The 71073-nt window shown below is 42.3% G+C and overlaps 3 protein-coding genes across 6 annotated transcripts; 1 reads left to right on the top strand and 2 right to left on the bottom strand.

Moving 5' to 3' along the window:
* Positions 1-2526: 2526 nt before the first annotated feature.
* Positions 2527-4047, top strand: TEX38 (testis expressed 38). 2 transcript variants are annotated; one of them, XM_027626094.2, is made up of 2 exons: positions 2527-2633; positions 3263-4047. In XM_027626094.2, exons 1-2 carry the CDS (start codon positions 2597-2599, stop codon positions 3853-3855), a joined length of 630 nt encoding a protein of 209 aa, XP_027481895.2. In that variant the 5' UTR covers positions 2527-2596; the 3' UTR covers positions 3856-4047. The 2 variants fall into 2 exon arrangements, with proteins under 2 accessions (XP_027481895.2, XP_027481906.2); XM_027626105.2 differs by lacking the exon at positions 2527-2633 and adding an exon at positions 2644-2857 and having other exon boundaries at positions 3263-4046.
* Positions 4048-6718: 2671 nt separating this feature from the next.
* EFCAB14 (EF-hand calcium binding domain 14) lies at positions 6719-47361 on the bottom strand. 3 transcript variants are annotated; one of them, XM_027598607.2, is made up of 10 exons: positions 46190-47361; positions 44569-44717; positions 37960-38105; positions 26437-26535; positions 22504-22614; positions 20258-20362; positions 19097-19288; positions 14153-14264; positions 12985-13110; positions 6719-10138 (listed from the first exon to the last, which is right to left on the bottom strand). In XM_027598607.2, exons 1-10 carry the CDS (start codon positions 46369-46371, stop codon positions 9963-9965), a joined length of 1398 nt encoding a protein of 465 aa, XP_027454408.2. In that variant the 5' UTR covers positions 46372-47361; the 3' UTR covers positions 6719-9962. The 3 variants fall into 3 exon arrangements, with proteins under 3 accessions (XP_027454408.2, XP_027454418.2, XP_027454428.2); XM_027598617.2 differs by lacking the exon at positions 22504-22614 and having other exon boundaries at positions 46190-47360; XM_027598627.2 differs by lacking the exon at positions 19097-19288 and having other exon boundaries at positions 46190-47354.
* LOC118356937 (ADP-ribosylation factor-like protein 2) lies at positions 33627-36327 on the bottom strand. Its single transcript, XM_035727397.1, has 2 exons — positions 36308-36327; positions 33627-35718 (listed from the first exon to the last, which is right to left on the bottom strand). Exons 1-2 carry the CDS (start codon positions 36325-36327, stop codon positions 35121-35123), a joined length of 618 nt encoding a protein of 205 aa, XP_035583290.1. The 3' UTR covers positions 33627-35120.
* Positions 47362-71073: the final 23712 nt, after the last annotated feature.

The raw sequence follows: 71073 nt of genomic DNA on the forward strand, positions 1-71073 counted from the left end.
GGCTCAATCCCAGAACCCTGGGATCATGACCTGAGCCAAAGGCAGACGCTTAACCGACTGAGTCACCCAGGCGCCCCCATATATGTGTTAATCAACAATTTCTTTTATTGGTAAGGTTTCTAGTCAACAATAGGCTATTGGTAGTTAAGTTTGGGGGAGTCAAAAGTTGTAGATGGATTTTCACCTGTGCAGGGGTCATATAGTCCCTAATCCCCATGTTGTTTTCCAGGGTCGATTGTAATGTTATGTGAGGATATATGCTATGCAGAAAAACAAAGCAGGCTAAGAGAGAGATACGGGACACGAGCAGAATGCCGATGGAAATGAGGGAATCATCTGTCTGGGTATCTGGGAGAAGGGCCTTCCAGATTGAGGGAACAGGGAGTGCAAAAGCCTTGATATAGGAGCATGCTTGCCCTACTTGTGGAATAGCAAGGAGGTTCTTATGTGAAGAAGTATGGGGAGGGGTAGTTAGAGCACTTCGGGCTCTGTAGACCTTGGTTAAGGACTTTGGTTTATATCCTAAGTAAGATGGAAAGTCACTGTAGGTTTTGAGCAGAGAAGTAACATGCTCTACTTTTATTTTTTAATCTACTTTTTTAAAGGATCATTCAGGCTGCTGGCAAAATACGGGGCATGGGGGGGGGCAAGGTTGGAAGCTCTCCCAAGGGTGGCCAATTTGTCCTAGTTTAACTGACTTTCCTGGTTTTAGCGTCGAAAATCCTGTGTCCTGAAAAATTCCTCAGTCCCAAGCGAAATGGGATGGCTGGTCACCCTAGGGGGAGACCAGTACTCCAAGTGGGGGAGGATGGTGTGTAGAATGCAGTGATAATGATGGGAAAGAGGTCGTGTTTGGAATGTGTGTTGAAGGCAGGGCCTACTGATTGTGCTAATGGAGTGAAGGTGGCTATGAGGGAATGAAAGGAGTCAAGGGTGACTTGCAGGCTCTTGGCCTGAACAACTGGAAGGACAGAGTTGCCATTTAGAGCGAGGAGGAAGGCAGGAGTAGGTTTTGGAGGATGGCTGCCCAGGAGTTTGGTTTGGGGCATATTGGTTTGAGATAACTTAATAGACTTAATCCCCTTAATGTCAGCCGGGCTGTTAGGTGAGCGAGTCCAAAGTCCTGCAGAGCAGTGTGGGCTGGAGATAGAAAGTGTGAGTTGTCAGTGCAGGTGTAATAAATACTTAAAGCCACGAGTCTGGATGTGACCACTGAGGGAATCAGTGGAGACAGAGGGCTGAGGACTGAGCCCTGGGGCAGGCTGGCATTTAGAGATCAGGGGAAAGAGAAATCAGCGAAGAGACTGAAGAGCAGAAGCCTGTGAGATAGGAGAGCCGAGTGTAAGGGGAACCTGGAGGGAAATCTGGGCTGAATAGTGTCCCCAGTCACACGTCGGGGGGTGGGGGGTTATAAAGGGGGAAGTAATTAAATGGTGCCAGTAGCTGAGCTAGGCCCAGGGGTGCAACCTCAGGGAGGCAGACTTGGGCTTCGTTAGGGAAGGGCTTTCTAACTGAGCTGCCCCAGGAGGTGTGGCAAGTCACACTCAGGTGAGTCCTGCGGCACTGGCTGCTGGGTGGGGGACATCTACCCCCGGGGCTCAAGCATCTAACTGGAGCTGGACCACACAACTCTCTAGGTCCCTTCAAACTGGACATGATGGGATTTGGGGAAGCCAACAGAAACAACTGTCACGGAGTTGGGGCGGGGGGTACTGAGCTGGGCCTTGAAGTATAAGTAGGTGTTCAGTCCAGGGGAAGTGGGAAGGGCACTCCTAGGTGGAGGAGCAGTGTGAGCAAAACTCTAGAGATGTGAATAGGCTGGGTCTGTTCCAGAGTCCGGCCTGGTCAGAGGGCAAGGTGTGTGAACGATACGGAGGACGGTGAAGCTGGAAAGAGATGTAGGTCTGGATGGTGGGGCACTCCTACAGGGCCTGATGCCCAGGAAACACTTGCTAACACTTGTTAGTTAGAAAGGTTATAGAAGTCTTGAGGGTGGGGTGCCTGGGTGTCTCAGTCAGTTAAGTGTCTGCCTTTGGTTCAGGTCCTGATTGGGATGGAGCCCCACGTCAGGCTCCCTGCTCAGCGGGGAGTCTGCTTCTCCTTCTGCCTGCCGCTCCCCCTGCTTGTGCTCTCTCTCTCTTTCAAATAAATAAAACCTTAAAAAAAAAAGGTCTTGAAAAAAAGGACAGCAACGCTGCCCAAAGCTTTGTGTGCTCCCTGCCACATTCCTCCCTGGTGACAGGTATCCATCAACTGTTTCTTGGAGCCCAGAAACATGGATAGACCCCTGAGACACCTGGGGGCTTCTCTGTGGGTTCACCATAAAAGGTGGGGGGCAGACAATTCAGTGGGTGGGGCAGTCCCTGGCAGTAGAGACACACTAGGCCTACGAGACACCATTGGATAGAGTCCCTTCCTTCCATCAACCCAAGACTTCGCAAGCACTGCCTCTAGAATGTTTAATGCTCAGAACCCAGTGACCTCATCTTTAGGGAACAATGGGACTAAACGTTCCAGGGCCTTCTATTGGCTGGGCAGGTGGGTAGGTGAGCTCCCTCTCCCCAGAGCCATCGGCTGGGAACCAAGGCTCAACCTTATGGATTCCCAGCAGGAGGACCTGAGCCTCCCTGGTGGTAAATGCCCTTCCAGTCCCTGCCTCTTGCCTTGTGCCCTTGGTGTGGGGCAGACACTCAGGGAAGACCTTTTACATGGATGAGTGGTGGCCTGTATGGAGGAGTGATAAGCAGTTAGGGTATACTTTCCTCTAGAAAACTAGGGATTGAGGGCAGAGATGATGTTTCTCTGCTGAACCGGAGAGGGTTACAATGAATACCCTAGGACCATCACAGCTGAATGGGTAAGGGGTATGGTGGAATGGGATGGGACACTGGTGTCCCCGTCCCCTATAAACTTACTTCCTTGATGGGTTTTGCCTTTAGTAAGGCTTTTCAATCAGATGGATTGGATGGGTCCAGGGTTGGGAACAAGAGGCTTGACCAAGTCTGGGCTGGTCATGGCCCCTCTAAACCTAGCCTTCCTGACCTGTAAAGGGCCAAAGGTGGCCTCTTAAGCTCCCTGGAAATCTAGCGTTGACTGAATAAGAGACTGATAAGGCAAGTCAATGAGGAGGGAAGGGAGGAATGGAGAAAGTGGTTAAGTGGGTGGGATAATTGATGAATCGGATAGGGAGAGGAATGAGAAATAGCTCAGGCCCCAAGTTAGAGCTATCAACCAGCTTGCCTCTTTTACTTTCTTGCCTCAGTGTGGGTCTCACTGTACTTCGGATTCCTGGGGCTGTGTTCTGTGGTAACCGGCGGCTGCATTCTCTTTCTGCACTGGAGGAAGAACTTGCGGCGGGAAGAGCGTGCCCAGGAGTGGGTGGAGGTGATGAGGGCCGCTACGTTCACCTACAGCCCGCTGTTGTACTGGATTAACAAGCGTCGGCATTATGGCATGAACACAGCCATCAACACGGGCCCTCCTCCTACTGTCACCAAGACCGAGACTGAGGTCCAGAATGCAGATCCTCTATGGGATTTGGACATCCCCACGGGCAGGAACTCTGCTTCCCAAGACAGCAGCCCCAAGGTGGAGGCCCCTGCCCCGCTACGACCTCCGCTGCAGCCCCTACCTTCGCCAATGCTGCGGTCCCACACCAGCTTCCCAGTCACGGTTCCCGTCTTCCAGGAGGTTCCCTTTGCCCTTTCCCTGTGCAACCTGCCCCCAGTGCTGAACCACTCAGTCTCCTACCCTTTGGACACTTGTCCTGAAAGTAATGTCCACTTCCATTCCCTCCCCGCTATGGCCCATGGAGACCACTGCTTCAGTGCCAAGCCTTTTGCTTCAGAATTATAGCCTCCTCTCATTGAGGGTGGGAGCGGGAGGTATCAGGGGCAGAGCAGGAAAATGGTGCTAACCCCAGGAAGGTGGTATTGACACAGAGGCCAGAGCCCATCTGAATGTCACATTATGAAAGACTGAAAAAAAGCCCAAGGCTCCCTTGTGTCTCATTTGTCATTAGGAGGGCAATGTCTTTCCCCTGTTTGATGGGGGCACTTTGCAAAAAGAGCTTAAGGTCATAAATGGGAACCAGAGGGTTGGCTGTGGGGAGACACAGAGAATCAGTAAACATGAGCTCAACATCCCTCTATTCAGTATTTAAGACGAAAAACGCATGCCAGACCATGGGCCACGTACCCAGTGCTGTTTTGTGGGACATTTAGCACAGCTGCCCACAAGAGTGAGAGCTGCTGGGGGTGCGTGAGCCATGGCAATTCACAGCGGCCGTGTCACACGCAAAACAAGTCATTGTGATATCCGTGAGCCACACTGCATTTCTGGCTAAATTGCATTCTTCATTAATATTGATGATGCAGAGTTCTTTTATGGTCGTCTCTACATTATGTCTAATACAAGAAAACTGCCAAATGGACCTCACAATCCTCCAGTTACAAATGAAGAGACAGGTTCCAAGGGCATATTGTTTTTTTTAAAGATTTTATTTATTTGAGAGAGAGAGAGAGAATGATAGAAACCACGAGAGGGAAGAGGGTCAGAGGGAGAAGCAGACTCCCTGCTGAGCAGGGAGCCCGATGTGGGACTCGATCCCGGGACTCCAGGATCATGACCCGAGCCGAAGGCAGTCGCTTAACCAACTGAGCCACCCAGGCGCCCCGGGCATATTGTTTTTATATTGCAGAGCTAGGTCTCAAATTTACATCTGCTTGGCATCAAAGTTCTTGGTCTTCTCAGCATACACCATGGTGTCCCTTCCCTAATGATAAGTCCTTAGAAAACACTTGGCAAATGTTTGTGTGTGCACGTGCATGTCTGCAGGGCGTAATTAACTTGGTCCATGAATTGGCTTAGGAGGAGGGCAGGTCATTGAACCCTCTAAAATTACACAGATAATTAATTTTTTTAAATCCTTATCAAAGGGATCCATGGACCTTCCAAAAGTTAGTACCCATTATAGGGAATATTTTTGTGCATTTTGCAAACAATCCTAAAAGGAGAGAGAATACTGGCTTTTGGTCCCACTCTGAAGATAAGAAAGCCCAGGGGTGCCTGGGTGGCTCAGTTTGTTAAGCTTGCCTTCAGCTCAGGTCATGATCCTGGAGTCCTGGTATTGAGCCCAGAGTCCCTGCTGATCAGGGAACCTGCTTCTCCATCTGTCTCTGCTGCTCGCCCTGCTTGTGCTCTCTCTCAAATAAAATCTTTAAAAAAAAGCCTAGTTCCACCCCAGGATATAAATTTTCCCCTTCACGTTGGGAATGAAGAAATCATCTGACCATATTGCCGGAGTCCAGCTCCAGCAGGGGAAGGGTCCTTGAAGGAAAGGACGGCGTCAGCGAGTGAGGAGACACAGACACAGAATCAGGTGTAAGCTTCTCCCTCCAATAGCCTCGGAGCGACTTATTTATAGCTTACAATGTGTGCACCCTCTTATCAAAGTACTTATTCCATTTCTATATGTTTTCATCTCTTGTCCTTGCTCCATAGACACCACGGAGGATCACTCCTCTTAATCCTTTCCCAGAGGCTGTCAGAAGTTGCCCACACCCTTTTTCCCTTAATCTTATACCATTTGTTCATGTCCTCATTATCAACTCCAGTATAAGGAATGGGAGGAATAGGGGTAAGGAAGTTAATCCTATTCCAGGGCTTGCCTCGAGGGGCATACCAGAGGTAGCCTATTTGTATGCAACATAGGGAGGTCCCTGTACCGTGGGAACGACAATGTGATTTTCCTTTCCTAGAATCCTGATGTTTCAGAGGTGCCTGAGGAATCTCATCAATTGGAATTTTTACTGGGCCTGGATCCAATAGCTCCCTTACAGATTGGAGGACATTGGGTATTTTTACTTCTTGGCCCATCGTCGGCCTTTTTGTAATCAGTTTCATTATGATTGCGTGCATAGGCATAACTAAATTTATAAATAATTTTATCATGAAACCCCAGAAAAAATCCCATAATTATAAAGTTTGCCGCAAATAAAATGAGAGGAAGTAGCAGGAGCCAGCTGTGGAATCTCCTGATTTTCAGGATTGTCCCTCATACTTGGACTTTGTCAAACAGCATGAGTAGCTTGGCTCGTGCCATCATATTTGTAAATGAGCTAAGCTTTATGTAGTCTTCCCTGAAGGAAAAGGCCACCCAGATCGTGTATGTTTGCTTACGTGTGTGTAATCCTAGAACCCTAGCAAACGTGTAATTTTTCTCATTTTTTTTCTGTGTGTGTAAAAGCCCCAGCCCCTATATGACCTTTCTCTTGGAATGGGTGTCACCACCCCGACCCCCTGTATAAAAAGGCAGTGGAACATTCCTTGTCAACATGCTCTTCCACTGAATCTTAAAAAAAAACCTCCAAGAACCAAAAAAAAAAAAAAAAAAAAACCCCAACCAACCAACCAAATCAAAAAAACCCCAAAACGCAAAACACCAATGGAGACCCAAGTGGAGCTTGGCTGATACAGAGAAGGGAAGGGACTCCCTCTCCCATTACCAACCCCGCCCAACCCTGCAGATGCCCAAGCAGCAGCCTTCACTTCTTCAGGCTAGATGCTGCAGTTCTTAAGGCAGATTCTTCACCATTTGTTAGTTCTTGCTTTCAAAAGGAGAAAGGAGTCTATACAAATAGGGATCAAAGCAGATTTTTGTTTTCTTAGTAACTGAAGGTATGGCGTGGGAGGGGGGAACCTTTAATCACAGACACTGTGGGAGAAAAAGGAAATGTTTTATTTAGATAAATTAAAATAGCTGTATTACTGATATGAAATAAGCAAAGCTCAAGTCATAGAGACCTTGAATTCACTCTCCAAACAGAACCAAAATTGCTCATACATTACGAAAATAGCTCCACTAAAGCAAAGTAGATTTACATTTCTTAATATGAGAAAACAACAAGGTAGGTTAGGTTCATATAACAAACAATACACACTCTATAAAGTCTCAGGAATACCCAAATGTGTTCCGGTTAGGATATGAAAGAAGGGACCACATCTAGCTGGTGTTGGTAAGTAAGCCAATGAGGTGTGTAGCAAACAAAAGCTGTCACTAAAAACAACTCAACAGCAGGCCATTATGAGTATGAGCCCATCACAGTCAAAGTCTTCAACTGTGACCACAAGACCAGCAGTGGGAGGTGGGGGCAACGGAGTTACGTCCAGCAAAGAAACGTAAAGTGAGGAAACACCACTGGCAGGAAAAGTAGCGAGCAGCAGGTGAGGGGTGTACTGTCCTAAGTGCCAGGTCCCTCTCTGCCCTTAAGAGGACATTACCCTTATCCCTAAGCCAGGTTCTCTATTCCTTTGATTCTTCTCTTCCTAGAACATGTTTTTGGTCCTCTGATTTCTAGGGAGGCTCTTGAAGTAAACATTATCCCAGATAGTACAGGCAAAAGCAAAGAAGAACCGAGAAGCTGTGCTTTGGGTCACTTAAGAAAGCCTCAGTAGAAGCTGCCAGGGTGAAAAGGTGAAAGTATTTGAAATAAACACCAAAACCCAATCTTCCTCTCAGAGCTGAGATATGAGGCAAGGAGGCTTGAGTACAGCTCAAAAGTCACAGGTTGGGGAAGTTCAGACAACTTGCAAATAAAACTCCCAAATTAACACTGAAGAATAGGCTCATCAAACTCTTAAGCCAATGAATCTCAACCTGATGCCCTCGTTCTGCCTGGGAGCTAGGGCAGCAGCACAGCAAGGGTAGTCAGTCTGAGAGTGTGGCCAGAACACCTCTGCCTGATGTGACAGCAAGTGGTACGATCCAGCTAGCTCCAGGATGATGCGAGCCAGCTGAGCTTGAGGTGGGACAAACAGGTGAGAAACTGAAAAACAAAACTGCCTTCTCCAGGTGTAGCTATCTGATACAAAAGAAAAGTACAGACAACAAAGACTTAAGGGGTCCTCGGAGTATCTGCCCATGAATTAAGAATTTGAAACTAAAATGGACAAGCTACATTACCCTCAAGTATATTTCATATAAATCAGTTCTCAAAAAAAATACCTTCCAGGTACAGACATATTATTTATGGTACAGTATATACAAATATAGCAGTATAGGTCAATTTATTGCTAGAATTTTATTTGGTTGTTACAAAATCTATAAGGGTATATACATTTAAAAAGGGGGGGTGCAAGGAAGGCAGCCAGAAGAAAAAGAGTTGTCTTCAAGTTACCTAAAGTGCCAGGCTAACTTTATGCTATATTTTAACCTTTCCAAGAAAGAGAAATAGCTCAGGTAGGCAAAAAAATCTTGTTTTCTTTAAAAAAAGAGAAGCACAAGCCATAATGAGGTAAGCAGACACATTCATGGGAAAAGACTTCATCTTGCTTTAACTAAATGTTAACACTTTCAGAAAAAAAATCAAAGTTAGCCAACACTAAACTGAAGACTACATAAAGAAAAAAAACAGCCCTTAAATGTTTAAAGGAGCTCGATGGCATCCCTGGGTAACAGGGCAACTAGGATGAAGTGAAAATGGAAACGAGCTCTACTAAAGTCTGTGCCATGAAAGCTCTAGTTTCTCCCTGACTTGGCCTACAGAACAGTTAAGTTTCACAAAATTCTTCCTTTTGTGTTGCCCAAAGCCTGCGTCTAAGAACAGCACAGCACACACACAGGGAATACGGACGTGTGATTCCTTCCAGTCTGGAGACCTTTCATACCAGGCCTATGGAAATATTTAAAGGGAAGTGTATTGCACTTGCTTGTTAAGAGATTTGAAAAAACTTGCTGCCATCATGTGGTGCCCCCCTGCTCCAGGCCTACTTGATATGGGTTGGCATCCTCTGGACACAATGCCTCTAGCTACTTCTGAGCTGACAACTGTAAGGGAACCTGATGTGATTTCATGTGCTGCACTTCACAACCCCTTTGGCTTTAGGGCACAGAGGAACATACTACGTTCTTGGTAGGCCTCCAGATAAAATGTCAAGGAGTTTCCTGGGTCACAATGAGGGGCAAAGCTATCCCCTAAAGCCCCTCCTGGGTAGCCGGGCAGAGACAGTGAGCCGAGGAGCGCAGCCCCTCCCATTCAGAATGGAGCCTGCATCAGAGGCAGCAGCCAGCTGCAGCTAAGAGAGGTTTGAGTAGGTGGGTGGGGGAAGATAATCTAGCTCACTCAGTGCAGAAAATGTAGCTCCCCACTGCATAACTGTTTATGCTCATAAACCCTGAAATAGGATTAAAAGTGAAAAAACCCCCAACAAGGCTTCTCTGGTTCACAGGTTGGGATCAGTTGAGGGGACAGGAACAAAAAGCCAGAATCTTACTTTTCTGAGCCAGGAGGCAGCACTGTCCTTACAGGGTCACCTCCCCAAATCTATTCCTCCAGCCTCCAAGGCAAACCCCACAGCAGCACCTGAAGGGTGTCTTAAGGAGACATGGACATAGTTTCAGCTGTTACCAACATTAGCGATTTTTAATAACAAGTCATTTGTTCACAGCCTGTTTCAAACTATTCTTCCGACTTCCCACAAAATATGCACAATTCTTTCTTTCATTTTAAATATTTACAAACAGAAAAGGTCTAGCTTTTAAAAGAAAGACATTTTCTGAGTCTGTATAAAGTGCAGCTAATTTAAGGCAAATTTATGTGAAATATAAAAGGTGGCTTATTCTCTCTATATACACATTTTCCAGTTTTAAAAGATAAGGTTTCCTTCCCTAAAAAAAAAGGAAAGAGAAAAAAAAGAGGGCTTGACTTTTTTCCTGGCAATTTTGAAATTAAGATCTTATTGGTTTTAGGAAATCATAGATTTCTGAATATCATATAGGTAAAATGGCCTTCTTTTTTAAAAAAATAACTTTTCTTTATAGCCTTTTCAAACAAGTTAAAAGGTGGCAATGTGTCTGCTACAGTAGTTTGGAGGACTGGAGGATCGATGGGCTGTTTGTGTTAGGTGAGTAGATATTAGGTAGTCCTGGGTATGTACCCATTTCTAAAATATGCCTGATGAGGCTAGACACCTAAAGCTACCCTTAGCTCCAGGAAAGAGTATCTTCCATCGCCATCAGAATCAAATGCTCTCAAAGTCTCTAGTTCTGGCACAGCAGAACCTAAAGAGTTCCAGATTTCCTGATAGGTCAGCTTCCCATCCATGTCCTGGCCAGTCTTGTGGAATAAATCCTGAAGATCTGTTAAAAAGGAATTACAAAAAAATGAGTATGTCTATACATATAACTAAATTTACTCAACAGTTTAAAAAGGAGCCTCAGCTGAATGCAAAGTACTAAAAGCTATTTTGCGGACTTTGTTTCCAAAAGGTAAGACTTACTATCTCACTAAATCAGAAAGACCAATTCTTGACCCTTTAAGAATGAGAGGAACACTGGCACTATCCTTCCAAAACAGAAGCAGTGACAGATAATCTCAGAGAAACGAATGGGCTGGCATTCTCTGTGTCCAAGGCTTTCCTTTTAGATTTACCAGATTCTATTCTTATGTTGAATGGGTAAAAAGGACGGGTGAGGCCTTAAGAGCTAATGATAGGAGCTGAGCCCGTAAAACAGACTATGGCATACTGTTAGTCAAACAGTTACTGTATCACCCAGCAATTCCACTCCTAGGTATATACTCAAAAGAAATGAAAACATATCCCCACACCAACACTTGTACATGAATGTTCATAGCTGCATTATTCCTAATAGCCAAAAAGTAGAAACAATCCAAATGTCCACCAACTGATGAATGGATAAAATGTAGTATATCCATACAATGGAATATTATTTGGCCATATAATGGAATGAAATACCGCTACATGCTACAACATGGATGGACCCTGAAAACATTATGCTAAGTGAAAGAAGCCATGTTGAAAGAATCATGGATATGAAGCCATGGATCATATGATTCCATTTATATGAAATACCCAGAACAGGCAAATCCAAAGATTTTGGTTGACCGATTAGTGGTTGCCAGGGGCTAGGGCGTGGGGGAACAGGGAGTGACTATTTAATAGGTACAGGATTTCTTTCCAGGATGATAAAAAAATGTTCTGGAATTAGATGGTGCTGATGGTTGTACATGTGAATATACTACAAACCACTTAATTATACATTTTAAAAGGGTGAATATTATGGTATGTGAATTTCATCTCAATTAAAAAAAAAGCAAAAGACTACAGATCTTTTCGAAGCGATATATACAGTATGTATAAAGCATCAGGCACCTGTGTGCTCTCTTCCAGCTAAGAGAGAGAGTAGTATCACCCATTGATCTATAGCTTTTCAATTTTGAAGGTATTATTTGAGCCAAAAGGATTGGACAGTTTCTATCAACAGTCTCTTCTGGTATTTTCTCAAAGGCCCATAATAAGGAGGACTGATTATTTACATAACGTTTTAAAAGGACTTGATTGTGTCCCCACAGAATGACTTAATAGATTTAGTCTCTAATACCAGAAGACAGTCAGAGGCTTCTGTTTCTTTAGAAGTCTTCCTAAATCCTTTTCCTCTCTTCATTTAGTCAACCCCACACCTAGATTCTATAGGCCTCCTGCTGTTTGGTACTTAGGAAGAATGGAAATGGCCTGAAGGGACAGAAAGCTGTTGCAATACAAGGTCAATCAAGGAGTTCTGAGCTTTCGAAGAAGGCCCTACTTTCAGTCCTGAGACAGATCCAGTGAAGCAGCTAGAGAATCTCAAAAGCTCTGAAAGCCAGAAAAAGCAGGTGGGACGCTTGTTCTCAATGTCTGCCACCAAGTGGCTAGCTGGAAAATGTTTTTTGTGTGTATAGGGCATGAGCTTATAAAATTGTTAGTAGTATTCAAATAAAAATCTTATTGCTGCTTTGGGTCATTTCAAAAGTGTAGTCATCCAAAGTACGTAAGGCCCATGTTAGAGACTGAAGTACAAATGTTAAGATGGCTATTTCTTAATCTGCTCTAACAGTCTTTCCTCCATTCATTCTCAATTTTTGATGTAATAAATGGCAAGTGGGAGAAGGCACTTGTATTGCCAATCAACAGTTTAACACTCTCCTGTCTCCCCAGAAAATAGAAAGAAAAAAAAAACTGGGGATAAGGGGAAAAAGGAATTGCATTTATATGGCTATATAAGTCTTAATGTTTTAAGCATTAATTATAGACCGTAGATAACTCATTCACTTAACAGATATTCACCTGTACCAGGCACTATGCTAGGGGCTGGGAGTAAAGTTAATTTTCTATCTTCCCAGGAAATTACAACAGAGTGACATGTGCTAAACAGGGGCAAATATACAATATTATACAGAGCATACAGAGGAAGCATCTAATCCAGTCCTAGGAGGTAGGAAATTGTTTCCTGGTGGAACAGTATCTAAGTTAAGGTGGAGAGCCAGACAAAGGTAGGTGGGTGGGAATGGCTGATTTTCCAGGCAGTTATCGAATGCAGGATCAGGTGACTCTAAACATCACAATGAAGAACAGCATATACGCTGAAGAAAGCAAGGCAAACACATTTTACTGGGAATCATCTCCTTCCTACTAAAGTTTATCTTGTTGATTTTCAGCCAAAGGACCCCTCATTTTTGGAAGACCTTAGCAAATAGGGTCAACTTCCATTTTGCTAATCTCACAATATTGTGGTTGCTTATTTGCCTTCTCCACTAAACCGTCATATCCTTGAGGAAAGTGAGATCGTATCTTGCACTGTATTTTTACTGCTTAGCACTGGGTCTAATTAGGCACTCAATGAACGAAGGCTCTATAGTGCGTTGGTTAAGAGTGCAAACTTTGGTGTCAGACTGCCTTTCTGCCTCAGTCCATTATTTGCTGTGTGGCCTCAGGCAGTCTCCCTACTGAGAAAATGGGTATAACACATGAATATTTATGCTCCCAGGACTGTTAACAGGACTATATGATGTAATGCATAGCATATCAAGTATCTGGCTCACAGGAAGTGCTCAACGTTAGATAGGATTCTTTTTCTTACAAGTTAAAAAAATTACAAAATTTGAGCTTTGAACATTTTCCCTATTACTCCATGGTATAAAAATTTACCTTTGATGCTAGAAATTCCTGGTAGGGCAATAGGTCTCAGCTGCACAGCTTTCTCAGTTTGATCTCCAAGAGACTGTGGAAATTTTGGCAATGCCGACGGCTTTGATGTGAAACTCTGTACTTGCTCTGTAACAAACACATACCGTTGTAGTATTATCGAATCTGACACCAAATTAAACCAGTACTGAAAGTCACTTTTTAGGGCAATTGCATATGTACTTAATTTAAGAGAAACAGTTCAGAATTAAGTAGCACAGTGACCACCTGAAGTTAAAGGCATGGACTGAGATATGTTGTGTAGGCAAGTGAAGATCAATCAGTATCAGATAACATTAGGGTTTAAGTTGTGGGAAGCCCATGGGAAGCTCTTATAGTACCTTGTACTATTATATAGTACATTATATAGGTTTAGATGCTAAGAGTTTAAGCTGCAAGTAAGAACAGCATTGGATATCTGATATCCTAGGAGCCATACTATAAGCCTGACCTGGGGTATGTGCCACCAGATCAGCTGGTGCTGAAAGAGGGCTTTCATACGATTATGCAGCATGATGTTAGGACAAAGCCTCCCACTGTAGTCTGTCCCCCATCCGAAAGAGAGTAAGAGAGGTTGTAATGCTTTCCCCCAAATGAAAAAATATTTGTGGGGAGTAGGGGTCAAAGCCAACCCAGTTCAGTGCTTTGGTTACATCCTTGTGGCATCTGCTAATATTGATTAGGTATATCCCTACCTAGAGCCAAGGGCCTTTCCAACTCAATGATCCTATCTATCATTTGTTAATGGTTTTTCAGAAGGACTAGTATTTATTTTTAAGTAAATTTTATGCACTTAGAGTAATGAAAAGACTCCGTAAACAACATTTAGGGCTGGTTTAATATACACTATGACAGTTACATTTTTGCCTATAATTGGATGCAGACAGCATGGAGAAGTCTATTTCAAGCTAAACATTACCCATTCTTTCCTTAATAGTCTGGAATACAAATCATGTACAAAATGGGCTTTTTCTAAATGAAACCAAAGTGTATCAGCTTCATCTCGATGCACTCAGGCATCATTCCCTCAGTTTGATTGGTCTTGCTGGAACACCTTTCCCCACTCCCTGTGTGGGAGGCAGGCTGCCCAAGCCTGCGTGAAATATTCAGAAGCCAGCCCTGAGTATCTCACCTTTGTCAGTGGTGTCTGGAGGCCTGTTGCTCTCAGGTTTGTTTGTGAGAGCACTGATCAGCTGCAGTTTCTCTCTTAGCTTGGATACTTGAGAATCTGAACTATCTTCTTTCTGCCCAAAACAAAGATCACAGAAGGCTTAAGGTGGAAGTGAGACCTTATCTGATTCCTCATTATATTCCCAGAGCCTATTTAGCATGTAGGGCTTGACTTCCAGTATGTTCCCTATTAAAAGTAATAAAAGAATGAATCAACAAATACTAGAAATACCTTTGGTACTCAGAGTTGATAAGGGTCTAGTGGGATTTGAGGCTAGATCATAAAGGGAACATTATGCAACAGATGACCTGATTCACTGTGAACATCTGGTTGATGGGGGAAGGTATGCATGTGTCAGCAGTAAACGAAATGTACCCTTGCTCAGGTGCCCATGCAACACCAATTTCCTAAATGAGTAGATGTTATTTTCTAGGAACTATTTCACACTAAATAATTTTCCTGATATCGTACTTCACCTTGTGACTAGACAAATTTAGGGAGAGTGTTATGCTCTTATCACCTTAAAAAAAAAAAAAAAAGCAACCAACCCTGGCTTTTCCTTCTCTCCCTCCTATGTGAGGATTCAACTGGTGGCAGGAACTGTTGGGAACACACAGAAGGAACTGCAAAATTCCTAATTCATTAACTTACTTATATCTTTTTAAAAGTTTCTTCTCTATGCCCTTTCTCATTCCCAGGATGACCCAGAGTGGCATATAAAAAAATACATTTAATTGTAAAAAAAGAGAAGTCTGATTTCTTTTCTTTTTTTTTTTTTTTTAAAGATTTTATTTATGTGACAGAGAGAGACACAGCGAGAGAGGGAACACAAGCAGGGGGAGTGGGAGAGGGAGAAGCAGGCTTCCCGCGGAGCAGGGAGCCCGATGCAGGGCTCGATCCCAGGACCCTGGGATCATGACCTGAGCCGAAGGCAGACACTTAACGACTGAGCCACCCAGGCGCCCCGAGAAGTCTGATTTCTATGAGGCTTAGGCTCTTCTAACTGCTTAGCCTAGTGTGAAAGGCCCTAATCCTATGTTCAGTGACAGCACCAACTTATTACACTTTCTTTTATTCAGTTATTTCCCTCTCATCTTTATTTCTACTCTCATAGTTACCATATAGAAGATCGCTCTTGGTTTATTATAGAGGTAATATATGGACACAGGTGACTAAAGCTAGGTACTAAATACTTGCGTTTACAAAGAAATTAGGGAGAAATTATATCTGGTTAGGATGCTTAGATGAGGGATGCTTAGGACAAAGGGACCAACACACTGGGATGACAGTTTAAAACACAAAGGGTCTGAAAACAAAACCAGGAAATTTAGGCAAAAAATGTGCATGAGCTGCATTTGATTCTGAGGTTTACTATTAAAATCTGGACTGTTGCTGAAATCACTATGAATCTCCAGCAGTAACCACCTGTGACTTTTTGTGTTCAACATGTATATCTGGATCTTTGGTTTTTCTTGTCATTCCCCAGGTGGGTTATTTTTATTTATTTTTTCCAAAAGCAGTTAGAAAACTCAACAAAAGCCTAGCTCACAAAGCATTAAAATCTTAATATCGCTAGACTATATGAAACAGGGAAGAACGAATATAGATGGAAAGTATTACATCGAAAACTGCCTGTACTATGTATGGTTCATTTCCAAGTGCATTTCCTCTGAACCTCATATCCTTGAGCTCCTCACACACAATGGGCATCTCAGATGGTATTTTAGCCACTCAGCCACAATCTTCTGGGCTTTTACTTTATCTTACTCCGGTTCTTATAATATTAACAGTCTAATCACATAGAATGTTGCAAATAAACTTTCTTTCCTGGGATATCAAAGCATATCACAGATTGTCCCACCTTGACAATATGTCAGGGAAGAACTTAAAAAAACAGGGGAAGAGACAAGGTGAAAGGAACGGGCTGGGCCTTAAATGGACTACGTATGTACTGAGACTGCAATCTAAAAATAAATGCTGGGGCGCCTGGGTGGCTCAGATGGTTAAGCGTCTGCCTTCGGCTCAGGTCATGATCCCAGGGTCCTGGGATCGAGTCCCGCATCGGGCTCCCTGCTCCTTGGGAGCCTGCTTCTCCCTCTCTCTCTCTCTCTCCCTCTGTCTCTCATGAATAAATAAATAAAATCTTTAAAAAAAAAAAATGCTGATTAGTCACCAGTTTTCGATGATCTCCGCCTCTGTTCTCTGTCATGAGTACAGATAACTTATTGTCTTAGCTTAAAAGTCATTTCCTGGGACGCCTGGCTGGCTCAGTCAGTTAAGCATTTGCCTTGGGCTCAGGTCATGATCCCAGGGTCCTGGGATCGAGTCCCACATTGGGTTCCGTGCTCAGCAGGGAACCTGCTTCTCCTTCCCCCTGCTTCTGCACACTCCTTCTCTCTCTAAGACAAATAAATAAAAAATCTTTTTTTTTTTTTTTTTTTAAAGATTTTATTTATTTATTTGAGAGAGAATGAGAGATAGAGAGCACGAGAGGGAAGAGGGTCAGAGGGAGAAGCAGACTCCCCGCCGAGCAGGGAGCCCAATGTGGGACTCGATCCCGGGACTCCAGGATCATGACCTGAGCCGAAGGCAGTCGCTTAACCAACTGAGCCACCCAGGCGCCCTAAATAAAAAATCTTAAAAAAGAAAATTCATTTCCTTAGGGAAGCTTTCCTGATCTCTGCTAACATCCTCATCATACCTTATAGTTTTTCTTTGTAGCACTTACCATACTTGTGCTTAATTATCTGTTCAATTATGTATTAATGATTTTCTGACTTTGAGCTCCACCAGAATAAGGGTCACATGTCTGTCCTGCTCACTGTGGTCACCCCAACTCCTTGCACAAGGTAGATGCCTGATAAAGTACTCCCTTGTTCACTAATATACTAATTTACTAATCACTTTGTCCTGAAGTTGCAGCAAATGGAGACTAAAGTGCTCCTTTTGAGAAAGAAACAGTAGCTCAAAAGCACAAATACGCTGTTGTGGTTTATTTGTTTTTAAGTAATCTCTACCCTCAACTTGGGGCTTGGACTCACAACCCCGAGATTGAGAGCTGCATGCTCTATTGATTGGAGTGGCCAGGTGCCCTTCAAAAGCACAAAGATGCTGATGTATTATTTTTACCTCAAAATAAGCCCCCCTTATTTATCTTTATGCTTTGGGTTTTTAATGTATCTGTTCTGTTGGTCACTTGATGCAAGGACTCTCTTTTCAGAGCGGTGGCTCTATCATCCATCTTAAAGGGTAAAAACAACAAGATTAAAGGCAAACATTAAAACTTCAACAACATCAGGGCGCCTGGGTGGCTCAGTCGGTTAAGTGTCTGCCTTCGGCTCTGGTCATGATCCCAGGGTCCTGGGATCGAGCCCTGCATCGGGCTCCCCTGCTCAGTGGGGAGCCTGCTTCTCCCTCTCCCACTCCCCCTGCTTGCGTTCCTTTTCTTGCTGTGTCTCTCTCTCTGTCAAATAAATAAATAATATTTAATAAAAAAATAAAACTTAAACAACCTCTAACACTTTTAAAACAAATTGGTCAAACTTCTTTAAAGGCTCTTAGAGCACTTTCAACAGAAATTCCGGTAGGAGAACGAGAGGAGAGGGAGAAAGTTTGCTGAGATACAAAGCTGAACCTGAGGCTTCACAAACCTTAAAACTTCTGAAGCATAAACAGTGAGAGGACTTAACACCCAGAAGCATGCTTGGTAGGATGCTGCTGGAAGACACAGCAGGACAGATGGTACTACTAACAATTTCCTCTTCTGGAGGAAAAGAAAGTGGAGAGGAGAGGGACAGTATGGGGAGTCTGTGGCAGAAAGTTTTCACTATAAGCCTTGAAAACCTTTAAGGCCTACTACTCATCAAATCACCCCAAATTCCTAGCCCCTACTTAGCTGAGTTCAAAAGGGCTTTTTAAAATAAGGCTCCTTTAATCTTCACAGCTTTGGAGTAAATTACACACCCTTGTAAAGCAGGAGGGGGAACAGGTCTTCTGATCTGTCACCCTCCAAGCCACATCAAGCAAGCTGCCAAGGCTCCACTGTGGCAGAGCCGGTTCAAAACCTGATGTCCGGGGGCCAGAGTTCAACTTTACTTGTGGGCTTGTTTCTAGCTCTGCTGCTTATGTCAATTTATGGTATAATTTCCTGTTTTAGGTTTGCATTTCTTTACATATGCCTGTGTCTTCATTGTATGAAATCTTTAAGAGTGGGGCTTGTAGCTATTAAAAAATAATCCCCATGGATCTCAGCACAACGTCTATATGAAGGGGATTAAAAAGCACACATTTTATTGACAATAACATGAAAACCAGTAAAACACATGGTCTGCCAGCATCAATGACTTAGGTCACTCAGTATTCTCACATAAAATGGCAGGATGGACTCAATGATCTCTCAAGTTGAGGAGCTGATCTAGTCTGGTCTGTTTTAAATGGCTTTCCTGCGTTATATGCAAAAGGTTCACCCAAACATGCAGACCAAGCAGGATAAATTTGAAAGTTCAGGCTTAAAGAGACAGCAAAAGATTCTTCAGTCATTGTTACTGTCAATGCTCCCACCCTTACCAACTTAAAAAAGAGCAAGAAGACCTCCCCTGGAAATATGTGCCAGAGCTTCCCTACCAGACGGGTCACTGGTAATATGATAGGAGGCTTGCCATTTCTGCCAATGGCTTGGGGTGAGGCCCTGGCAAGCAACTAACTCCTCTACACCCCCCCTTTTCCAGATCGGGGCTAACTCTGCCTGTGCCACTCACATCACAAAGCTAGTGTGAAGCATGGTATGAATGCATAGCCTCTCAAATATGCCAGGGGACTGGATCTGAAAAATCTGTGGAGTGTCATCCATGTAGACAAAACACACTGCAACACAGAACATACCACAAAAGATCCAAAAAGGCTTACCATGCTGAGGGACAGGTTCGCTTGCTTTTCTACCTTGCTCACAGCAACCAGATCTGTTTCTATCAAGTTGACTCTCTGGGTAAGGTTACTGACTGTCTCATTCATCCCCTCGAGTTTAAGATCATTCTGTCTCTGGTACCCCACTAGGGCACTGTTTACCTCCTCTAAAGAGTTGTGAAGGTACAGGATATCCTGGAGTGGAAATAAATCAAACTGTGGAATCCAGCTAAAGACATACACTAGACAAGCAGGCCAGCAGCACTAAACAACTATTACTGTCACGTTACTGAAGTAAACGCCTTTTCCTGGTTTAGACCATTGATTGTCTGTCTTGGGTTTGTCCCTCCACTCTAAATTGCTCCGAGTTCACTCCCTCTGGAATTGTTTGACCTCAGCTAGACAAGAGGGGAAAGGGGACTACCTACATGATTCACTTTCTGGTCCCAGAAAGCTGAGAGGTTGGGAATTGATTTCCCAATGTTTACCTCACCTGCTGGCGGGAAAGCTTGCTGGGTTATTAACTGAAACGCCTATTAACCTAATTTGTCAGAACAAAACTACCTTAGGAAAAATACCAATTACTGAATTGGCTCATGTAGCAAAACCATAACAAGTAGTGCATTATTTAGTACAAGATTCAATTATTTTTATTGACATTCTCCAGTACTGATTGCTACTTAAAAAGGAATGATGACTACAGGTTTTAGAGGGCATTAAACTCAGGACAGGAATTCTTCTTAGTGAAGATTTCCTTTATTTTCTTTAATGTGATTCTGAACTCAATAGCCTTTTCCCTCCTCTTGTCTTTAGAAAATCTTGACTTCCAGGGATATGCTTTCCAACATTTTAGAAATGTTAAACTTGCCCAGATTGCTATTTTTCATAAACAGTTTCAGGATAATCTGGCTATTCTATGTCTTCCAAGATGTGAAAAGGAATTTACTCCACTGATTGACATGCAGGGAAAAAAAGCAGAGTGCCAAAGAAGAACCAGGACAGCATCTTGGATTCCTAAGACAGCAACACACATTGCTATCTGCTCAGCTCTCAGGCAGGCAAATATATGCATGGGATGAGGCACGACAACACTGAGCCCAACTATTCAGGTGGCCCCCAGAGTCCACTGTGGGCACAGGGAGTAAAGCCAGAGACAGAAAGTACCTGTTTCAAATTCTCACTGTGGGTTTTATTGTCAAAATCTGATGTGGCTGAAGGTGATGGAATGATCTGGTTGCTTCCACTGGTCTCTTTCAAGAAGTGCCAATTCTGTTAACAGAAATGGAGGTTTAGTATAGGCAACAACTAATTATCAGGTCTACTTAACCATCTGGGATGGTCCTAAAACATTCTAGCTTCCCAGAGGGGGCATTCACAGATTAATCAACAATTACTTCCCAGGAGCCTACAGTGTGACCAGTCTTGTGCTAGGCCCCAAGGGCACCAGGTACTCTTGGGGATGCCAGCCTGAAGCATGGACTGGACCAGCAGCACGCAGACTCGTCAGGGAACTGAGATCCTCCCAGTCTGTTTCTTGTCTCTGAATGGAATGAACTCCCCAGAAACCAGCCCTCCTCTCCTCCATTACCTGTACTCCCAGAGAAACTACAGAATCACTAACACTCTCAGGGGCCAACTCAGTCTGGACCTGGCTAGTGTCATCACTTCCCCAGGACTGAAGAGGTTTGTGCACTCAAAGAGTAGCCAGTCATGTAACCACTAGCCTCGGGCACTGAGTACAACGAAGCATGCACATTATTCATTTTTCCAGTTTTAATAGCACATGCCAAGATTTATGTCTGAAGGTTACCCTTCCCTTCCCATCCCCTTCCCAGCGCTCAAGTCTCTCTTTGCAGAGAATGAGCACATTTATATATACACTTTTTCCCTCTAGTGGAAAAACTTGCATGGCTTAATCTTTCAGGGCTCATATCTATGACTTAGTATAAAACGTGCCAGTGGGGAGGATTACCACTGGCAACCATGGAAGTTTAAAAGAGGCAGATTTAATTACAACAGATTGCAATTAGGGAAAATAAACGGTTTTCCCTGAAATTTGAAATCCTAGACATTTATCAACCCTGCTTTTAGAAGAAACAAAAGGCAACAATAAAGAAAATAGAGAGGCGGGAGAAAAAAAACCCCATGGTTCTCTAAAGCATGAATTTTTGACTTAAGAAACATGTATTTTGGAAAATATTTATTACTTTGAGAAAATCCTCAAAATATTAACATAAGAGTAATGAAAGAATTGTTGAGTTTATTATTATGGATCCCACAGTTACTCAGCAGCAGAGGTGGAACTGGAATCCAGAGTGTCTGAACACCAGCTCAACAACTGTTCCTTTGGGTCAGCCCCATTAAATACCAGTGAGGAATACTTGTTCTGAAGAAATGAAAAACCGTCCCCTTCTAGAGCTCTAATATAGCCCTGGTCTCCTTGGTACAAACTGCCCAGTTTAAACCTGAAACTCCAAAGCTGGAAAAGAGCATGTGGGATAGACCTAGAAATTAGTAGAAAAGCTGGGGAACTTTTGTGTGCCTTGAACAGTCCTGATTTCATGTACATATAACTCATCTCCCCAGCAAGACGGCAAGGGCTATGCCATCCTTTTCTCCCTTCGTAAATCTTTCATGGAGCAGACTACTCACTAGGTGATTGATTAAGGCCTCAGAATGACTGTAGACCACTTACACCCACACAACATGAAGAGACATTTGAAGACAATTCCTGAGCACTGCAGGGGTTTGCTTCTGTCTCACTTATCTGCTGCTGCGTAACAAATCATCCCCAAACTTTGTGGTTTAAAACAATTCATTATTCCCATGATTCTGTGGGTTGACTGGGCTCAGCAGGTATGGGAGTATTCTTCTGTTTCACATGGTGCAGGCTAAAGTCTTTCTTTCTCTCACACTTTCATACACACACGCACGTGCAAGCACTCACGACTGCATCCAACTGGGAATCTGGCTGGAGCCGGAACATCCCAGATGGCCTTTCATTTCTAGAGTCCTCTTCACTTGGCCTCTCACCATTTCAGTCTGGGAGCTCCATCCAAATTCCCAACCCACAGAACAGTGAGAAGTAATAACATGTTGTTTTAAGCCACTAAGTTTAGGGTGATTTGTTATGTAGCAATCAATACCTGTGACACTTCCCTTTCCTTCTCCATTTTCCTTCCTACCCATTCCACCCAGGAACTGTCTCTTACTGTTATTTCCTCTAGTATATTTGCAAAAGACTCAGCTTTTAATTTTATTCTCTTTACCTGCGTAATTTACAGATTACATCTTTTAAAAAGGTGCATAGTAAGGTCTGTTCAGATGAAAGGGAAGATGGCATCACTCCTATTACACAGAAGAGGGTAGGCAGAATGCTGACTTCCCGCAGCATTTGTAAATTTCCTTACCATGTCACTCTGCAGTGACTCAATGGTTTTCTTGTGTTCATCCACAGTCTTCTGTATTGCCTCCACAGCAAGATGGACGCTGTTTAAAGTGTTGCCAATGGTAGCTACACTCTGAACAGAAACATGTTGTAAGGCCAGCATCTTTTCCTTTTTAAAATTTCTAATAGCCTTACTAAAATATAACTGATACACAATGAACCACACATATTCAAAATGTATAGGTGGTAAGTTTTGACATATACACCTGGGAAACCATTAGCATGATCGAGATAATGAACATCCATCACCCCAAGTTTCCTTAGACCCCTTTGTGATTCTTTCCTCCCCCACCCCGAGGCAGCCAATGATCCACTACATATCAGTTTGCATGTTCTAGAATTTTGTATAAATAGGACCAGTGAATGAGTATGTGGGGTTTTTTGGTCTTGTTTCTCTGGTATGGCTTCTTTCACTCAGCTTCACCTTTTTAAAATTTATCCATGCTGTAGCCAGAGCTTGTTGCTGAGAAACATTCCATCATATGAATACAAGACAGTTTACTTACCTGTTGATGGACATTTAGGTTGTTTTCAGTATTTGACTACTACAAATAAAGCTGCTGTCAACATTCATGTGCAAGTCTTCATGTGGGCATACATTTTTATTTCCCTTCGTTGTATGCTTTTTCGTCATAATGCCTAGGTGGTGAATGGCTGATCATATGGTAGATATATGCTTTTTAAAAAGCTGCCAAGATGTGCTCTAAAATGGTTATACCACTTTACATTCCTACTGGCAGTGTAGGAGAATTCCAGTTCCTTCATATCCTCATCAGTACTGCTACTCTCAGTCTTTTTCATTTTAGCCATTCTTTTAGGAATGCAGTGGTCTATCACTGTGATTTTATTTTACATTAAACACTGACCTAATGAAGCTCAGTGTTTTTAATTATTTCAAGTCTCTTCAAACTGAATTTCATGTAGCTTATGCAGACACAATTAACAGGAAACTACACATTTATGTTTATATACAGTTTATGTTTATATATATATGCTGTCTGCTTCAACAACACAGTTGTTCGATTTATATTGAAAATCTACATGTAACTTCTAACTCCCCCAAAACTTAACCACTAACAGCCTGTTGACCAGAAGCCTACCAATAGCATAAACAGTTAACACATATTTTCTATACTATATGTATTATATAGTATATTATTACCATAAAGTAAGCTAAAGAAAATCATAAGAGAAAGTACATTTACGGTATTGTACAGTATTTACAAAAAAAAAAAAAATTCCACGTAAGTGGACTGCATCATTCTAGGGTCACCTGTATATATAAAATTATATATATATAACAAATAATTTTCCCAATTTAAAGGACTTTTCCTAGATAAAAAACAAGTCTTTTTCTTAAAAAACAAAAACTAGTTCTTAAATCTGGGACCCACAGATAAGGGTCTCCCACAAACTGCCCTTACCAAGCCCTGTAGTAGGTGGCAGAAGGCCACAGCTAACCCTGTAGCCTGCCACTGTGTCAGGAGCAAATGATGACTTTTGAATGACAATGGGTGGAACCATTTTTGGCTTTGGGAAACCCAGTGTTGCAGAGATGAAGGAAAAATTCCATTTGGCAGCATTTGTTCCTTTTTTGCTTTAGAATCCCATCAGCAACTGCTGAGTGGAATGAGATGCGAGTCTTCTTTAGGCTTAAGGAGCCCAAGTGGACTGAGACTTGGGAAATATGGGACATTTTAAAAAGGCCTGTCCTAAGGGAATATCCAAAAGAGTGTTACTATTTGGTGGGTGCTGTCCTCTTATTAAGATATACTGACAGTTTTATAGTTTTATTTTTTTCAAGATTTTTATTTTTTTATTTGAGAGAGAGAGAGAGAGACAGAGCATGAAAAGGGGGAGGGGCAGAAGGAGAAGCATCCTCCCCGCGGAGCAGGGAGCCTGACACAGGACTCGATCTCAGGACCCTGGGATCATGACCTGAGCCGAAGGTAGATGCTTAACCGACTGAGTCACCCAAGCGCCCCAGTTTTATAGTAAATACATTAGTTTTTTTAAACCAAGGTTGTTTTTATTATACAGACAGCCAAGAACCCAAAAGACCAAGAGATGACATTTTCAAAATTAAAAAAAATCATGAGATATATTGAAGTCAGGTATTTGAGATGACCTTCTACTTCAAAATGGAGCCACTTGTATTAAAAGTAGTATCTGATATTATAAGCGCACAGATTTCCAAAGAGAAAACACACTGGGTAAAAGTCTTTAAGCTGGGGTGTTATCTATGTGAGCTCTGTTGTTACAGAAGCTACGGGCATTCAAAGACATCTACTGTTAGACGATCCTCCCTTGCTGGATGTATGAGCCCATTAGGATGCAAGATAGTAAGCTCTTGTTTAAGTTTTTTTTTTTTTTTTTTTTTTAAGGAAGCAGCTGACAGAGCCATGTGAATTCTAGAGCAAAACCGTGAAACTAGTATTCTCACTCACAGCAAAGTGCCTGGCACAAACTGGAGGAAGCTCCACAAATGTTTATTGAATTAATGCAATAAACCAATGTCATTTTCTAATGCAAGACTGCAAGAGTTGCTTCTGTATTTTTTTTTATTTTTTTTTTAAGATTTTTTTTTTAAGATTTATTTATTTGAGAGAGCGAGAATGAGAGAGAGAGAAAGCACATGAGGGGGGGAGGGTCAGAGGGAGAAGCAGACTCCCCGCCGAGCAGGGAGCCCGATGTGGGACTCGAGGATCATGACCTGAGCCGAAGGCAGTCGCTTAACCAACTGAGCCACCCAGGCGCCCAAGAGTTGCTTCTGTATTAAAGACCACAGAGGCCTACCTTTTTTCCACTTGACTGCTGGGAAAAATGGCAAGAATCTGGCTCATCACATTTCTCTCCTCCCCCTCCCCCACCCTCCCCTTTTAAATTTTGAGCAGATGACCATCTTGGATAAGTAGCAAACTGTGGAGACTGAGCACACACAGGTGGTATGGTTACAAAATAGCAAGTTCTGTTTCTGCAAGTGGCAGATGACTTTTTCACTCCTTTATGGAAACAATTTATATGTTTATAGAGCCTGGCATATAGTCAAATCAAACTTCTTATACACTAACTTTGAAAAGTCAAAGATCTTAGATTTAACACCCATTCTTTAGGGTTCCCTGAAGCCCCAGAATCCCTTCTTCCATTTCCTGCTGCAGGGTCTGATTTGCTTGTGTTCCAGCTAAGTACTCTTTTTTCGTTCCTACCCCTAACCACTCTCCCATCCAGCTCTACAGATTGCTGCATATTATTCAGCTGGTTGGTTACTCCCTTCTGCTCTGGGCCTGAATCCTAGGGATTAAGTAAATGGGAATTCCAAATTATTTTCTGCCTAGGCCCTAGAGTTTAGGGCACATAAGAGTGAATTGCTGAGAGGATTTATACACCCAGCAAGAGTGTTTTGAAAGTTACCTTTGCTCCACATCCTTGCCAACACTTATCATATCCTAAACTTCGAATTTTTGCATTTTCCCCAATTATTACATTTTTTAAAAACCTTTCTCAACCATGAAAAAAAAATAGCAATTTAGAGCAACTTTCTTCTACAGTTGGTCTGCTTTCATGAAGACATTGTGGATGATGAATTGAGAATACAAGTGATGAGAAGCAAACCCACGTATGTTAACCTTTAAGAGCCCCAGAAGAGCAATCTCGGGATTCAGAGAGCCAAATAAAAAGGTGTAAATCCATAAAAACCACAACTAAACTCACCTGTTGCAAATTAGAGGCCCAACTAACCAAACCAAAACAGAGAGGTTCTGAACTGTTTAGAACACAGTGATACACTCTATTATTGCCCTCTTGGAGTAGCTGATTTCAAATGCCATGCTTTCAAAGAAAACTTGTTAGAAGGAACAGCAATAGGTTAATCTCAGTGCCCACATGTAGCACTTACCTTCTGAAGTCCCTCTACAGTGGCAGGCAGACTAATTAAGTCTGCAGCTGACTTAACGTTGGCTTTGAGGTGGTTTACTGCAGAAGTCAACAGAGAAATCTGAAAGGAAGAGAGTAACAATGAAAAGAAAATTTGGAATGAATGCTTCCTGCACAGACTCCAAAGCTGATGATAATATCAAGCCGCCCTTGGCTTTTATGTGTTTCTGTGATCCAGACATTATATGCTGTCTGCTCATAAGAGTAGAGGAACTACAATATATTGGATAGAATTGAGATCTGGAAGGCAGCAGTAATACCTCTTCCTTCCCTGCCCTCACTTTAAAAAAAAATATATTTATTTATTTATTTGAGGGAAAGGGAGAGAAGGGGGGAGAGAGGGGTAGAGGAAGAGGGAGAGAGAAAACTAAGCAGATTCCATGCTGAGCACGGAGCCCGATGCAGGGCTCAATCTCAGGGTCCTGAGATCACGACCTGAGCTGAAACCAAGGATTGAAGCTTAACCAACTGTGCTACCCAGGCACCTGTCTCCCTGCCCAATTTAAACACTAGTGCCAAAGAGGGAAAGGCAACTATTATTCTTTACCCTACTCCTGGCAGCTACAAGATCCAAAATCTTAAGTTACTGACAAGTTGCAGTGATTACAACACAATTCCTCAACAACTGGACAGGGAGAAAGCTAATGATCAAGGACCCCTGAAAGATTTCATTTTGGTAAAAAATAACACCTTGGTTATTTACTGAACTTTTGTTCCTGACCAAGTGGGAACATACATTATAAAGTAAAAGCCCATCATCACAAAATACAGTCTACAGGAACTTGGACAACACTTTAAACTACTTGGGGATTTGGTTTTGGTTTAACAATGTGATTAATATTTCAAACTCAATAGCTCAACCAAAGTACTACTCTGTATCTGAAGGGACTCAATAAATACCCACTGACGCGCTGACTGATGCAGTACACGTATTAAAATAGGAATTGAATAAAAATAAAATGTGTCTTCCCTTCTGCTATGTAGGGGTAGAATTCTAAATAGCTGGACTTCTCTCTTGAATGAGGACTGGGGGAACTTGTACAGGCGGCTGAGATCATATTCTAACACCTTTGCAGTGTGGCTCAAAACATTCTTAAAAGATTCTTCATTCCAAACTGATTTCCTGCCCCCAAATTCTAGGATAAGGACACAGATCTACTAATAGCAATTATATTCAGAACGGCCTCACAGAGTAACCAGTGAAGTTTCTGGGCACCTGTTATTTGCCTAACACTGTGGCGGGCAGCAGATGGATAGCAGACAAAGTAAACCTGATCCCTTCTTCTTCCCTCCGACCAGTGCTGGGCACTGCTGCAAGCACTGTGGAGACAGTGGCCAACAAGACCACGAGGTTTTGCTCTCAAGGAGCTTACATCCTAGTAGAAGGTGAAAGAAAAACAAGGAAAGTATCAGATTAACTACTAGCAAAGAATTTCAACAGAGTTCCTGGAGCAAGCAGCAGCGTGTTCTGAACCATGGAGTCCGGTAAGAAGCCCAGGAGCTCGATAACTCAGGCCTCTTTCCTTCTTTCCTTTTAGGAGGGGTACGTTCACGAGCTTCAGGCCATTTTTCATTCATTCATTACTGCAACAAATGAGCCCTATTCCATACCAGTGATCTTGTGGTATTTACATTTTAGTGTAAGGAGACAGACAATTTTATATAAGAAAAACACTGGATGGTGGGGTGCATTAGAAGAAAATTAAAATAAGGTGATCTGATTAGTGACTGGGGAGCTACTTTAGATTAGATGATCAGAGAAGGCTTCTATAAGGAGATGAAATTTTGGGGCGCCTGTGTGGCTCAGTTGGTTGAGTTATTGCCTTTGGCTCAGGTCATGATCCTAGAGTCGCAGGATTGAGTCCACGTTGGGCTCCCTGCTCAGCAGGGAGTCTGCTTCTCCTTCTGACCCTCCCCCATCTCATGTTTGCTCTCTCTCTCTCTTTCTCTCAAATAAATAAATAAAATCTTAAAAAAAAAAAGAGGTGAAATTTGAACGGAGATCTTAGTAACAAGGACTTAGTCAAAGACTGAATGAAATACATTTCAAAGCAGAGAGAATTGTTAAGACAAATGTCCCAGGGCAGGGAAGAGCTTGGCATATTTGAAGAATAGAAAGAAGGCTTGGTGGCAGGAACATATAATGTGAGTGAGAAAGGGGGAGGAGGAGGGAGAGACGGAGGGAGGGAGGTAGAGAGAGAGGTAGAGGGGTGGAGGTACGTAGGTAACATTAAAGAAATAATTACTAGATGTGATAATAACAAAGTTCAAAGAAAAGAATATTTGTGTAGGCTGAAAGGGACAGGCTTCACTGAAGTGGGACTCAAATTAGACTCTGACGGAGAAGTAAGCCTTTTATATATAAAAATAAAGCAGGTTTTCTTTCTAGGTTAAATAGGTAAGTGTGGCATTAGGAAATAGGTAGGGAACAACAGCATGAATAGGCCCAGGAATACCTTTTCTTCATGGCCTTTTTCGAAGTGACAATGATTTATTTATTTGTGTGATGACTTGATTAAGGATTCTCTCTTCCACTAGACTGTAAGCTCCATGACATCACGGACCATGTCTATTTCAGCATTTTCCATAATATGCCTGGCACACAGACAAGCATCAGTAAGTATTCACTGAATGAAGGTGTGGCTGAGAAAGAATACCCTGTCTAGGAGGGACAGTGAGAAGACTAGTCCAAGCACAGTAGAGGGTAGAGGCTAGGAAGGAGGAGATAAGCCTAAATAAGGAGTCAACTAATTTTTCTCACTAAAATGGCTGAAACAATAAAAACTGTTTAACAACAATCATCTCATAGGGATTTATGAATGTTTTAAAATATATCTACAAATTTTCTGATAGTCTTTCCCTTCAACAAGTGGAACCTAATCCCCTTCCCTGGAATGTGGCCTGCCCCAGTGACTCACCTGCAGCCAATAAAGTGGAAGTGACAATGGGCAACTTTGGAAACTAAGGCTTCTTCTTTGCTCCCTTTTGGATCACTCACTCATGGAAGCCAGCTGCTCTGTTGTGAGAACACGCAAGCAGCCCCGTGGAAAAGCCCATGTTGAGAGGAACTAAGACCTGTGGCCAACAGCCATGTGAGTAAAGATCCTCCAGTCCCAGGGAAGTCTTCAGATGATGCAGCCTTGGCCTAGATCTTAAAGGCAACCTTAGAGAGATCCTAGCCAGAACCATTGAACTAAGCAGCTCCCAAATTCCTGACCCAGAGAAACTCTGAGGCAATAAATGCTTGTTGTGTTTGGGACAAATCTAACACAGCGAAAGATGACTAATACAGGCAATGAGGATTAAATGAGATATATAACTAAAGCTCTTTTTTTTTTAAGACTTTATTTATTTATTTGACAGACAGAGACACAGCGAGAGAAGGAACACAAGCAGGGGGAGTGGGAGAGGGAAAAGCAGGCTTCCTGTGGAGCAGGGAGCCTGATGCGGGGCTGGATCCCAGAATCCTGGGATCCCATGACCTGAGCTGAAGGTAGATACTTAACGACTGAGCCACCCAGGCGCCCCTATAACTAAAGCTCTTAGTACAGTACGTAGTACAAACAAAATACCAAATCAGTGTTAGCTCTTTAACTGTGAAATTTAATAAGCACTTAAATATGTCATTCTCTATAAATGCTCCAAAATATTCAGACGAATCTTCAACATTCCAACTCTATTTAAAATGAAAATGGGTGAGAAACCTCAGCCCACAGAGAGATACTCTCAGCAAACTATAAACCTCTTAAGAGTATCAATTACATCACAGAGATTGTTTTAATCCATACCTTTAAAAAGATATGAATAATACTGAGGTTTGAAAAGGACTTAAAGGAGGGGTGCCTGGGTGGCTCAGTTGTTAAGTGTCTGCCTTTGGCTCAGGTCATGATCCCGGGGTCCTGAAATCAAGCCCCACATTGGGCTCCCTGCTCAGTGGAGAGCCTGCTTCTCCCTCTCCCACTGCCCCTGCTTGTGTTCCTTCTCTCACTGTGTCTCTCTCTGTCAAATAAATAAATAAAAATCTTAAAAAAAAAAAAAAAAGGACTTAAAGGAAACAGGTATTTTTTTTTAAGATTTTATTTATTTTTTGACAGAGAGAGAGAGAGAGAGAGAGAAAGAGAGAGACAGTGAGAGAGGGAACACAAGCAGGGGGAGTGGGAGAGGAAGAAGCAGGCTTCCCGAGCAGGGAGCCGGACAAGGGGCTCGATCCCAGGACCCTGGGATCTTGACCTGAGCTAAAGGCAGACGCTTAATGACAGAGCCATCCAGGCGCCCCAGGAAACAGGCATTCTTATGCATTGTTAACGGGAATGTAAATTGGAGAAGACCTGTAAAAGGTTATGTAGGAGTATCTGTCAAAATTTGAGTGTTTAGAGACGCCTGGGTGGCTTAGTTGGTTAAGCATCTGCCTTGGGCTCAGGTTACGATCCCAGTATCCTGAGATTGAGTCCTGCATCAGGCTCCTTGCGCAGCAGAGTCTGCAGCTCTCCCTGCCCCCTGCTTGTGCTTGCTTGCTCTCTCTCTCTGGCAAATAAAAATAAATAAATAAAAATTTGAGTGTTTATATCCTTTAATTTAGCAATTTCATTTCTAGAAATCTATCTACACATTACTTGCTCATGTACACAAAGATGTATGCACAAGAGTATTTACTGCTTCCCTATGTGTAATAGCAAAACACTAGAAACCATCCAAATGTCTATTGCTAAGGATGAGGAGATATATTATTATACATGTATATATTAGATATATTATATTGAATATATATACATATATATATTATTGTGTAGAACAATATACACTGAATGACTCCAACCATTTGGTCTCTCTCACACACACACATACACACACACTAATGCATAAGCTAATTCTTATTAAAGCTATTAAGATTTTCATAGAAAGGGGGCTAGAAGAATGCAGCCCAGACAATGGCAGTGGACATCTATGGAGACTGGCGATGTGTGTGTAATGGGGGAACATACAGAGATGGGGGTTGAAGGGGAATTTTCATAAAAGTTCCTATGTGTTTTATTGTTTAAACCTTATATAAGAATACATGCACGTATTATTCATAAAATTTTAAAGACAAAAGATGGGAAAGAAATACACACATAGGAAAAAGACATCACAACTCCGGAAGCATTTAACAGATTTTCTAGGCTGGCCCTTTCTTCCATGACCTTCACTGGGCCTTCTAAGGCTATCTTAAAGTGCTCAATCATAAAGTTCGAGGAAGGAGGCCTTCCCTCAGGTATGTTTTACTCAGCACCCCAAAGTATGTATACAATTGACTCAATACCAACTTGATGGGCAAGAATACGGTTATTCCAAAAGCCCTATCAATTGTGTGGTTATCTTTTGGCCACCAAGGGAACAAACTGCTTCCACTGACAACTGGCCAGATCCTAAAAGACATAAGCTGTGTTCTGGGTGGAGTGATCTAGGTAGAAACTATTCTTCCAGGTACTACAATATCCTGAGGCTAATCAGAAGCATCTCAAGAACGGTATGGCCTCCCAAATGGCCAGTGTGGCTGGAGGCAGGTGCAAAACCAGAGGAGCAGGTGCAAGTCAATGCAAGTAGGATAAAGTGAAGTACTGTTCCAGTTCTCCCCATCCCCCAAACACCCCAGGCCTAGGGTATCAGCTGCTTCCCTGAAAGAGTATGCCCTGGAGAGCAGACCATTAACTCTCTAAATACCAAACATCACTTAGGACTTCTTACTCATTTATAAGACCTGAACCCACATTGGTCACTAGGACTCAGCCACATTCCCATAAACTGCAAGGCTGGATTCCATCTTTCAGCATAATCCTCTTGTAAGAGCAAAGAAGTGTCAGTATCTCTGGAAAAGTACAGCAAAGCTGTATGTGTAACTATAATGGAGAGACAAGGGGCACTCTCCTTTTACTAACTTTGGGACTGCTCTAGTCTCTGATAAACATTCTAGAATGTCAGATCAGATTCAAGCATTATAGAATTTATCTCTAAAAGTCACACAATATAGTTCAAAGAGTCTAAAAAGTTGAAAAGTTAAATAGAAACCATTAAGAAAAAAACCCTCATTCCAGCCAAAAGATGAATCATGACTTTTATGCATATTACATGACTTTTCATTAGCAGCATTAAAAATAACTACTGTAGACCATTTGCTTATTAGACCCTTTTATACTATAAAGTCTGAAATGCCACTTTTTTTTTACTTCGGGATTAAAATTAAGGATTCTTTAAATAGTAAGTAAAAGAGTTACTAAAACAGATAATCATCAATGATGAATGATTATGAGCCCCAGGGACCTGACATCACAGCCTTTCAACTTGATCTACTGAGCACTTACTGCATCCTTAATATAAAGATGTAAGGCAGAATGGAAAACTGGAAAGAAAACAGGCTCCTGGGCCTTAAATGTTTTAATATTAGCACTGCTACACAGCCGTGCAACCTTGAGCCAACTACTTAACCTCTTTGAGCCTCAGTTTTCTTATCTGTAAAGTGGAGATACCACCCCCTACTTCATAGGGCTATAGAAGCAAAAAAGATCTCATATGTAGTGCATCTAACTATGGCCTGCACAAAGAAAATATTTAATGAATGGCAGCTTATCATCTCAATCGTCCTCATCACTGCCATCATCATGCTTAAAGCTCCAAGTACAGTGCATAACCTTCTAGTGTAATTAGATGCATACATAAATAACTATCATACAAGGTATCAGGACTGAGTGCCAAGAGATAGAGAGTACATAGAAGGGCACTCAAGGTCCTTCTTGATATGGCTCTTGCTGACATATCCTTACTTCTGGCCTCTTTGCACCAAACTATAGCTATAATGAGCTACTGAAATTCCCTGAATGCACTGTGTTTGTCATTTGTCTATTCTTTTGGACATACAGTAAATTCTTGTTATTCACAATAGTTATGCTCTGGAAAGTTGCAGCAAACACTGAATTAGTGATTACTGAACCACTGCTCCTAAGGGAAATACAGGGTTAGGTTCTTGAGAGCTGTCTGGTCACATTTTTGTCAACTGGTCAAAACAATATATAACCTTGTTTTATAGCCGTTTCTGTTTAAAGATGTCTTATTAAATATATATTGCTGAACTCATACCTGAAGCTTATCTAACACATGTATTTTCTCTGTAAGACACAACACAGCCTTGGGACGCCTGGGTGGCTCAGTTGGTGGCTCTGCCTTCGGCTCCGGTCATGATCCCAGGGTCCTGGGATCGAGTCCTGCATGGGCTCCCTGCTCAGCAGAGAGTCTGCTTCCCACTGCTTGTATGCGCTAACGTGCTCCCTCTCTCCGACCAAAAAAAAAAAAAAAAAAAAAAAAGACACATCACAGCCTTCTTGCATTTAGGAGTACTAGACAGTACTGCAGCACTATACTACTAGGGGGACATTACAAGCAGTGCAATCACCAAAAAGCCCCCAGGAAGTATGAAAACAGTAATAAATATCGTTCAAAAAGGAAAGCTGTTTACAGTATGAGAGCAGAAACAAGGCAGTGTCACCTTGTTTGACATCAACTGGAAACACCTGTGTTGGGTGACTCACCTATTCTGCCACTGTATACCAGTTGGTGAAGGACTACAAAAGCACCACAAGTATAGATTTTGGGGTTACAAACAAATTTTAGCAAGTAGGCGAATTCACAAATACGGAATCTGCAAATGAGGATCAACTCTACTAATGTTTTACCTAGGACGCCCTTCTCTTTCTTCAGAATTCACCTGGCCAACTCTTATGTGCCCTTCAGGACTCAGCTTAAGATGTGAGAAGCCTTGCCTGGCCCCAGCCATTCTGGTTAGATAAATCCTTAAAAATGCCCCCCTAGCTTCTGGACCTGCTTCTTATTGCCCATCAGGCTATTTTACAATTGTTTATTTTTCTGTCACCTCCGTTTGGCTGTAAGAGCCTTGGCGGCAGGAATCATCATTTTTGGTTTTGAATCCAAGGCCTAATTCTATAAAAGCAGTTCATTAAACATTTGTTGAATTAACAGTCTTCAAAGAAGGGGGAGGACACTCCCTATACTGGTTGAGAATGGCTATGGGTATGAAATCAGAGGTTTCATGAATAAAACCGCAAAGTGAGTGAATTTTTAACTATCAGTTTAAAGGCTTTCAATGCAAAATTTGATTTTAACTTATTTCAAACTAATGGCTTTTTTTTTCCCAGGTGGCATTAACTTCAACTCACATTGTGATAAGGACAGTTCTTGTTAAGTGATATGATCCATTTTCTTATTAAGCCACTTTGAACTGCTTTTTAAAAAATAATTTGCCAATAAGAGCATCTTTTTTTTTTTTTTTTTTTTTTACTGGGGCAAGGAACGGTTTATTCTCACGGCTGAGCAAAGGATGAGGCCCACAGCCTTGGTAGCAGCAGAGGCAGCCCCCTCCCGGGCCCGGCCCTCTCCTCTCCCTCTTCTCCGGATGGCGGCTGCGGGCGGGCTGCGTCGGGAGCCAGGGCGGCAGCCCTCCAGCCACGGGAGCCGGCGGGCCACAGAGCAGCAGCTTTAGGCGCGGGGTTGGGGGTGTTCGCCAGGCTGGCTGACTCGCATTCCCCCATGGATGGTGCCTGATGAGGGCTGGGGGCGGGGGCGGGGCTGGACTGTGAGGTGGGGGGCATCCGGAATGCTTCAGTCGGCCGTGAAGATGCGGCTGGAAATGTCATCCAGGAGCCAGTCAATGCCGAGTAGGAGGTTCTCCCCGGTGACGGCGCTACAGCCCTGGATGCACCAGTGGTGGCTATGGATGGAGTCCAGCTCCAGGGCCTCACGGATGGCGTTAGAGGACAGTGCTCCGGGCAGGTCTTGCTTGTTGGCAAAGATGAGGAGGGTGGCTCCAGCCAGGCGCTCCTCCACCAACAGGCTCTGGAGTTCCCGTTGGCAGTCCTGCATGCGCTGACGGTCAGCACTGTCCACCACCCAGATGAGGCCGTCTGTGCTCTCGAAGTAGTTCCGCCAGTAGGACCGCAGGGACTTCTGGCCGCCCACATCCCAGATGTTCAGCTTGAATCCTCGGTGCTCCAGGGTCTTGATGTTGAAGCCCAGCGTCGGGGAGATGGTGTCAATGTCTTCCCCATTGAACTTCTTGAGGATGGTGGTTTTGCCAGCGTTGTCCAGGCCGCTGGAGCACGGCAGGTTAAGGAGAAGTCCCCGTGCTCTTTGGCCTTGGAAACGGAGTCCCCCCCCCCCCCCCCCCCCCCCCCCCCCCGCCCCGAGCCGGTGGTACGGCCTCCGCCAATAAGAGCATCTTAACTGACAGTTACCCTTAGACATAAAAACATAGAAATACCGATTTTATTTTTATAGCTATTCTGATTTAGGACAAATGCCTTTTACTTGAACAGACCATCAGATATGCATAACATTAATTTTAGAAAATCACTCAGAGACCGATGAGCTCCCCTTGGACCAACATAAAGCTCACTTCACTACCACCATCCTCCTGCACAGTCATTCCCCTCATCTCTGAAGATCTACAGAGACTAAAATGGAAAGGGTTTCAATTCAGTCTCTCCTTGTTTTATATATGAAGCCCTGGGACTGGAGTAAACTTTTCCTGCATACCTGCCTTCCCAGGTCCTTCTTGCATTAAAAATAAGAGCCAAACCAAGAACAAAATGATTCTTTTGTTGCTAGATTCCTGGTTAAAGAGGATTCAAAAGCCAAAATATATAGCAAAGATTTGAAAACCTGTATGTCCTCTCACACCGAGTGTACCAACTTCCCCTTTTGATTCTTCCCACAATAATGCTGATTTACATGAATGAGATGAGAAAGAGCTGACATTGACTCTTCATCTTGAAAGATCTCATCCCTACCTCAGAACAGCAATCTCCATGATGGACTCTCTCAGTGGAATCCATGGTTTGCCCCAGTGAGAGATGCTAATGAACTACTTCTCAGTGCTTCACTGTAGTCTATTTTCACTTGATATAATCTCTGACCAAACTGCTAATTTGCTCTATCAATAAAAGCAAGGCCACAATTTATCCTATTCTTTTTACAAAAGGGAGTGAGTACTGGCTTTTCCCTAATTACTGAGAGTCCAAAGATAAATGATAACGAGCAAATACTGGGTGCTATAACCCACCAGTTATTTCATCAGTAATTTAAAAAAGTGCAATAGAACTGAATAGAAAATATCATAAAGCATACTAAGGGTAAATTATGGTTTTCAGAAACTTTTATTTTAGTTACACATATATGTATGTAGGGATGTGTTTAGTGGGTAATGACATAAAACATTTCTTTTTCTGGGTTTCGGGCAAAATCTGAAAGCCACTGTTGTAGCCCCTGATCCCTGATCTTAAGTGCTGACCTGCCCCGCCCCCCACTGCTGCTGAGAGCTGATGGTAGCTTCGGAAATGTGTGTAAGCACTTTTATTCAAGCACAGTGCTCCCTGCCAATGGCTGATTCTGAACTTTGGGACTCCATTTCGAAGAAGAGAATATCTGCTTAGCCCCAACGAAAATGGTATATCAATTTTTAAAGATTGATTGATTGATTGATTTGCCAGAGAGAGAGAGAGTGAGAGAACACAAGCAGGGGGAGCGGCAGAGGGAGAGGGAGAAGCAGGCCCCCCACTGTGCATGGAGCCCAATGCCAACGTAGGGCTCGATCCCAGGACCCTGGGATCATGACCTGAGCCAAAGGCAGACGCTTAACTGAGCCACCCAGGTGCCCCAAGGTATATCTATTTTTAAGCACTTTGAGGGTGTAGCATTCATTTGGTACTTGAGTCTTCTTGCCAGTGCACATCTTTTCTAACTAAACCGCAAAAACTGAGGACAGAGGCTACAGTACCTAGTGACAACTCTAGCACCTTATACACAGGAGATGCTCAATTAACATCGTGTGCATTAGCCCTTTCCCTCTAGCAGAATCCCTCTTTTGGAATCAATGCCTACTGAGATCTGGCCAACTTAGGGGCTGAAAAAGTTTTTGCTCTAGGCTTGCTTGCCTGGCCAAGGTATTTAACCAACTCTGCTACCTCCTCCTGTGCTAGTCTAGAATAACTATCATTAGCTACAGATGGTTTACAGATTTGTTTTACTACAGTGTATAGCACTACACCCAAGGCTGCATCTGTAAGTTTGTGAACGTTATTAAACAAAGTAAGCTCTCATTGTCTAATATAAGTAGACTACCCATTTTTCTTTGAGGTTAGAATGACACTCTTTATTTGATACTTACACTGCTCCTTAGGAAAAACTGACTCAAGAATTTCCAACTCCCTCCAAACTACTCTACTTGATAAAACTGTTCTTTGCAGAAAGGGCTAACATCTTATATATTTGGTAAATGCATACTATTACCCATTTTACCTGACCTTAATGTGCTGGGATCACAGTATGCAAAACATCTCAAAAAGTAAAACAATCAGAGGTGAGCGCTCTATACCTATAAATTCATACTGAACAAAACTAAACATTCACAGCTTACACAGAAATAAAATCACACATTTGCTACCTGCTTATTCATTTCTGTGATGTTTATCCAGACTTTGTTCAAGCCCAGCTCCCCAGATTCAATCTTCTCGAGTTGTTTTTGTTCGCTGAGTAGTTCTTCATTAAGTTTGGGAATTTCTTGGAATGAACTTTTCTGATTAGATTCCACTAAAAGCAAAAATAAGAATTATAATAAATAACCACATACTACTCCCTTGACTCCAAGATGAAAAAATGATCTTACAGTAGGAAGGAAATAGAAGTCAATCCTGGTAGGATGACTGAATTCCTATCTACCAGCTACACTGTTTTTTAAAATTTATGTAAATATATAATTTTAATACTAAAGCACCATTTTAACTGGGGCTACTTCACTACTGGGGGTACAACTTTTAAAAGTCAGATGGCTAAAAATGACAACAAAGTATCAGCAGAAAGAGTTGGACTCTGTAATTTACTGTGATCCTGAGTAAATTACTCAAATTCTTTGAGCTCAGTTTCCTCATCTGTATGACAGAGATAAAATATACTTTACAGGATTTTTAGAATTAAGTGAAAGAATAGTTGTAAAGCACTAAACAGGGCTGAGCAGGCATACAACAAGTGATAAATAAATACTAATTATTAACCAGAGCAATTAAGGAGCCTTGTGATTAGTCAGTGAAGATTTATAAACCTTACTCCATTAATGCTCAAGGTGATGTCAAAAGTTATATCCCTAAATGATTAAATCTAACTTTTTTCTCTCTCAAACTGGTAAAATGCAAGATGGGTTCTTAACCACCTTTCAAGTGCTATTATGAGGATTATGATTTTAAATTTTCATAAACAGCAAACAGTGTTTTCTTAGATCTTAAATCAACCCAAAAGCTCAAAGTGAAATAGAAGATAAAGGAACATGTTAGGTGAAGTGTAGGCTGATATTTGGCTTTCCTTTGGAAAACAGTATAGTATCTCCTGACTGGTTTAGAGATTTGCCAGCCTGAAGGCAGAGGCCTGAAAGAGTGCTTTCTCTTCTGTCTTTAAAAAGTATTTTTCCTTTTTATGAAAAATAAAATACTGATCATAGCTGGTCCTCCAGAATAAAACCCACATCATTTTTTTTTTAAAGATTCTATTTATTTATTTAATTGACAGAGAGAGAGAGAGAGACAGCGAGAGAGGGAACACAAGCAGGGGGAAGGTAAGAGGGAGAAGCAGGCTTCCCGCGGAGCAGGGAGCCCGATGCGGGGCTCGATCCCAGGACCCTGAGATCAGGACCTGAGCTGAAGGCAGTCGCTTAACCTACTGAGCCACCCAGGCGCCCAAAACCCACATCATTTTTTTTTAAAGCTACAGATTGCCTGATTAGTTGTTATATACTTTCTTTAAAACCAAAAAAACTGGCATACAGGACAGATATAAAACAATTTACTAAAATTTAAGTGCCATGATTTTTTTTTTGTTCCTCTCTGTGGGGTCAGCATTTGGAATACACCTGGCACATTTTAGGCACTCAGTAAGTATCACTGACTGCATAAATCTGGCCTTTGCTTACCTCTCAACCACATTTCTCATCACTTTACCTTCCTCTTCAATCTGTTTTCTGGTAAAGTGGATTTTCCAGACACACCAACCTTTTTAAATCTCAGTGACTCTATACACACTATTCTTTCTGCCTAGATGCCCTTGGCTTGCCCCTTCTCCATTTCTGTTACCTTAGCCTAGTTAGTTCCTTTTAAGATTCACCGCAAATAGCTGGGTTCCCAGGTTGGATGCCCACCACCACTCACCATTCCAAACTCTATCTAGCACTTAACACACTGTGCTATAACTATTTACTCATGTGTCTCCTTTACCAGAGTAAGAGAGAGAAAGAGTTGCTTAAGGACAAAGACCAGGACTTATTTGTCATGTATTTCCAGGGCCCAGCACAGTGCCAGGTATATAGAAGCACTCCAATGCCTTTCTGGGAAATAACTGTAGGGTATGAAATGGAGTTAATGTTGTCCTATTAAGTTAAACAAAGAAAATTCAATCAAACAAACTCAACAACAAAAAATCCCCGCAAAACTCAGGGGCGGGGTAGTGGAGGTATCCCTGCCAGAAATAAGCCCACTCTCCCAAAATTCAGATTTTTTTGTTTTTTAAGATTTTATTTATTTATTTGACAGAGAGAGACACAGGGAGAGAAGGAACACAAGCAGGGGGAGTGGGAGAGGGAGAAGCAGGCTTCCCGCTGCGCAGGGAGCCCGATGCAGGGCTCGATCCCAGGACCCCGGGATCTTGACCTGAGCCAAAGGCAGATGCTTAACGACTGAGCCACCCAGGTACCCCTAGAATTATTTAAAAAAAAAAGATATTTTTATTAATTTTTCAAAAATATGCACGAAAGGATTTCTTTATAAATTTACACTGGTTTCAGGAATTTTGTCAGTATAAATTAATACTGTAATAGTAAGAAAAGAAAGGGGCACCTGGGTGGCTCAGTCAGTTAAGCATCTGCCTTCGGCTGAGGTCATGATCCCAGGATCCTGGGATCGAGTCCCGCATCGGGCTCCCTGCTCAGCAGGGAGTCTGCTTCTCCCTCTTACTCTGCCACTCCCCATGCTTGTGCTCTTTCTCTCTCTGTCAAATAAATAAAAAAATCTTAAAAAAAAAAAGAGTAAGAAAAGAAAAATGATTTTCTTTTACATTTTCAGTGAGGTTGTAAAGTAAAACTTATCCCACACATTTCTGCTATTCTCAGGTGGTCAAATGTCCCAAATGGGGGTGGGGGTGGGGGTCTCTGTCCCATGGTCTATACGAAAGAAGTAGAAAGTAGAAGTAGAAGAGGAAATAAGACAAATACATAAATAACCTGGGTTGCAGTTATTAACTAACAAACATATTAAGCTAACAAGCCCTGAAAACCCTCTGGATACTTAGGATTGTATGAGCCAAGAGAGGATCATTTTCATTATATGACTTGGGGCTTTTTAGGAGAGAGTAGCCTAGTCAAGGCACTTTGGCTACATAAATGGGAGGAAGCGTAGCAAACAACTTATCATAATTTATGTTCTTTCAACATGGAAAGCAACTCATTTAAAATCTAGTATATTAATACTCAAAAGAACTTACCTAGTTCTTTTCCTGATCTCTAAGACCAGGAAGTAGAGATTTCTGCATACACTCTTTAGACAGAACACATACAATGCTAACAGCAATATTTTACACTTAAACGCCTTTAGTTTGCAATAAACTTTTATGTAATCATTCAACTTGTTATCGAGTCCCTATCATGTGCCCAGCCCTGCACTCAGCACTAGTGCACGCTGAAGACCCTGAGGCTCTCAGTCTGGGTGGGATGGGGCATGGGGGGCAAGGTGTCATCACAGAATTACTATGCAGTGGAATGGATGGTATGACAGAGAGATGCCCAAAATGCTCTGGGAGCATAAATATGTCTTTGGGTTTTATGGATGGGAAAATGAAAGCTCAAAAAGAAGTGACTTAGGGTGCCTGGGTGGCTCAGTTGGTTAAGCGACTGCCTTCAGCTCAGGTCATGATCCTGGAGTCCCAGGATCAAATCCCGCATCGGGCTCCCTGCTCAGCAGGGAGTCTCCTTCTCCCTCTGACCTTCCTCCCTCTCATGCTCTCTCTCTACTAGCATTCTCTCTCTCTCAATAAATAAAAATCTTAAAAAAAAAAAAAGAAGTGACTTATCCACATTTTACAGCTAGTAATGAGCAACCCAGGATTCGACAGTCAAACCTTCTGCTCTTAGGACCAGCACTCTCTCTAGTATACTCCAGCTGTCAGCCACTTACACCCTAATGCCCTCATTACCACAATTTTTAAGTTCTGTACTAAATGACCAACTGCTACCCTGCCTGTGTGACCGAAAAGGAAACGGCCTGATTTATTCTTTCCTTCTTTTCTAAATTCTCTTCCCCCACCTAGCATTTCATTGTTGAGTCATAGGGAGAGATGGTTGAGAACAGAGTCTTCCTTAGAATAATTGTGGAGGTCTTCGGAAGTACCTGGTTCTGGAAAGAATACTAAGTTTCAAGACCAGTGAGTACCTTCAGCTTAAGGATCAAGTTATTCCTTGACCACAAGGAAAAATACCAAGTCTATCTGCTTTGCTTTCTATTTCAGATATTCCAGCAATCCTGCCTCCTTTCCTGACAAGTGTCTTTGAAAATTTATTGAAATAAAGAACAAGGGCTCTGAATTTCTCAAAAAGGTATTAAAGCCAGACCAGCAGGTGGTCTTCTTTGAATCCATGACTTCACTGTGGCTCAGTTGGTTGGGCGACTGCCTTCGGCTCAGGTCATGATCCTGGAATCCCGGGATCGAGTCCCACATCAGGCTCCCTGCTCAGAGGGGAGTCTGCTTCTCCCTCTGACCCTCCCCCTTCTCATGCTCTCTCTCTCTCTCGTTCTCTCTCTCAAAATAAATAAAATCTTTAAAAAAAAAATAAAAATAAACTTATTGAAACATATCTAAAGTAGAAATGTAATTCAAAGAAAGACTATTTAAGCTTAACAAGACTGACCTCATTTACTCAAGATGATGGTTTTCACAAAAAATTATCGTTCACGTGGTCCACAATGGTTCAGCCAATGGACTGACTATGCCCCAGGCTCCACCCCCTTGAAATCCTGCTTTAGACATTACAGGGCTGGCATTTCTATTGCAGCAAACGAAAGATGACAAAGCAGCTGGACTGACAATTCCAAATCTGCTTCATTCAGCTAGATGACAAATGTAATCAGGATCCCAGGGGACTGTTGCTCAGTGGTAGAAAGCAGGTCTCACAGTTCAGGGTACAAGTCCTGGCATCTCCTCAATATAGTGTTTCCAGAGATTGGTATTAACAAGTATTCAACAAATATTTGCTGACTGATTGTCACGTCTATTACCTGTATACACTTCAGACATACATTTCTTTTTTTTTTTTTAGATTTTTTATTTATCTATTTGACAGAGAGAGACACAGCGAGAGAGGGAACACAAGCAGGGGGAGTGGGAGAGGGAGAAGCAGGTTCTCCACCGCGCAGGGAGCCCCATGCGGGGCCCGATCTCAGGACCCCGGGATCATGACCTAAGCCGAAGGCAGACGCCCAACAACTGAGCCACTCAGGCGCCCCAAGATATACATTTCTAAAAAAAGAAATTCCCTGAAAAGCTCAGCTAAGGTATAAATTACATGGGTGTCCTGTAAACACAGGTAGAGAGCAGTCAGGGAAAGGAATCCCTGGAGGGTAGAAGTGAGCAAAGTTTTGAAACGTATAAATAAATAATTGCTATATGTGATCAAAACAAGCTGTAGCACAAACCGAGGAGGCCCAATTAATTACAGAGAGCTAAGGGCACAGACAGGTGTCTTTAGTGATTATTTACAGTTAAACATTGTTACTGAGAACCTCATTTCCAAGTTATGATTACCACTTACAAAGAAAACATGGCCTCAAAAACATTTTGCAATACTGGTATGGACAACCATTGAGGAAGAAAATTAACTAGAATACAAAATCTCATTCTTTCTTATACTGTACTCCCGATTCCACCAGTTGATTAAACATATAGGTCAAGACGATTCTGGCAGAGAATTGTGCTTTACCTTATTCCTTTCCTTGAATCAGAAGAAAATATTTTTTTCAAGCAATGTTACTAAGAACATCATTAACACAGTAACTAAGGATTAGCTGTCCCTAGGTCAGGTTCGGAACTTGAATAACTGCAGGCAGCAAAGAGAAGCTGGGGTGAAGGAAAGCCTGGAAGTTGTGATCTTCTAAGGCTTAAGATGGGAAGTGAGGACACAACTTTAATTCCAGTTCTGGGGCCAGATTTTGTTATGACGTTGAGAAAGCCTAATGGTCAGTTTCCCCAAGTGTTAATGCTGCTAAGTTTAAGGCATTTGTGATTAACTTGAAACTGGTTCTTTAGCTTCGAAAATTAACCCTTGAAACCTAGAACCAAAGATCTGTGTTGCTAAAGGAAGATAGGTCAAATGTAGCTGAAGCTACTCTGCAAACACACCTTTCAGATAAAGTACCGTGGATGTGGCAAAATACAACTTTGTAATTTAGAAACTATAAAACTCAACTTAAAAAGTCTCTTAAGCTTTAAAACTCATGAGACAAATATTTATTTGTCATTTGGTACACAGTAAGCACTCCATAAATGCTAGCTATTATTACTGTCCATTCCATACAGTTTTTCTTAAGCAGGAAATTGTTTGACAGACACTCCCACATTCTTTCTCAAATGGCCCTGTGAGGAGGAAGGAAATAGCCCAATGTTGCTATTGCCATTTCAAACTTGGGGAAGTATAAAGTGGCACAGGTGGAGGTTAACCAAGGTTCTAGACTCCTGGACCTTAGCACTTCCTTTTTGCACCTTAGGTGTTGACTGCAATGTCATTATTTCAGATGCTATTTGTCCTGATGGTGCATAAGCATTGTTTTTTGTTTGTAGGTTTAAAAACTAGCAAACAAACAAACAACTATTCCCACATTCCAGCTGACAGCTAAGAAAGAGTATAAGAAGGCTGGAAGGAATATATAATTGCTTCATCAGAGTGGGCAAAACTATTCAGCATGGTCCACTTTGTGGACCTAGAACCTGGAAACAAGGTAACACTCTGAAAAGGGCAACCACTTACTTGTTCTAAATTTTTCCTTGAGGGCATCCAGATCCTCCTTCAGGGCAACTTGCATCCACACCAAGCCAACGCAGGCCACAACACAGGCGGCAAGGATGACAAAAGCACAGAGGGGATAACAGATCTTGCAGCATCGTAAATAGTCTCCCCTGATCATAAGAACAAATTCAACCAGGAATACAAGAGTGATTATGAGTACAGCTGTATTAGAAATAGCATGCATGTGTCACCATATAGCTATTTACAAGGGAACACTGGGTACCACATTCTTAAATCTGAACAGCAGACTGAAAGTGACTAAATAACATGACCCATGAAGAGCTCATCTTTTGGATACAAAGGTTTCAAACTTCACATGACAGAGAAAGAGATTCTGTGGGAATAGCAGCCCACAACCGTCATCATGGATTCATTCAGGTCTTTGGGGACAAGTTCAGGTTAGGAAAGTGTCAAGACCAGATCTTCTCTGCAATAAATTACAGCACTGTAATTTACCTATTTCTTGCTTTCCAACATGTATCCCCTCCTGGGGAGCCTGTTTCAGATTACTGAAACTTCATAAACTTTTGAGCAAGTTTTACTGCAAATGAATGAAAGAAATAGGAACTGTAGGTTTAAGTGGACACCTGGTGCACTCTAGCTTATTGGTTTAGAAGGCAGGAAACACGGAAGGCAGGAAACACGGAAAGGGGTTAGACTTCACACCAAACTTCAACTAACACTCAAGGTCTAAACTAACTCAACAGAGCAACTATCCTCGTGGAACTGTTCCATTTCATCAGACCTTCATATCCCAAATCTAAGATTGCCCTTAACTACTTAACCTGACAAAGCTCATTAGAAACCAAACTCTTCCTTTAACAAAATGAAAGAATAAAGACACTCAAAGAACAAAAACCTCAAAGGATTTAATCTCTTTCAGCACCCCAACCTTCTGCCTACCCCTTGCTTCCACATCCTCAGCACAATATTCTTTTCTTTCAGTGTGCTCCCTGAGAGGGTCCAAGGACACCTTCAAGGTTCCCTTCAGCCTTTTGCCCCCCTGTGCCCCAATTCCCAATGTCCTCAAAGCTCACTACTGGATTTGCCTAGTGGCTGCATCATCTAAAAGTGGTTTGGGAAGAAGCTGCCTCTTCTTTTTGTTTCCTACCCTCCACGTACTCTCAAGGCTCATACTTTTGTAAGTTCCTCACCATATCCCCTCACCTTCAAGATCTGGACTCATCAAGACTGCAAAGAATAACCTGAAGTCTTAAAGTCCCTGTCTCTACTACACTTTTAAAAATGGTCTAGTCCCAAAAGCTTCTTTGCTCCCGGGTAACTCTTCTTAGCTTTTCTGCCACTCCCAACTTGGTCTCTCTGGGCTCTTGGCACATTCCCCAAGTCAATATCTCCACCCTAGATTCAGAGTTCTTCCTACACTTACAGACAGATCTCTAACTTATCCTTCATTCAGAACCTGAGCTCATCACCCTAACATCTTTTCTTCCTGTTTGCCGTCCAAGGTCTACACTCTTTTTCCTTTCTAAGTACATCCTTCTTCTTCCTTTCAATTTTCCCCCTTGGTAGTATAAGGAAATGCATTTTCCCTCATCCCACCCCTCACCACTGCATCACTCACTTGACAAAACGAGAGCGATTTTCAACTAAACCGAATTCCTCTTCCTCCTCAGAGCTGGATTCAGAGTCTGAGTCAGGAGGCTCAGTGCGAAGGAGGCGGTGGCCTGAGCCTTTCTTGGGCTTCTTTCTCCGACTGTCCCCAGCCAAGCCGATCAATGCATTAAGCTCTTTGCGCTTCTTCATCTTTTTGTGTGGGGTGAGTGGTGCACCCACCCCTGAGCTGCCAGGTTCGTACCCGATGCCCAATTCTCTCGCTACCTTGGAGCTGCCTTCCAGGGTGGGGAATTTGGGCCAGAGCCCTGGGTCACTCCCACCCAGGGGTGGGACTGACCAGATCCACTGGGGGCTAGAGATTGGAGCCCAGAGGAAAGTGGAACTCAGATGGGTGGGGGATGTCACACAGAGATGGCCAGGGAGCTGGTGATAAAAATGGGTAAGGCTCTGGGCATGGAGTCTCAGATAAGAGGGTGGCAAGGGGAGCAACCTTTATCTTCCGATAGGTATGTAATATTTCTAAGTGTGCTCCAGGAGCTGAGGAAGGACACACAGATGGGTGTTTTGGCCTTCCGGGGCAGGACTTCCAGTAGAGAGCGAAAAGAAACTTGTTCTTGAACGGGAGAAGGGGGGGTGGGTGCAGAGCTAGACAGTGAGAACGCGCTAGTCGCTCCCTAGCTGGAGAAGAGGCAGCAGAAAGGGGCTCGCAGCCGCTACAACCCCGACACAACTTGGGCGCCAAGAAAATGACGGTGTCTTGGTGTGATCACCGCTCTCCGGCCTCCGCCTTGAGTTTGAAGGGGGCCCGAGACTGAGGAAGGCCTAGAGCACGGCTCAGAGGGCTCAGCCTGCCAAGTGCCAGTCCCGCACCTGGGAGACCCCAGCCTTGCTGTCTGGGCCTGGGGGGTAGGGCGGTGCGGAGCGGCGACGGCGGCTCAGCCCACCTGAAGCGCTCCCGCCCAGAGTTTGAGGTGTTCTGGCTACTCTCGGCAACTCACACGCGCCGCCTCCACTCCAGCCGCGACTCCGGCCCCCGCTCCGGCTGCAGCCGCAGCTGCTCCCAACTTGCTGGTGGTGGTGGCGGCGGCGGCGGCCGCGGGCTCCAAACCCAGGCCATCGCTCCAGCCCCAGCTCACTTCCCCTTTGGCAGCAGCCGCCGGCGCCGCCTGCCAGTAAGCCGCGCTTCCATTGGCCGTTCGCCGGGTGACGTCACACCAGGGGCAGGAGTGGCGGCGGGAGGCGGGGCGTTAAAGGGGCCGTGGCTCCGGCGGGGGCTAGGTCCCGCCTACCGGTTGGGGAAGCCTCGCCCCCAGGAAGGCCACCTGGGATCTGCGGCTCACCTGTGCCGGGGCGGAGTTTTCTTTCGCCAGGAGCAGGGGTACTGGCAGGCAAAACACCCAGCTGCTCGACCTGCTTGGAAAGTTCCTCAGCCGCCAGACCCGCAGTTGTGATCTGGGCTGACACAGCCTAGAAGCTCCGCCCTTCTGACTCGCTTGCTGTTTTTGAAAAGTTTAGGCGTGGTACAGATTAATGACCCAGTTGAACACATTCATTCATTCCATAAATATTTATTGAGAGCTTACTACTTGTCGGAAGCAGCTCTGACACTGGGGACAGTGATGAACTAAATAACCACCTGCTTTTCTGCGTAGGATTGCCCCATTTAAAAAAAAATACAGGACACCAGGAAAACTTGAATTTCAGATCAACAACGAATTTTTTTTTTGAAGTATAAGTATATCCCATGCAACATCTGGGACATCTTCATAATGAAAAGTTAATTCTTTTTTTAATCTAAAATTCAAATTTAACTGGGTGTCCCGTCCCGTATTTTATCTGTCAACCCCATTTCTGCAGCTTATACTTTAGTAGGAGGAGAGCAACAATAGGCAAATACATTAAATGTCAGGAGGTGATGACTGTTATGAGGAAAATTGAAATATGATAAGGGGATAGGGAGTGGCTCACGATAAGGGGACTTTTGGTCAGATACTAGGAGGAAGGCCGGGAAGGAGTTGTGCAATGGCCTTGAGGAAGAAGTGACCTGGAAGATCTGGTGTGGCCGGACCTGAAGAACAAGGAGAGTGGTAGGAAATAAGGGCAGACAAGCATCAGGGGCCAGATCTTGTGGGGCTTTATGGACCATAGACCATAGGCCAAGAATTTGGGAAACCATTGGTGCTTAAAGCTATGTCAAAATTTCAGAAATATGGGGCGCCTGGGTGGCTCAGTCGTTAAGCGTCTGCCTTCGGCTCAGGTCATGATCCCAGGGGCCTGGGATCGAGCCCCGCATCGGGCTCCCTGCTCGGCGGGAGGCCTGCTTCTCCCTCTCCCACTCCCCCTGCTTGTGTTCCCTCTCTCGCTGTGTCTCTCTCTGTCAGATAAATACATAAAATCTTTAAAAATAATTTTTTTTCAGAAATAACAGAAGTAAAACCAACAGATCATAGAGGTAGTAATTAGTAAAAGTGTATTGTGCACACACCAAAAAGACAGTTTGCAAACTAGGAGCACTCAAACCAAATCTTGGAATTAGGCTCAGGGGTATATTGTTAAAGAGAAGCTCGAATAGTGACAAAGTAGTGACTGTTTATTCTTCACAGTGATTGATTATAAATACTAAAATTTTCTTAAGTGATAGGGAATTGGCCAGTGGTTACCTTATATCAACCTTGGGAAACAGTCTTAGTTTTGCTTATGATTTCCAGAGGCACAAGCAAGAAACAACCCAGGTCAAGTTACCCTTGCTAACTTAAAGCTAAATGAAGCTTTGTTTGTATGTTAAACTGACTTTGTCTGCTCAGGGAATTTTCAAGCCTGGTCTCCATTTGTTTTTTATTTTAATAATCTGCCCCCCTCGGCCATTGTCTCAGCGTGCTGAGAGTATGACCAATCAGTATAGCATTATTTTCTGTTACCACCATTGATGTAGTCAGGCCGAAAAATCACACATTCTGTGTTTCCACTAGTTGAGTCATCAGGCTGGAGGGCCACGTAGTTCCCATCTTCATCATTTATGTGATTATTGCTGATTTCATCCAGTTGTCTGATCCTGATGGCTACCATTTGGCATGTGAGTGGCTGCTGACAGGCATTTAAAACCCTCTAGAACATACAACACACTAGGGAGGTTAATATGATGACTGTAAGGAAAACCATAACCAAGGACTGAGAAATTTCCCGGAGCAGAGATTCCCAGGAGCAAAGATTTAACCAACTAAATAACTCAAATGGGTTATAATCAGATTCATGTTTTACTTAAGCCTATCTACATTTTGAATAATGTGCAGTTGGGTTTCAGTTTTTTCTGAGTTATTTATTTACATAGGTACAACATGACATATTAGCAAACGCATACCCTCATGGTTAGTTAGTACAGGTTAAACTTGAGGGTGTTCAGAAGGTGATGTTGCCAGTGAGTTTCCCCCTAAATTTGGCTTCTATTAATGTGAGCAATCAGATAAGTTAATGAGAGAGATTTCTATGGAAACAAAAGAAAAACAAAGGTTAATAGCTCAAGCAAATTGTAAGTACTGTTTCTGAGTTTGGAGAGCAGCCAGTTGAGAAAATTTCTAGATGTCAGGTTTGAAGCATTTTCAGGTGGAGTGAGGGCAAGCATGGCCATCAGAAGGGTTTTTTTCCTGGTTTGCAGTGTGAATGTCTCTGGTGATTTTTCTGAGTGGCCACATAGGAACAGGCACAAAGATTGTCCACACATGAGCTGTTGTGCTGATTTGTCTGAAGTTTAGATCAAGTTGTCCTGCTTTAGCCGGCATGGTTTCGGGAAAAGGGCAGTTTTCGTTTCATAGTGATTCCGAGTCAAAAAGAGTAGGAGAAAATTGAAAATGTTAGTCTGGAGAGTTCTGGCCAAATATTGAAGGAAAATGGAAGAATTCAGGATCCAGTTTACAGATAGAAAACAAAACTTCAAAGACAACAGCACTAGAATTTGATATTCCCAAAGATGTATTACTGAAACATAATTTTTCTCTCTATAATCATCCCCATTTCTATCAAAGATAAGCACAGTAAAACTAGTTCATTTACAATTAAGTAGTTTCTATAAACTGGGCCTGATTATTTACATAAGTGCAATAATAGGGGTGCCTGGGTGGCTCGGTTAAGCATCCGTCTTTGGCTCAGGTCATGATCTCAGGGTCCTGGGATGGAGCCCTGCATTGAGCTCCCTGCTCAGTGGGGAGTCTGCTTCTCCCTCTCCCTCTGCCCCTCCCCTCCGCTCGCATTCTCTCTCTCTCTCAAATAAATAAAATATTTAAAAAAAATAAGTGCAACAAGAGTAGTGATTGACCATATAGGCTCTTTTAAATCTGCTTTGTTAGAACTTGTCACAAGGAATCTCAGAGTGGACTTTCCAAAGCCTCTGGAAGCTAGGAAACCAAGCCAAGGATTTGTCCAATTGTGTCCTGTTACAGGGAGAACAGATTCTTTTTTTTTTTTAAGATTTTATTTATTTATTTGACAGAGAGAGACACAGCAAGAGAGGGAACACAAGCAGGGGGAGTGGGAGAGGTAGAAGCAGATTTCCCGCAGATCAGGGAGCCCGATGTGGGGCTTGATCCCAGGACCCTGGGATCATGACCGGAGCCGAAGGCAGACGCTTAATGACTGAGCCACCCAGGCGCCCCAGAAGAACAGATTTTTATTGAACTTATACAAATACATATTTTATCATAAAAATAAGAATATCTAATAAGAAAAAACTAATGATGTAACGTATGGTGATTAACATAACATAATAATTTAAAAAAAAGAATATCTAATAAGAGTTTCTGAATACTGGAAGGATCAGGTTAGAAGAAAAATTTCTTAACCTTTGTCACAAAAACATTTTACCAAATTGCTCTAAATTATAGATAGCATAAAAGAGAGGAGAAAAAGGGGCCCTTTAATCTGGAAAATAAAACATTAAAGAACTATCAATGTTTTAAATGAAATCATAAAAATTATAATCATCTCATCAGTTCATTCTGTGTTATGTAAGTAATCCTTATTTTGCTTCATCCTGAGTTGGCAGCTTTATGAATCAATCAGTTTTCAATTGGAACTTTAGAGATTCTTACCTTATGTTGTGTTATGATCTTAAAGATGTCAGAAACCTGAATTTTAGAGTACTTGTCAGGGTCTTTTCCATAAATCTCTTTGAAGATGAAGCATGCAGGAATACTTTTGCGAAAGCATCAGAGTAAAACAATAACTGTTATAAGTGACAAAAGACCTTAAAAGATCTGGTGAGATTTCACATGCACACACAAAGAGAGTGATGAAATTGACAACTAAATTTGGTTATTTTTGTCACATACATTTTAAAATCATGATTGATGACATTATACCAGAACACACTAGATTTTTAGGAACTTCACACCATCTCTGGAACACTTGTGTTAACATATATAAGTAGAAGCTAAAGAAAGTTTAGCATTACTTCTTATTTTACAATCCTTCCCATGTAATTTAACATTTCAAATGACCCTAAATAAAGTAACATTTCTCTTATCACTTTATTCAGAATTTCATTGTTTCATCACGGTGAAACAATACTTAGTTATCCATTAAACCAAAGTGACAGTTAAAAGATTTAAAAAGCAAAAACATAAGTTACACAATTGTAAAAAAAAAACAACAAAAAACCTTAGCTCTTTTAATAGAGAAGGCTTAGGTTTTTTTTTTTTAAATAATCAAAGAATTGATAAAGACAAAACACAGAATCTTTTCTAGGCAAATTACACTACACTGAAGGTAAAGAAAAACCTTTGTTTATAATTTTTTTATTAAGAGCAGACTAATAATCTAAGAAATCTTTGTCCTCTTAACAGAAAGAAAACTAAATTCTAATTTTGCATCAGTGTACTTTTGATATTAAAACTCTCCTTTTTTTTTGAACATAAATAAATCCGTTTCGATCTTAATCAGCTTGACTGAAATTCTCTTCTCAAGATTTCTTTTCCACAAACCTTATACAACTTCCTGTATCCATTCAGGTTTGGTCTTATCTTTTTCCTTTCTTAATCAGGAATAATAGTTTTACTTTAGGACAAAATTACTTTCTTTTTTATTTTAACAAGACAAAATAACCAAAACCCAAACCAAAAAAACCCCCATGTCCTTCATACCTTTCCTTATCCAAAAAAATCCTTCCAATTTCCTTGCCTGCTTTCCATAGACAGTTGTTTTTCCTTAACCCTTATTATTTCTAGCAGTTTTCGTTACATATATTAATTAAATTTCTTAACCCTTAGATCCTTAATTCCTAGTGAAAACTAAGAAGTAAGTAATTGTTGGACTAACAAATTTGTAAACACATTTCATAAACTTCTAGAAGTATATTATTCCTCATAGTAAATTTTTAAATGTGGCACAAAACATGGTTAATAAATATCTTTTGCCTCTCTGAAAAATTAAAAAGTCAAAAGTAGATAAACTTATGTTTAGCATTAATGCTTATTTGTAGATGATTTATATATTCAACTGAATATCCATTATTTAGCTTAATTTTGTATAAACTTAGTTATGTTTATTTCAATTACTTGCTTTTAACAATTATGCTTGGATTAAACATTAAACAACTAATCATCCTGTTATTTTTCTTGTTGACAAATTTTGAGGACAGGCCTGCTTTTATTAAACCAACAAATTTAAACTAGCTTTTATTTACCAAAATTATCTCAAATCACATGAACTTGAAAGACATTTGGATTTGTTTCTATATTTCTGAAAGTATACTTGATTTGTATAAATGCTTAACTTTCTTTTTTTAAAATCTTGCTCAATATGTGATCTCCAGTCTTTTATTTTATTTTTTAAAGATTTTATTTATTTATTTGACAGAGAGAGAGAGGGAGCAAGAGAGCACAAGCAGGGGGAGCTGCAGAGGGAGAAGGAGAAGAGGACTTCCTGCTGAGCAGGAACACACACACACACACACACACACACACACATGCGCGCGCGCGCACACACACACACACACACACACACACACACACACACCCACCCAGATGAGGGCTGGATCCCAGGACCCTGGGATCATGACCCAAGCCAAAGGCAGACGCTTAACTGACTGAGCCACCCAGGCACCCCTAAATGCTTAATTTTCTTTAAGCCAATTAAATAGAGCTCTCTACAAATTAATTTTGGTAATATCATCCGGAGTTAGAAAAATATCACATACATATATGGACATACATGAACATACAGACAGACACAAACAGAGATCTTATCACTTTTGTTTTAAATATTTTAGGCATGTCTCAGGTACAGAACTCAAAAGAATAGTTGGATCCAAATTGTGTCTCTGGCAGATGGACTAAGTTAAGGCTATCTGCTCAGATGGCCAAAGAGTTTTTAAGTAAAGATTTTTTATTTGCGTGCTATAAGAATCCTTTTAGAGCTGTTTTTAGAGTCTTTGTCTTTTAGAAGCTTCTACATATCAATTAAAGAATGCATCCTACTGACTCTGAGAGGTTTGGAATCATCTCTTTTAAGGGTACCCCTTTAAGGTGGACTTACCTAAGTGAAAGCTTTCAAGATTCCAAAAGTTCACCCATTTTTTTGAAATGGCACAAGATCATGGTCCGTAGATCAGGTGGAAATCATCTTTGCTTTAGATTCTCTAAGACATCCTAACTACGAGGTGCCATATTTTCCAACAGTTGTTCCAAAACACAGGGAATCATGTATTTCCCACCCCCCACTTTTGAACACAATAGGGTGACTTACCAAGAAGCTTCAACAAAATGCAGTATGTACAGTAAAGTTGGAGAGCTCAAAACACAGAGAGTGGAGCTTGGATCCAAAACAGACTCATCCTCAAGCTCTAGTCTGGGTGAGAAAGCATTGAGCTCAGTGGGCTCTGTGGTACCAGCACCTGTTGCTTTACCAGCTTTGAAATTGTTGGAGGTCTTTGGGACCCACTTCTGATGACCTGAAATGTCAAAAATTCAGAAATAACAGAAGTAAAAACAATGGATCATCGAAGCAGTAATTAATAAAAATGTATGGTGCACACACCAAAAACACATGTTGCAAACTGGGAGCACTCAGACCAAAACTTGGAATGAGGCTCAGGGCTTTGTGATCATAGAGCAGTTTATTTAAGAAAGCAGTGACTGCTTATTCTTCACAGTGATTGGTTATAATATTTGAGTTTCCTTAAACGATAGGGAATTGGCCAGTGGTTACCTCATATCAAACTTGGGAAACAATTTAAGTTTTGCTTATGATTTCCAGAGGCACAAGCAAGAAACAACACAGGTCAAGTTAACCTTGCTAACTTAAAGCTAATTGAAGCTTTGTATGATCAAACTGGTTTTGTCTGCTCAGGGAATTTTCAAGGCTGGTCTCTATTTGTTTTTGATTCTAAAAACTAAGGGGAGTCATGCTCTGGCTTAGATTTTGAAAAGAGCACTCTGGCTTTTTGAAGACAGAGCTAACAATATTTGCTGATGGATTACATACAAGTTATGAAAAAGAGAGGAATACTAGATGACTCCAGAGGCTGAACGTGGAACAAATGGAAGTAGGAAATTGCTGTTTACTAGATGGGGAAGGGCAGTTTGGGGTAAACTTGAGAAGCCAATTCAACATTCAAATGAGCTGTTTGGTATCTAGGCATACTTTGGAGATATTGTGGGCTTGGTTCCAAACCACCACAATAGAGTGAATTTCTCAATAAAGTGACTCAAACGAACTTTTTGGTTTCTCAGTGCATATAAAAGTTATGTTTACACTATACTGACATCTCCTAAGTGTGCAATAGCATGTCTAAAACAGTCTACATACTTTAAAAGTACTTTATTGCTAAAAAATGCTAACCATCATCTGAGCCTTCGGTGATTGTAATCACTGATCACCATCACCATAACAAATATAATAATAACAAAGTTTGAAATACTGTGAGACTTACTAAAATGTGACAGAGACACAAAGCGAACAAATGCCATCGGAAAAATGGCACCGGCAGACTTGCTTGACTCGGGCTTGCCACAAAACCCCAGTTTGTAAAAAATGCACTACCTGTGAGGTGCAATAACACGAAGCACAATAAAATGAGGTATGCCTGTGTCCGTTTGGAGTTCTGGGCAGAGGCTGGAGCCTGAAATGTAGATCTGAGAGCTATCAAATGTAGGTGATTTAAAGCAAAGTGCTGGGGCACCTCGGTGGCTCAGGAGGTTAAGCGTCTGCCTTCGACTCAGGTCATGATCCCCGGGTCCTGGGATGGAGTCCTGCGGAGGGGCTCCCTGCTTGGTGGGGAGTCTGCTTCTCCCTCTGCCCCTCCCCCTGCTCATGCTCTCTCTCTCTCAAATAAATAAGTAAAATCTTTAAAAATAAAGCAAAGTGCTTTGAACTACTTGGAAAAAAGTCATTTGAAGTAATTTTTTTTTTAAAGATTTTATTTATTTGACAGAGAGAGACACAGCGAGAGAGGGAATACAGGCAGGGGGAGTGGGAGAGGGAGAAGCAGGCTTCCCGCGGAGCAGGGAGCCCGATGTGCGGCTCGATCCCAGGACCCTGGGATCATGACCTGAGCCGAAGGCAGACGCTTAACGACTGAGCCACCCAGGCGCCCCTGAAGTAATTTTTAAACCCACATTTATTGAAGTAATTTTTATATCCACATTTTATATGCCCACAGTAAAATCTGTCTTTGTCTGGGATACCCAACCAAAGCCTGGGCCTCTTATTTGTCTGTGTCTAGCCCAGGGCTAGGCACCTAACAACAATGACCCGATAAATATGCAATGCATACATAAGTGGACCGCATTGAGTAGAGGTACTAGCAGAGTTTTGGAATCAAGAGATGTGGGACGAAATCATGCTTCCAGTACTACCTCTGTCAGCACGAAAGCTATTTACATTCCCTGAGCTTTAGTTTTCTCCTCTGCAAAATGGGGATTAACATCTGTTTCACAGGACAGACAATGAGAAGATGCTTGTGAAAGTATTTTGGGAGCTCCGATTAGGGTGCAGTTATTCTGTTTTTTGTTGTCTCCTTTTGTTTCTAGAACCACGCTGCCCAATATGGTAGCCACTAGCTACACATGGCAATTTAAACTGACATTTAACTTAATTAAAATTAAATAAAAAGGTTTTTTTAGTTCCTTAGTCTCGCTGGCTGCTGTGTTCTATAGTCATATGTGGCTAGTGGTTACCAGGCAGCACAGAGCATTTCCCTCCTCTAGAAGGTTTTATTGGTCAACGCCGTTCTAGTGCCTTCCGCAAGGTCTGGGGGTGGACAGGAAGGGTCCTGACTTCAGGAACCACTTCACAAATACATTCTGGGGCCATGCAAAGCCCCAGGCAAGAGAGGTGGCTAGCCCAGGATAGCCCAGGACAGCCCTTTCCATGGCCCTCCTGCCTTGTAGATGTCACATCCTCATCCAGGGAACCAGGGGCTGAGGAACTCAGGGGAGTGAGGCAGGGCCAAGGATGCATGACCTAGCTGCAATGACTTCTGGTCAGTCAGACGCTGGCCTCTCTGCAGATGGGGCCCTCCCGCAGGACTGGCCAGTGGGCTAGTCGTGGGCGGGGAGGCTTGAGGAGTGGGGCTGAGAGCTAAGGGGATGCTTCTGTTCCATCTGTCATTCTGTCCCTCTGTCTGCCTGTTTGTTGATCCATGGATAACAGCCCTCCTGTGTTGGGTAAACAATCCAAAGGATTCTGAGGACCTTTTAAAGTTGCTGGCCAGGTGTCTTCTCTCTGGCCTCCTGTCTAATACCTGGGACCCTGAAAACCAGAGATGAAGCCAACCTTCTCAGAGCAAGGGTTCCTGCACTGAGAAGCCCATGGTGCGCTCCCACACCAGGACTCCCCAATGTTGTGATCCATCTTTTCATTTAGGGATGTTCATATGTCTGTGGAGCCCTTCCAAAACTTGCCCGAAATGCAGTGTGAACTTGGCTAAGTCATTCTGCAGCTCTGGTGCTCACCTTACCTGTCTGTAAAATGAGAGTAAGAATATTCCTTTCCCTGCTCTCTGCTCAGTGCTTTTTAGGGGAGGAAGTGGCATGAAAATGCTTGATATACTCTGAAGGATCATTCGAGATGGGTGATGCCCACTAAATCCTCTTAGTGGCTTTGTGGGTAAGGTGGACACAGATGACATTCCTGTGCTCAAAATCCCAACTTGTATAAGTGACAAAGCCAAATCTTGAGACCCTTCTTGTGTTGTGGCTCTTTAAGATCTCAGAATCCTTTCCTCTGGGAGCTAAGTCCTTGCCTAAACTGTGTCACTTGGTAGCTGTGTGATCTCGGGGAAATTACTAAGCCTCTCTGGGCCTCCACTTTTGCGAAATGGTGATAGTAATAGTAACTAGAACCAGCTACATAATTTATGGGTCCCAGTGCAAATGAAAATTCAGGGCTCCTTGTTCAAAAAGCAGGAAAAGGAGGTGTTTTTTTCTTTTTTTCCTTTCTTCTATGATTTCTCACTCAGTCTGTTTATTATTCACTATTTAATGTTGCATTCCTTTGGGCATGGGGATACTCACAGGGGCATGGGGCCCTGCCTCATGACTTGGCAGGCATCCTCAACCCAATTTTCCCTATGCCTGCATCCAAGCCCCTGCCTCGGCCAGAGGCCAGGGAACAGGCAGCCAAGAACCCATTCTAGGGAGGGAGAAGGGGGGAGACAGTGAGAGGCAGAGCTCTGTGTCAGCTGCGTTTCCAAGTCCCCAGTGCATGCTCCATTATTTCATTTGGACTTCACTTACAAAACCCAAATTCAAAGATAAAATTGTTAAGAATTTCAAGATAGTGACCGGAGAGATTTAAACCCTAGTTACGGAGCACCTTTCTGAGTGGAGGGCTCTGTGCACCGGTACTGCTCACACATCCATGAAGCTGGCCCTGAGAATACCTAGCTCACAGAGTAGCTGTGAAGACTATGCCTGTCCCCTAGTAAGTGTCAATAAATGTCAGCTGTTCCATTAAGGTCATTATTAATTATTAAATGTAATTTATTACAGATTTTTAAAATTTGATTTTGATGATGACTCAGTGGGTAATATATCTTCATTTACTTAATAGAGAGTGCTGCTTCCGTCTGCTATGAGAAGCCTCTCTGCCATCATCTTATTTCTTGGTGGTTTGTTATGGTTAAAGTGGGGGGAAGGAAGACACATGAACATTTAAAATACTTGGGGGGTGGCGCCTGGGTGGCTCAGTCAGCGAAGCTTGTGACTCTTGATTTTGGCTCAGGTCGTGATCTCAGTGTTGTAAGATTGAGCCCAGCTTTGGGCGTGAAGCTTGCTTGAGATTTTCTCTCTCCCTCTCCCTCTGCCCCTCCCCCCTCATTCTCTATCTCTCTGTCTTTCTCTCAAATAAATAAATAAATACTTAGGTATCAGGCATTTTTGTGTTAATCCTCACCACAAGAAGCCAATCCTCGGTAGGCAAGCCTCGTACCCTGCTCTAACAGAAGGAAATCGACATTCAGAACAAGAGTCTTGCCCAGAGACACACAGCACATCAGTGGCAGATGCGGGCCTAAATCTGGTTCGGTCTGCCTCTGAAGCCTGAGTTCTGCACCCAGGGAGCCTGCTGCCTGAGGCCTTTGTCTGCAGCTCATCTGGGAAGGGACCACCAGTAAGTGTCTTTCCTCTCCTGGGATGGCCTCATCTGCTTCCCCCAACCCTTTCCACCATTCTTTTTGCTGCTTTCCCAGCAGCTGCATCCTGTACCCTGATGAGAGGCCTAAGGACAATGGGAAGGGGAAGGATTGGGTGGTAGGAAAGGGGCCAAGCTCCACGCTCAACAATGGTTTCTGTCCCCGTGGCTCCCAGGCAGCCGGAAACAGCAACTGGTTCCCAGCATTATTGTGGGCAGGGGTGAGAGCTGCCCCCGCTGGGATTCTCCTTCTATTCTGGGCACAGCCTCCTCTGAGTTGCTGCAAGCTTTCGTGCCTTGGCTGTGTAGTAGCCTCAGTTTCCCCACTATCAACTGTGTCTTTAGCCCCCCAAACAGGACCCAGTGCTGGGAGGACTTCAGGGACTATTTGCTAAATTGAATTATTGGAGGAGTAGAGGAAACCCTAAGGAGTTTCCGGGCATTGTCTTTTTCGGTTACTCTATCCATCTAGCCATCCATCCAGCAACCCTGCTCTGAGGGAGTCCCTGCTGTGTGCTGTGTGTGTCGGGGGGGGGGGGGGGGGGGGGGGCGCGGGGGAGGGGAAGCACCGGAACACACCAGTAATACCCACGCTCTGCCCTGCTAGCGTTCCCAGGAAGTAGGTCATGGCCCCCAGGGGTAAATGGCACAAAAGAGGTTTATACTGGAAGAAAAAAAAAAAAGCAAGTCTGGAGTGACTGGGCTTATTTTAGGATGAGAACAATAATCCTGAGAGGAAAGAAGCTGCACTGGGGTCTCCAGCCCACCTACTCTCTTCCCCTGCGGCTTGAGCTGGAGAAGGGGCTGCAAGTGGCCACAGGAGCCCTGGACTAGCTCATTTGGGTTCAGTTCTCACCCTTTCCACCCACTAGAGGTGTGATCTTACGCAAGTTCCTTTTCCTCTCTGAGCCTGTTTCCTCATCTATAAATTGGAACTAACAAAACTTACCTCCTGACAGTGCCTGTGGTAAGGATTAAATTTAAATGTTGAGCATTAACAGGTTTCAAGGGAATTGCTAAGTGCACTGGGTGCATGGGGAGGCCAGGAAACAGACCTCTGAGAAATACCATTTGAACCATGAAACTTAAATAGCACAGGCTGGGAGAGAAGGTGATGAGATCATGAAGGAGGACTCTTCTGTGAAGAGGAACTTTGTGTGTGTGTGTGTGTGTGTGTGTGTGTGTGTGTGTGTGTTCGGCTTCCTCCATCAGGCTGGATATTTATGGATGAAGGAGTAAATGATGGAGGATGCTGAGTCAGCAAAGCCATGTGACAGGACAACCTACGGGAGGCTTCCTGGGCCCTCCTGAGTCCTTTTCTGAGGGAATAGCACTAATTCTGTGCGTCTAAGCCTAAGACTGAAGGTCCAGCTCCATCTGAGACCAATCTCTTTGTAGAGAAGATGCGCTGAGATGCAACAGTAAAGACATGCATGGCCTTGTGTTGTCCTCTGCTGGTTTTCTTGAGAACTGCACTTTTGAGATGGCAATTTCCGTTCATTAAAATAGTTAATTCCTGTGACCAGCCCAGTATTGGGAGCTGGAAACTCACAGATAGACAAACATTTCTGCTATTCAAGAACTCCTGATGTATATGCACGCGTGTGTGTGTGTGTGTGTGTGAGAGAGAGAGAGAGAGAGAGTGCGAGTGGGAGACAGACACACACACAGTGAGAGAGAGAGAAAGAGAAACAGACACATAAACAGTAAAGGTATATCAGTACCATGACACAAGATGCAGAAAAAATAGAGATGCATTAAGGAAAGTTTTGGGAAAGAGGTGATTTTTTCCATCTATCCATCCATCCATTATATATTTATTGAGTACTTAATGTATTATAAAAACTAATCTTTGTGCTTAAGATACAATGGGTAACGAAATATACAAAAATTCTTGCCTGTATGGAGCTTATATTCTTATTTATTTTTTAATAAATTTTATTGTTATGTTAATCACCATACATTACATCATTAGTTTTTGATGTAGTGTTCCATGATTCATTGTTTGTGCATAACACCCAGTGCTCCACGCAGAATGTGCCCTCTTTAATACCCACCACCAGGCTAACCCATCCCCCCACCCGCCTCCCCTCTAGAACCCAAAGTTTGTTTTTCAGAGTCCATCGTCTCGCATGGTTCGTCTCCCCCTCCGACTTACTCCCCTTCATTCTTCTCCTCCTGCTATCTTCTTTTTTTTTTCTTAACCTATATTGCATTATTTCTTTCAGAAGTACAGATCCGTGATTCATCAGTCTTGTACAATTCACAGTGCTCACCATAGCACATACCCTCCCCAATGTCTATCACCCAGCCACCCAATCCCTCCCACCCACCGCCACTCCAGCAACCCTCAGTTTGTTTCCTGAGATTAAGAATTCCTCATATCAGTGAGGTCATATGATACATGTCTTTCTCTGATTGACTTATTTCACTCAGCATAACACCCTCCAGTTCCATCCACGCCATTGCAAATGGCAAGATCTCATTCCTTTTGATGGCTGCATAATATTCCATTGTGTATATATACCACATCTTCTTTATCCATTCATCTGTCGATGGACGTCTTGGCTCTTTCCACAGTTTGGCTATTGTGGACATTGCTGCTATAAACATTGGGGTGCACGTACCCCTTCGGATCCCTACATTTGTATCTTTGGGGTAAATACCCAGTAGTGCAATTGCTGGATCGTAGGGTAACTCTATTGCCAACTGTTTGAGGAACCTCCATAGTGTTTTCCAGAGTGGTTGCACCAGCTTGCATTCCCACCAACAGTGTAGGAGGGTTCCCCTTTCTCCACATCCCTGCCAACATCTGTTGTTTCCTAACTTGTTAATTTTAGCCATTCTGACGGGTGTGAGGTGGTATCTCATTGAGGTTTTGATTTGGATTTCCCTGATGCCGAGCGATGTTGAGCACTTTTTCATGTGTCTGTTGGCCATTTGGATGTCTTCTTTGGAAAAATGTCTGTTCATGTCTTCTGCCCATTTCTTGATTGGATTATTTGCTCTTTGGGTGTTGAGTTTGATAAGTTCTTTATAGATTTTGGATACTAGCCCTTTATCTGATATGTCATTTGCAAATATTTTCTCCCATTCTGTCGGTCGTCTTTTGGTTTTGTTGACTGTTTCTTTTGCTGTGCAAAAGCTTTTTATCTTGATGAAATCCCAATAGTTCATTTTTGCCCTGGCTTCCCTTGCCTTTGGCGATGTTTCTAGGAAGAAGTTGCTGTGGCTGAGGTGGAAGAGGTTGCTGCCTGTGTTCTCCTTTAGGATTTTGATGGATTCCTGTCTCACATTTAGGTCTTTCAACCATTTGGAGTCTATTTTTGTGTGTGGTGTAAGGAAATGGTCCAGTTTCATTCTTCTGCATGTGACTGTCCAATTTTCCCAACACCATTTGTTGAAGAGACTGTCTTTTTTCCATTGGACATTCTTTCCTGCTTTGTCAAAGATGAGTTGACCATAGAGTTGAGGGTCCATTTCTGGGCTCTCAATTCTGTTCCATTGATCTATGTGTCTGTTTTTGTGCCAGTACCATACTGTCTTGATGATGACAGCTTTGTAATAGAGCTGGAAGTCCGGAATTGTGATGCCGCCAGCTTTGCTTTTCTTTTTCAAGATTCCTCTGGCTATTCGGGGTCTCTTCTGGTTCCATACAAATTTTAGGATTATTTGTTCCATTTCTTTGAAAAAGGTGGATGGTATTTTGATGGGGTTCCATTGAATGTGTAGATTGCTCTAGGTAGCACTGACATCTTCACAATGTTTGTTCTTCCAATCCATGAGCATGGAACGTTTTTCCATTTCTTTGTGTCTTCTTCAATTTCTTTCATGAGTATTTTATAGTTTTCTGAGTACAGATCCTTTGCCTCTTTGGTTAAATTTATTCCTAGGTATCTTATGGTTTTGAGTGCAATTGTAAATGGGATCGACTCCTTGATTTGTCTCTCTTCTGTCTTGTTGTTGGTGTATAGGAATGCCACTGATTTCTGTGCATTGATTTTATATCCTGCTACTTTACTGAATTCCTGTATGAGTTCTAGCAGTTTTGGGGTGGAGTCTTTTGGGTTTTCCACATACAGTATCATATCATCTGCAAAGAGTGAGAGTTTGACTTCCTCTTTGCCGATTTGGATGCCTTTGATTTCTTTTTGGTGTCTGATTGCTGTGGCTAGGACTTCTAATACTATGTTGAATAACAGTGGTGAGAGTGGACATCCCTGCCGCGTTCCTGACCTTAGGGGAAAAGCTCTCAGCTTTTCCCCATTGAGAATGATATTCGCTGTAGGTTTTTCATAGATGGCTTTTATGATATTGAGGTATGTACCCTCTATCCCTATACTCTGAAGAGTTTTGATCAAGAAAGGATGCTGTACTTTGTCAAATGCTTTTTCTGCATCTATTGAGAGGATCATATGATTCTTGTTCTTTCTTTTGTTAATGTATTGTATCACGTTGATTGATTTGCGGATGTTGAACCATCCTTGCAGCCCAGGGATAAATCCCACTTGGTCGTGGTGAATAATCCTTTTAATGTACTGTTGGATCCTATTGGCTAGTATTTTGGTGAGAATTTTTGCATCCATGTTCATCAAGGATATTGGTCTGTAATTCTCCTTTTTGATAGGGTCTTTGTCTGGTTTTGGGATCAAGGTAATGGTGGCCTCATAAAATGAGTTTGGAAGTTTTCCTTCCATTTCTGTTTTTTGGAACAGTTTCAGGAGAATAGGTATTAATTCTTCTTTAAATGTCTGATAGAATTCCCCTGGGAAGCCGTCTGGCCCTGGGCTTTTGTTTGTTGGGAGATTTTTGATGACTGCTTCAATTTCCTTAGTGGTTATAGGTCTGTCCAGGTTTTCTATTTCTTCCTGGTTCAATTTTGGTAGTTGATACATCTCTAGGAATGCACCCATTTCTTCCAGGTTATCTAATTTGCTGGAATAGAGTTGCTCATAATATGTTCTTATAATTGTTTGTATTTCCTTGGTGTTGGTTGTGATCTCTCCTCTTTCATTCATGATTTTGTTGATTTGGGTCATTTCTCTTTTCTTTTTGATACGTCTGGCCAGGGGTTTATCAATCTTGTTAATTCTTTCATAGAACCAGCTCCTAGTTTCGTTGATCTGTTCTACTGTTCTTTTGGTTTCTATTTCATTGATTTCTGCTCTGATCTTTATTATTTCTCTTCTCCTGCTGGGTTTAGGCTTTATTTGCTGTTCTTTCTCCAGCTCCTTTAGGTGTAGGGTTAGATTGTGTATTTGAGACCTTTCTTGTTTCTTGAGAAAGGCTTGTATTGCTATATACTTTCCTCTCAGGACTGCCTTTGCTGTATCCCAAAGATTTTGAACAGTTGTGTTTTCATTTTCATTGGTTTCCATGAATTTTTTTAATTCTTCTTTAATTTCCTGGTTGACCCATTCATGCTTTAGTAGGATGCTCTTTACCTCCATGTATTTGAGTTCTTTCCGACTTTCCTCTTGTGATTGAGTTCTAGTTTCAAAGCATTGTGGTCTGAAAATATGCAGGGAATAATCCCAATCTTTTGGTACTGGTTGAGACCTGATTTGTGACCTAGGATGTGATCAGTTCTGGAGAATGTTCCATGGGCACTAGAGAAGAATGTGTATTCTGTTGCTTTGGGATGGAATGTTCTGAATATGTCTGTGAAGTCCATTTGGTCCAGTGTTTCATTTAAAGTCTTTATTTCCTTGTTGATCTTTTGCTTAGATGATCTGTCCATTTCAGTTAGGGGGGTGTTAAAGTCCCCCACTATTATTGTATTGTTGTCCATGTGTTTCTTTGCTTTTGTTATTAATTGCCTTATATAATTGGCTGCTCCCACGTTAGGGGCATAGATATTTACGATTGTTAGATCTTCTTGTTGGATAGACCCTTTAAGTAGGATATAGTGTCCTTCTTCATCTCTTATTACATTCCTTGTTTTAAAATCTAATTTGTCTGATATAAGGATTGCCACCCCAGCTTTGTTTTGGTGTCCATTAGCATGGTAAATTGTTTTCCACCCCCTCACTTTCAATCTGGGGGTGTCTTGGGGTCTAAAATGAGTCTCTTGCAGACAGCATATTGATGGGTCTTGTTTTTTAATCGAATCTGATAGCCTGTGTCTTTTGATTGGGGCATTGAGCCCATTTACATTCAGGGTAACTATTGAAAGGTATGAATTTAGTGCCATTGTACTGCCTGTAAGGTGACTGTTACTGTATATTGTCTGTGCTCCTTTCTGATCTATGCTGCTTTTAGGCTCTCTTTTTGCTTAGAGGACCTCTTTCAATATTTCTTGTAGGGCTGGTTTTGTGTTTGCAAATTCCTTTAGTTTTTGTTTGTCCTGGAAGCTTTTTATCTCTCCTTCTATTTTCAATGATAGCCTAGCTGGATATAGTATTCTTGGCTGCATATTTTTCTCTTTTAGTGCTCTGAAGATATCATGCCAGTCCGTTCTGGCCTGCCAGGTCTCTGTGGATAGGTCTGTTGTCAATCTAATGTTTCTACCATTGTAGGTTACACGGCTCTTCTCCCGAGCTGCTTTCAGGATTTTCTCTTTGTCTCTGAGACTCGTAAGTTTTACTATTAGATGTCGGGGTGTTGACCTATTTTTATTGATTATGAGAGGGGTTCTCTGTGCCTCCTGGATTTTGATGCCTGTTTCCTTCCCCACATTAGGGAAGTTCTCTGCTATTATTTGCTCCAATATACCTTCTGCCCCTCTCTCTCTTTCTTCTTCTTCTGGGATCCCAATTATTCTAATGTTGTTTCGTCTTATCGTATTGCTTATCTCTCGAATTCTGCCCTCGTGATCCTGTAGTTGTGTATCTTTCTTTTTCTCAGCCTCTTTATTTTCTGTCATTTGGTCTTCTATATCGCTGATTCTTTCTTCTGCCTCATTTATCCTAGCTGTTAGTGCCCCCATTTTTGATTGCACCTCATTAATAGCCTTTTTGATTTCAACTTGGTTAGATTTTAGTTCTTTTATTTCTCCAGAAAGGGTTTCTCTAATAACTTCCACACTTTTTTCAAGCCCAGCTAGTATCTTTAAAGTCATGATTCTGAACTCTAGGTCCGACATCATACTAATGTCCGTATTGAGTAGGTCCCTGGCAGACGGTACTACCTCTTGTTCTTTTAGCTGAGGTGATTTTTTTCATCTTGTCATTTTGTCCAGAGGAGAACAGATGAATGAGAGAACAGAATGCTAACAGGTTAACAACGTCTCCAACAAATATACTCTATACAAATCAGAAAAGACCTGAAACCAGGGGACAAGAAAGGGAAAGAAAGAAGAGGGAAAAAAAAGGAAAAAGAAAAAGATAAAAACAAACAAAAACAGAACAAAACAAAAAAAACCAGAATATGATCAAATATGATCAGGCTAGTGCATAGATCAGTGCCACACACTAGCTTTTGGGCATATTTTGGTCTGTTAGAAGAAAGTGCCTGCTAAAATTTTAAAGGAAGAAAGACTTATATATGTACAAAATAAGGGTCGATACAATGAAGGGATGGCAGATGACTGTAAAGATGAAAATTATAAAAGATTTTATAGAAGGAATTGATAATATAAGAAGTTGTTTTTAAAAAGAAAGAAGAAGATTTAAAAAGAAAAAGAAAAAAGAAAAAAAAGGAAAAAAAAGGGAGAGAATGTGATCAGGCAGGAGACTAGAACAAAGCCATACATTAGTGATTTAGGGTATATTTTGATCTGTTAGAAGAAATTGTATCTCAAAATTTTAAAGAGAGGACAACTTATATATATATGCCAAAAATAAGGGTAACTACTATGAAGGGATAAAAATATGACTCTAAAAATGAAAAATAAAATTTTTTTTTAAAAAGGGATTGATAAGATGTTGTTTGAAAAAGGGAAAAAGAAAAATTAAAAAAAACAGTTAAAAAAGTTAACTTTGAAAAACTAATGAATTATGGTAAAAAAGCCATGAATTCTATGTGCAGTATTCCCCTAGCGCTGGAGTTCTCCCGTTCTCCTTGATCAGTAAACTTGGTCTTGGCTTGCTGGCTGTTCGTGCTGATCTTCTGGGGGAGGGGCCTGTTGCCGTGGTTCCCAAATGTCTTTGCCGGAGGCGGAATTGCCCCGCCCTTGTGAGTCCAAGCTAAGCAAGCTGCTCCGGTTTGCTCTCAGGAGCTTTTGTTCCCTGCAAGCTCTCGGTACAGCTTTGGAGGACCAGGGTGAAAATGGTGGCCTCCCAATCTCCGCCCGGAGGAGCTGAGAACTCGGGGCCCCGCTCCTCAGTGTGCCCCCAGAGAAAAGCAGTCACTCCCGTCTCCCCGGTCTCCGACCGCACTCCGTGCTCACCTGGCCTGTGATCGAGCGTTTCTATCTCTGGCACCCGACCCCGTGTGGAGTCTCGAAACCCAGCAGATCCCTGCGGTGGGCTCCTGCACCGCTCCTCCTGGAGGAGGAAGGGGAGTCTCCCCGGCTCTGCTGCTTGTTGGGTCCCTGCTGGAGGAGCAGTAGCCCGACTGGGCCGCGGATCACAGTTTATGGCCACCCTGAGCTGAGAGCCCATGCCTCGGCTCCGTCTCTGCAGCTGGCTTCCCCGCTCCAATACCTGGGAGCTCTGCTGCACTCAGGCACCCCCGGTCTTTCTGTGACCCTGAGGGTCCTGAGACCACACTGTCCTGCGAGGGTTCCACCCCCCGCTTAGCCACTGGAGCGACGTCCCTCAGCGGAGCCCGCTTCTGAAAGTTCTGATTTTGTGCTCCGCGGCTCTAGCACTTGCCAGAAGCGGCCGACGGAGGCCCCCTCCCCCGCCTTCTATCCTCCCGAATATCGCCTCGGATTCACTTCTCCGAACGTCCTACCTTCCAGAAAGTGGTCGCTTTTCTGTTCAGAGTGTTGTTACTCTTCTTATCTTCGATCTCCTGTTGAGTTCGTAGGTGTTCAGAATGGTTTGATCCCTATTCAGCTGAATTCCTGAGACCAGACGAAATCCAGGTCTCCTATCCTCCACCATCTTGCTCCGCTCTGGAGTTTATATTCTAATGAAGGGAAATAATGCAAAAATAAGACAGGTAAATATATATAGTGTTGGTGATGAGTACTAAAGGGGAAAATGAAGCAGGAAAGGAGGACAGGGAGTACTGTTGGAGTGATTGCAACTTTTGAAGTAACATCTGAATAAAGATCTAAGGGAGAGAAATTTTCACTTCTGAACATGATTAGGTAAGTTGTACTGGACTTTCTGTCCTTCATAAATAACTAGAAGACTGGACAGATATTATGAAGCAATAGTTCAGACATTGGACAATGCTAGCACAGGACCATGATCCCTGAGAGAAGGAAAGCAAACAAGGTGAGTCAAATGATCACCCTAGCTTTATGCCTGAAGACACTTTCTGGCAGAGCAGGGAGAGGAAACTCAAGTAGAGTGCAGGGCTAGAGTACCTGAGAGGAAGGAGCTACTTAGAAAAGAGCTCTAAGGGCGCCTGGATGGCTCAGTTGGTTAAGCAACTGCTTTCGGCTCAGGTCATGATCCTGGAGTCCCAGGATCGAGTCCCGCATCGGACTCCCTGCTTGGCAGGGAGTCTGCTTCTCCCTCTGACCCTCTTCCCTCTCATGCTGTCTCTCTCTCATTCTCTCTCTCTCTCAAATAAATAAAATCTTAAAAAAAAAAAAAAAAGAAAAGAGCTCCGAAAATCTGTGTAGGGGTTTCCCTTGAGTCTGTGTGAATCCTAAGTTGTACATGCACAGGCTGAAACTCCATGAATGTGGGCAGATAATAACTACTGGGGAGTTATAATGTGGGAATGTTTAAGCTGAACCAGGCTGGGAGACGTTAGAATTCCAGCTGACTATAAGGGAGAGAACTTGTTGAACACCTGGACATTCAGTAGAGACCTCAAAATGTTCATAGTAGTAGGGTTAACATAGCCTCAGAGTAAAGACTACTCTAGAAGTACTTTAATAAAGCTTAAAAAAGGATAAAACTGACCCATAAGTAACTTAATTGCCTGCCCAAGCAAAACAAACCTCAACACTCTTTAAAGGAAGGAAACAAAATTCAGGTCCTCAATAACAGGACATTCACAATATCTAACATTCAATAAAAATGATTAGACATGGAAGGAAGTAGGGAAAATCTGACCTATAACCAGGAGAAAAAATAATCTATAGAAAGAGACCCAGAAATAACAAAGATGATGGAATTAGCAGACATAGACTTTGAAATAGATAATCTAAATATATATATTGAGATTTAAGTGAAAACATGAACATATGAGAAAAGATGTGGAAGTGACCAAATGGGATTTTAGGTATAATATCCGAACTAAATTACATCGTGTAACTTAAAAACCAGATTAAGATACTGAAGAAAAAAACATCAGTGATCTTGAAGACATAGCAATAAAAAATATCCAAACTGTGGCAGAGAAAGAAGAAAAAGACTCGACTTTAAAAAATGAATAGAGGGGCACCTGGGTGGCTCAGTCGTTAAGCGTCTGCCTTCAGCTCAGGTCATGATCCCAGGATCCTGGGATCGAGTCCCACATCGGGCTCCCTGCTCAGCAGGAAGCCTGCTTCTCCCTCTCCCACTCCCCCTGCTTGTGTTCCTGCTCTTGCTGTCTCTCTCTGTCCAATAAATAAATAAAATCTTTAAAAATAAATAAATAAATAAATAAATAAATAAATAAATAAATAAATAAAAAATGAATAGAGCCTCATAACTGGTAGAAAACAGCAGGTGATATAGTATATGTGTAACAGGGGTCTCAGAAAATGTAGGGGCAGAAAAATATTTGGAGAAATAGTAGCCAAATTTTTTATAACATGAAGGTTATAAACAATAGACCCAAGAAACTCAACAAACTCTAGCAGGATAACCATACCAAGCTACCTCATAAAAAATTTACTAAAAACCTAGTTAAAGAGAAAATGTTTGAGGCAGACAGAAAAGAAGACATATTTACAAGGGAATAAAGATAAGAATTATCATTGATTCCTCACTAGGAACAATGCAAGCTAAAAGGCCAGGGGATAATCTCTTTAAAAAACAGAAAGAGGGGGAAAAAAGATGTTAATTTAGCATTATACATCAGTGAAAATACTATTCAAAAATGAGGGAAAGTATGCGACACCTGGGTGGCTCATTTGGTTAAGCATCTGCCTTTGGCTCTGGTCATGATCCCAGGGTCCTGGGATCAAGTCCTTCATCGGACTCCTTGCTTAGCAGGGAGCCTGCTTCTCCCTCTGCCTGCTTCTTCCTCTGCTTGTGCTCTCTATCTCTTTCTCTGTCTGACAATTAGATAAATAAAATATTAAAAAAAATAAAAGAAAGTAAAGACATTTTCAGACAAACAGAACCTGAGAAAATTTATAGTTTTTCACTATCAAAAAGGCTAAAGGAAATTCTTTAAGCTGAAGTAAAATAATACCAGTTGAAAATTTGGACCTATACAAAGGAGTGAAGGGCGGGCGCCTGGGTGGCTCAGTCGTTAAGTGGCTGCCTTCGGCTCAGGTCATGATCCCGGGGCCCTGGGATCGAGCTCCACAACGGGCTCCCTGCTCCACGGGAAGCCTGCTTCTCCCTCTCCCACTCCCCCTGCTTGTGTTCCCTCTCTCGCTGTGTCTCTCTCTGTCAAATAAATAAATAAAACATCTTAAAAACAAAACAAAGGAGTGAAGAGCACCAGGAATGTTAAATATAGAATTTTTTTCTTAGTTAAAAAAATTTAAATTAACTGTTTAATGCAAAAACACAGCAAATGTGTACTGCGGTGTTTATAACACGTAGAAGTAAAACGTATGACAACAAAAGTTAGGAAGAGACAGAAGCATATTATATTTCTTTCAATATGTATGAAGCAGTATAATATTGTTTGAAGGTAGATTGTGGTAAGTCGCAGATGAATATTGTAAAGCATAGGGAAACCATTAAAAATAAGAGATGCATGGCTAAGAGGCTAATGGTGGAAATAAGGTGAAATTATAACAAACAAAAACTCTACCCAAAGGAATGCATGAAAAGAGAACAAAGGACATCAAAATTTGAGGGTTGTGGCTAATATTACATAGAAGAAAATTTATAATTTAAATTCTTATGTTAGAAAAAAAGAAAGGTTGAAAATTAATTATATAAATGTTTACCTTAACATACAAGCGAAAGAAGGGCAAATTAAATTTAAAATAAATAGAAGGAAATAAATAATAAAGATAGGAGTGGAAATCATTTAATAGAAAACAAACAATAGAAAAAATTAGACCAAAGGCTGGTTCTTTGAAAATACCAATAAAAT

Source organism: Zalophus californianus, chromosome 4 (genome assembly GCF_009762305.2).
Source record: "Zalophus californianus isolate mZalCal1 chromosome 4, mZalCal1.pri.v2, whole genome shotgun sequence".
In the NCBI taxonomy this organism is placed as follows: Eukaryota; Metazoa; Chordata; class Mammalia; order Carnivora; family Otariidae; genus Zalophus; species Zalophus californianus.

What these genes read in the sequence shown, in the direction of transcription:
- TEX38 (XM_027626094.2), top strand. Translation starts at nt 2,597, where the DNA reads ATGGATTCCCAGCAGGAGGACCTGAGCCTCCCTGGTG. An exon ending in GGACCTGAGCCTCCCTGGTG is followed by an intron (nt 2,634 to 3,262) that starts GTAAATGCCCTT and finishes TTCTTGCCTCAG; the next exon opens with TGTGGGTCTCACTGTACTTC.
- LOC118356937 (XM_035727397.1), bottom strand. Translation starts at nt 36,327, where the DNA reads ATGGAGATTGCTGTTCTGAG. An exon ending in ATGGAGATTGCTGTTCTGAG is followed by an intron (nt 35,719 to 36,307) that starts GTAGGGATGAGA and finishes TTATTGGCGGAG; the next exon opens with GCCGTACCACCGGCTCGGGG.
- EFCAB14 (XM_027598607.2), bottom strand. Translation starts at nt 46,371, where the DNA reads ATGAAGAAGCGCAAAGAGCTTAATGCATTGATCGGCTTGGCTGGGGAC. An exon ending in AATCGCTCTCGTTTTGTCAA is followed by an intron (nt 44,718 to 46,189) that starts GTGAGTGATGCA and finishes TCTTATGATCAG; the next exon opens with GGGAGACTATTTACGATGCT. An exon ending in TCACAGAAATGAATAAGCAG is followed by an intron (nt 26,536 to 37,959) that starts GTAGCAAATGTG and finishes TCTTCCTTTCAG; the next exon opens with ATTTCTCTGTTGACTTCTGC.